Below are 72089 nucleotides of genomic sequence, written 5' to 3' on the forward strand. Positions count from 1 at the left end.
TGGTAAGTCAAAGTAGTAGATACTCAATATCGTATGCTCAATGCTAACTTACATTGATTAAGAAATAGATATTTATCAAGACCTCGTCTTTCAGTAGATAGCCTAAAAACTCGTCTTGCAGTTAGATCCATTCAGTGCTATACCACACCAACGTCATCTTATTTCAATAAGGCTTAGAAATAATCGGACTGACATTGCAACCTTTCACGATAGGTAGCCAAAGTCTATCTAGGTTGTGAAATTCTTCTTTTTCTTTTGCAAGGCATTGCATAGAACCGACTGTAGTTACCTTAAAGTGGATGACGCCCACAACCAGTCTACTAAGCAAAAGACGTAGGCTTTGTTTACTTCTTATGCATTTAAATGTTTATAAAACATCTTATAAACGCACAAGCAAACACAATGTAATAATATATTGATTCTATTCGTGCAAACTGCTCGAATGATACTGAATCGGGTCAAAAGTGGATTGTAGAGTTTTTGCATACACAAGCAAGATTCTATTCGTGCGAACTCGCTCGAAACATACTTTTCAGTATACTAACCCTAACAGCGAGAAGGATTGGCGGCCATCTGATGACAAGCCTGAGCCAACCAGTAGCCCAGGTGTACCTTAACACCTTTCGCCATGCACCAAGTAAAGTTGAGGTATGCCGTGGTCAAGGCAGAGTTGGATGTCCCCATCAGGTTGTAACTTATAAACGTCTGGGCGAAGCGGAGGATGCGGTTCTCAATATGGAAGCCCTTGGAATAGCTTGTTTTAAACGTTCCTACCTTGGGATGGGTAACGAATTCCCATGCCGACTGTGCCTTGAAACCGGGGGTGTACTTCGGAGCTCTGATAAGTCATATTCTAGGCCTTTGTTACGGGTCAGTATGATGTGCAAAATTGATTATATCTGCAAAACAGTTGCTCAAAGTGTGCAGGTTAAGTGTTCTAGCCAGTAGGGAAGTTTCGGAATGTTCAGGTGAAAAAGGGCGCCAGCATGATCTCATACTGATCAGTATTCGTGCTGAAACGGCTTGAGATGGAGAAGACGGATAGCTGGGACGGATAACCCAGAATTAAGGGCAAAGAAGTCAACTTGCAATGAGGATTTACCCTAAAATCAAGGGTAAGCCTCCCTATAAAAGGAAGCCAAGAAGGAGAGAGAAAAAAAAATCCACATTCACTCATTCACCACCATCTTTAGGTAGGGAGTTCTCTCGGTAATACCAGTCTTTCAGTCGTGTCCCGCTTCTTGCCTCGCCGCAGCCATGATCACCTGACGCCCAGATGTTCCCAAAGTTCCAGTCATCATCTGTTCCAGCCAGCAAGACCGTAGCTTAGAGATTCCATCACCCGGAGTGGCAAAAACACTTTTATTTGCCTTCGCAGTTTAATTTTCCTTGCTTTCCTTACGTTGGATCTTTGTTGCTTTTGGATATTTTCTGCTTTTGAAGTACTTGTTGAAGATCCGAACGTGTTTATGCTATGAAGTTGATTTCCGTTTCGTTTATTGTGTTGTTTTCTTTTCCTTCCTTGCCTAGTTAGCTTAGATCTAAAGTTTCTTGGTGTTTTAAGTGCTGAATCTCTCATTTCTATTTTACGTAGCAAGTTTCTCTAGGATAGTATAAGCTGGTACTGTTTGATTGGGAAGTGGATCGTTGCATGCAAAGCTTAGTTTTAATTTCCGAATCGTTCTTCCATGTTGACCAGTATGCAGAAGTCCAGTTCCAGTGTTTGATTTCAGATTTGATTTCGTAGTTTTAGGTCTGTGTTCGCGAGTTGATAATCTGTGTTTTCCGTGTTGAATCTGGAATTGTTATCTGAATTTTGGATGTGTTTGTTGAAGAAGATGGTGTCTATTTCAATTGGAGGGGACCACTTACTTTTTAGATGCTTTTTGCTTTTGTCCTTCACTTTTAGTTAAGCCCTGTCAGCCTAGTCACCAAACTTCCACTACCCTCTGAATATTCCGTTTAGCCCAAAATAGAAACCCGTACCTTCTAAATATTTTCTGTTACAAAAATTTCTCCCCATTTCACGTACACAGTTACATTCCAGATGTCTTTCATACCGTCTGACCAGTAAAACACCACCTTTAAGTTCTTGCCTAGGTAGAGACTCAACCCAAGCGTGGTAGCTAACCAACCTTTCCAAATATCACCGCGGTAGTTTAAACGCACCATCTCTGTGGGATTCGACCCTTATCACCACTATACTGATCAGTAGGAGTGGGTTGAGGAATCTTTGAAACCAGGGTCTAGGCTTAGTTAGGATCTCTATCCTGACCAGTAGGATATATCCTTGCTTGAACGACACCTACACACCCCTGGTCCTTTCAAATGGCGCCGTTGCCGGGGATGGATGGCGTTTTTTAGTTGCTATTGTGTGTGATACTTTGGTGTATATATTGTGTATAATTTTCCTTTTTCTTTCATTTCAGTTTATGAGCAGTAGCTCGTCTCCTGATCAGTGGAGGCCGAAAATACTCAAGCGAGGAACTATACTCGTAACCACTCGTTCTGGCCTGTCGACCACCTTGTCTGACCTAGGCACGAGTAGTGACGAAGAGAAGGGCACCATAGAGGGACCAATACCAGAAGAGAAACCACTGTTGGAAGGCAACCCAAGGGAAATGGCCAACCAGGGAGATGAAGACCCGGAGATCGGGACGCTGAACGCACAAACTGAAGGAGAGCCCCCGCAAGCCATAGTCGTTACTCCAGGGCAAACCGCCTGTGATGTGAAGCCTCATGTGATCGCGATCCTGCCTACATACTGTGGGAAGAGCTATGAAGGGCCGTATGAGTTTCTTCATGAGTTTTGTAAAATTTGTAGGGCGCAGAGGAGACCAGCAGGAGCGACTGAGGATGATTATAGGCTGAAGGCTTTGCCATTTGTGCTCAAGGGGGAAGCTAACACCTGGTTCATGCGCCTGCCCCCCAACTCTATTGAGACTTGGGCCGATTTCAAGTCAGCATTCCTGGGCGAGTTTTTTCCGTCATCCAAGACAAGTGCGCTGAAGAGGGAAATAACTAATGTGAAGCAAGGGTATGATGAACCCTTGAGTGATTATTGGGCAAGATACATGGGTCTTTTGGAATCATGTCCCAACCATCGCATGGCGGACATTGAAGTACATCATACTTTCTACGAAGGTATGAACGCGGTAACCAAGGACCTGGCAAATTCATCGTCAGGAGGAAGCTTCACGCAATTACGGGTCAGCGAAGCGAAGAGAGTCCTAAGGAAGCTACTGAATGCAAAGAAAGAGTATGACCATTCAAGGGAATGATACAATCGAGAGCGGGTTGCTGTTGCCTCGTCTACTGATCAGGAAAATAAGCTGGAGCAGAAAATGGATTTGAAAATGGATGAGCTGAAGAAGTCACTTCTGAGTGCGATCGAGAAGAGCACTCCACCACCTCCCCCAGCTGGGAATTACAAGGGTGCAGAGCAGGGAAATCAAGGACCGAACTATGATCAGCCTAATGACTTCGGAAATATGGAGCAAGTTAATGCTACGGGGTACTTCAATTCTAGTGGGCATTGGATTCAAGGTAGACAACGAGATGCACCATGGAGGGATCATCCAAACTTCCGATGGGGTGACGGAAGCCAAAATCAGAACCAAGGTCATAACCAGTATAACCCCCATCCGAACCAAAACCCTAACCGTGGACCAGCAAACCCAGACTACCAGCCTAACTGGTCAGGAAGAAACCAACAATCCCAAAACCAAAACCCACTAAACCAAAACCCGAACCCTGTCTATGTGCCGCCCCACCAGAGAAACTTCCAAAATTTCCAAAATCAGCCGAACCCAGGACCCCAACACCATCAGAACCAAAATCAATTCCAAGGCCAGCACCAGAATCAATATCCTCAAGATCAGTACACCCCTCCTGCCCAGTATAACCAATACCCACTTAATCAAGGCCAGCAAAACTCCCAGAACTATCAACACCAAGGGCCGAGTCATTTCCAAAATTTGAACAGGCCAAGGAGATCCGTTGAGGACATGATGGGTGAAATGCTAGCGTCACAACAGAGCATCAAAGGAGAATTGCAATCCCATAATGAGGTCGTGCAGGGGATGCAAAATGCCCAGAAGGAACATAAGGCGAACATGGATATGATGAATAGGCAGTTAGCTCAACTGGCCAGTTCGGTGGGTGATTTGAAGGGAAATGCGGAGAAACTCCCATCTACAGTCCAAATGCCCGAAAAGGCAAATGTGAGTATGGCTTCGTTGAGGTCAGGAACTACTTATGACGCGCCTCAACCGAAACGACCTAGTGGAGGATCCAATGGAACGAAGATAGGAGGCGATACCATTTCAGCGGAAGAATTAGGGAGACCTATGCCTCGGATGCAGGATCCATTCTTCTTGGATGATACACCAAGTGTAAGAGGTGAACCCGACACCCTACTGACCAGGAAGGAACCTCCTCAAGAGGAAGAGCCCAGAATGGAGGCCCAGACCCAGGAACTACCCAAGAAAGACTCTAAGAAGGTTGCTGAGGGACCAGTAGAGGAGAAAAAAGGGGAGAAACCATTCCCATTCCGATTTGTTACAAAGAGGAAGAAAGAGAACCCGGTTGACTACTTGTCGATTTTTGGGAAGTTGGATGTCACCATACCATTCCTCCAAGCCGTGAAGCTACCCCCTCTCGGGAAATTCATAAAGGACTTCATAGCCGGGAGAGCTCAGAAGGATGGCAAGATTATGGTGGAAGGGATAGCGTCAGCAATAGTGCAAGAGAAGTTACCACCCAAGAGAGCCGACCCAGGTATGTTCACCCTACCCATAACTGTAGGAGATGTGAAGGTCGAACATGCAATGTGTGATTTGGGGGCATCTATAAATGTCATGCCATTATCTATCTATAACCGGTTGAAAGGAGTGAGGCTGTCAAATACTAGGGTGTTGATCCAATTGGCTGATAGGTCGTGCATAAGTCCTGAGGGAGTTTTAGAAAATGTGTTAGTAAGAGTGCATGATTTTACATACCCTGCTGATTTTTATGTGATCAAAATGAGTGAGCATGAAGCGAGGGAGTCTAGTGGAGTCTTGTTAGGAAGACCTTTTCTGAGAACGGCCAAGACAATAGTGGATATGGCTGAGGGGACTATTTGCATTGATTTTCATGGGGAGAAGTTTACCTTCGATATAAATGATGCCATGAAGAAACCCATCGATTCTGAAAATCTATGCTATGTTGATGTGATTGACCCCCTAGTCCAAGATTTTGTTGAGACCGAACTATTGCAGGTGAAACTCCAGGCTTTAGATGTTTATGAATAGGCTGACATAGAAGCTGCTGCATGGTGTGATCTGATCAGTAGCCAAGGGTTGACTGATGAAGAAATAGAAGTAGCGATCAAGGAATTCTGTCAGAAATCGGAGTTCATTGGAGCCGCAAGGGCTCAGCTACCAGTCAGTATAGAAGAACCATCAGAGGGAGATTTAGAAAAAGAAGGAGAGACTGAGAAAAACCCCTTACCCGAAGACACACTTCCACCCCAAGTTGAGCTGAAGAAATTACCCTCGAATTTGAAGTATGCCTTCCTCGGAGGTGAGGACTCATATCCAGTGATCATCAGTAGCAGTCTTACAAGGGAACAGGAGGCTAGGCTGCTGACTGTGCTGAGTAAGAACAAGAAGGCGATTGGATGGAGTCTTACAAATTTAGTGGGGATAAGCCCCGACGTCTGCATGCACCATATTAGGCTGGAAGAAGGAGCGAAAGCACATAGAGATGCTCAAAGGAAGGTAAACCCGAACATGCGAGAGGAAATATTGAAGGAAATCTTGAAGTTGTTGTCGCTAGGAATTATCTATTCAGTGCCGGACAGTGAGTGGGTCAGTCCGATCCACATGGTTCCAAAGAAGTCGGGAATCCAAGTCGTCCAAAATAAGAGGAATGAGCTTATTCCAACGAGGCTAGTCACGGGTTGGCGAATATGCATCGACTACCGAAAGCTAAACAATGCAACGAGGAAAGACCATTTTCCTTTGCCTTTCATCGACCAGATGTTGGAGAGGCTAGCCGGTAAGAAGTATTTTTGCTTTTTGGATGGATACAACGGATATTTCCAAATTTACATGGATCCTGAGGACCAGGACAAGACGACCTTCACATGCCCATTCGGAACCTATGCATATAGACGTATGCCTTTCGGCCTATGCAACGCTCCAGGTACGTTTCAACGATGTATGATGAGCATATTCTCCGATCTGATTGAAGATTGTATAGAGATATTTATGGATGATTTTACGGTCTATGGCGATTCTTTTGACGCATGCCTTCATCACTTGGACATAGTTCTAGAAAGGTGTCAAGCCAAGAGCTTGGTTTTAAACTTTGAGAAGTGTCATTTTATGGTCACCGAGGGTATTGTTTTAGGACACGTGGTTTCAGAGAGAGGCATTCAGGTGGATCAAGCTAAGGTGGATGTTATATCAAAATTGCCATTCCCTACTGATCAGAAGGGAATAAGGGGTTTTCTGGGGCACGCCGGATTTTATCAAAGATTTATTAAGGATTTCTCCAAAATCGCCCAACCCCTTACCAGGCTACTTCAAAATGACGTGGAGTTCGTTTTTGATGAGCAATGCAAGGTTGCTTTCAATCTTCTCAAGGAAAGCTGATATCCGCACCTATCATAAGGGCTCCTGACTGGAACCATCCTTTCGAAGTAATGTGCGACGCCAGCGATTTTGCGGTAGGAGCCGTGCTGGGTCAGAAGATCGATGGGAAGAGGTACGTAATTTTTTATGCGTCCAAGACTCTGAATCAAGCCCAGCGGAATTACGATACCACTGAAAAAGAGATGCTGGCAGTGGTGTATTCTTTCGAGAAGTTCCGGCCATATTTGCTGGGACCTAAAGTCATAGTGTATACTGACCATGCAGCGATTAAGTATCTGATTGCCAAGAAGGAATCCAAACCACGCTTGATTCGATGGGTACTCTTGTTACAAGAATTTGATTGGGAGGTGGAAGATAAGAGAGGAGTCGACAACAAGGTGGCAGACCATTTGAGAAGAATAATGCAAGATGGAAACGGTGACGAAGTGCATGATAAATTTCCAGAGGAACATTTGTGTGAGGTGATTTTTGCGCCTAGAAAAATTGATTGGGAAGAAGTGTTCAAACTTACTGGTCAGAATGATACAGCAAAAGGGAAAGAGAAGGTAGGGCAAGAGCCATGGTATGCGGACCTGGCCAACTACCTAGTAACTGGAGAGCTTCCGGAAGTACCGAGTGTTACCAAAGCCGAAAGAATGAAGATCAAGAGTGAAGCAAAATACTACTTTTGGGACGACCCCTATCTGTGGAGAGTAGGGTCCGATCAAGTGATAAGGAGGTGCATTCCTGACTGGGAGCAGCGGGATGTTTTAACCCACTGCCATTCGTTAGCATGTGGAGGGCACTTCGGGTCCAAGAAGACGGCAAGGAAGATTCTGGATAGCGGCTTTTACTGGCCAACTCTCAACAAAGATGTGTACGAGTTCTGCAGGAGCTGTGAGCGTTGCCAACTGACCGGTGGAATATCTGCCCGGGATGAAATGCCGCAGGTACCCATAATAGTTTGCGAGCTATTCGACATATGGGGAATGGACTTCATGGGTCCGTTTCCTTCATCCTATGGGAATCTGTATATCCTAGTTGTTGTAGACTACGTCTCCAAATGGGTAGAAGCTAAGGCCACAAGCACGTGTGAAGCCAAGGAGGTGGCCAAGTTCTTAAAGAGTCATATCTTCAGCCGATTCGGTGTGCCCAGGGCGATCATATCCGATCAAGGTACGCACTTCTGTAACCGTACAATTGAATCCTTGATGAAAAAGTACGGTGTGCACCATAGACTATCCAGCCCTTACCATCTGCAAGCAAATGGTCAAGCGGAGATTTCTAACTGCGAGATAAAGAAAATTTTGGAGAAGACTGTGAACACTTTTAGGAAGGATTGGAGTGTAAGGTTAGAGGATGCTCTCTGGGCGTATCGAACAGCCTACAAAACCCCCATAGGCATGTCCCCTTACCGGATTGTTTTTGGGAAGATGTGCCACTTACCGGTTGGGATCGAGCATCGAGCATACTGGGCAGTACAGAAAGTGAATATGGATGCTACAGCCTGTGAAGAGGAAAGGAAGCTGCAACTGCAGGAGCTTGAGGAACTTAGATTGGAGTCATTCGACTCAGCCATGTGGTACAAAGAGCGAACTAAATTGTGGCATGATCGAAATCTGAGAACTAAGGAGCTCCATGTTGGCCAGAAAGTACTACTCTTCCAGTCAAGATTGAAGCTTATGCCAGGGAAACTCAAGTCCAAATGGACAGGACCTTACATCATAACTGCACTCCGATCTAATGGGGCAGTGGAAATTTCAGGGAGTTTTTCTAACTCTGAACCTTTCATAGTAAATTGACATAGGTTGAAAATATTCAGGGATAATAGCGAGGTGGGTGTAGTGGATGAAATTCCACTACAACCACTTACATCGGTTTCATACTGATCAGTAAGATAGGAATTTGGAATTCCACGTGGCTAGTTCCTTTAGAGAATAATCTTTGCATATACTGGCCAAGTAGAATTCTAAATTGCCTATTGTAAATTTTGTAAATACGTAGTCTTTGCATGTCAGAGAATTTCTAAGAAAATCCAAAAATATTTTCGGGCCTTAAATTAAAATTGGAGCGCGAATGGACCAAGAGATTACCTATTTTGTGCTACTTCAATTTTTATCTAAATGCCCATTTGAATTATTTCCTTAATTAAGTATAGAGGGGAATTATGCTAAGGACGAAACTTTAATTGAGGCTTATGCAGCTTTTGCAGGGTGGCAGCGGCTGGAAAGGCGTGGAGCAGAGAGAGGAGACACGCTAGCCAATCAGGGGCCAGCATTCCTAACCGCCTTTCATCCTAAGCGTTGCGACCGGCAACCGTTGATAGCCGGTTGAAACCACCTGCAACAGCCCCCTCTCATCCAAATTAAACCAACCGTCCCAACCCTTCTCCCTCACAAACCCTGATTTTCAAATTCCCTTTCAAGAGATACTCTCCCATATTCTATCAGAAAGCGTAAATCACAAACCATCATTTCCATTCTCTTCCAGAAATCAAAACCCAAATCCCCTCTAACAATCACCACTGGAACCATGGGAAAGAAAAGAGTCGTGAGAAAAGCCGACAACCCTTCAACCCGCCGAGGAGAAAATCCTAACCCACAACCACCGCGGGAAGAACCACCGCCAAACCCGCAACCGTCAGAACCAAACCAGCAAACCCCACCGATGATATCTCTAGACGCAATGGCGGAGTTTCTCCGATTGCAAGATCCGAACAGAAACTGGGCAGCGGAGTTAGCGTATTTTAGCCAAGGTAGGGGGAAAGGAAGCGTAATCGGAGCAACTCCAGCAGTGGCCGTGTCAGTAACCAGTGCACAACCCACGGTCCCCATTCCGTCTACTGTTCCGGTTTCCCCTAAAATTCCACAACAAGAAAACCCTCTCGTCGAAGCCGAACTGACAGAAACAGAAGAACGTTCCCCGATTTCCCAAGGAACCGAGCCTGAGGATATCGAGGCCATTGCGGCTCATTACGACTCTGATTCGGAGGAGAGGGCAGAAAGGTTGAGGGAGGAGAACCAAGACCGTGAATGGGAGAATATAGTGGAGGAAACACCAGCTGTGGAGACCGTCCGTCAGGAGAGGGTTAGGGGTGATATAGACTTGAATGAATCGCCTCATGACAGACGAAGAATTTGACTCGATTCTGAACAGGGTCAGCCGAAGGGAAGAGGACACTTCACCAATGGCTGAGGGTCTAGACCTCGCATTGGGGGCAGTAGGAGAAAGGGAGAAAGCCGTTACAGGAACCACACCGGTGGGTCAAACTTCCCAGTTAGCAGGAGGGGAAGGGGAAGTACGGAGTGAAGGGAAAGGGCCAGAGTCAGTAGATTCCCAAGTGAAAGCCGGGGATGATAGAGTGCGAGTAGAAGAGGAGGGACCACCCATGGAAACCCAAGTACCGGAAACGGTGACGCCTTCCGTCTTAAAACCGCCACCAGTGAAGCGGCCGATAACAGAGAAACCAAAACCCACACGGGTATCTTAGCGATGCCTAGGCAAATGGACAGCAAGCAAGGCCCAGACGAACACGGCTGAGAACCCAGTATAGATTGTAAGCAAGGAGGAACAAGCCACTCTGAAGAAGGCTGAAAGTGAACCTGTTCAAGCTACTGATCAGGAAGACGCTGGGGTGTCTCCAGTACAGAACGAACCGGGAACGGAAACTGAAGGGATGACTGAAGGTCCAGACCTCGCATCCGGGTCAGTAAGCCCAAGAGGATCTGAACATGTTAAATACCCAGCCCCAGGAGACACCACCCTTACTGCCCAAGAGGAGGAAGCCCAATACCAGCGAGCCAGGAAGAGAAAAGGGAAGGCTCCACTCAAAAAGAAGTCGGTTACCAAAAAGCCCAGAGTAGCAAACACAAGAATCGTGATTACCGAAGCGTCTCAAAGGACTCCACCCAGTCGAGGAGAGCGGAGTGATAGCGAGTACACCGCCAGTGAAGAGTCGGATTCAGATAGCGGCATATCCTTGGAGAATGAGGAGTATGGGGAACAGTCACTCCCAGATGATCACCGAGAGCTTGTCCACCGACCAGTGGAGAGGCTCAGATATAGAAGATGGACCGTAGATTTCACAAATGAGATCGCTGAGGAGATGAAACTCTTCGAGACGCAGAAGCTGCAGGACACCTTTGAAAGCTTGGACGATGGCAGCAAGGAGATTAAATGTGGGAAGGTAATGCACTATCCTTCTCTAGATGAGCTAGGTGTCCGTGACCCATTCCTTGCTTATATAAATGCTTTGGGTTTTGAGTGGCTGCTGCAAAATGGGGATCCACGTATCTGTGTGAGATTAGCGAAGGAGTTCTTCACTACCTTTCGGTTTAGGGTGACAACGGACCTAGATGAAGTGTCCATTAGTTTTAGAATGTTTGCAGCTGAGTTTAGTATGAACTTGATAGAGTGGAACTGTCGGCTGGGCATGTGTACACTGGAAGAAGCGATCAGTTCTGAGTGGAGGAACAGGGAGAGGGGTATACCCCGTCGGCATGTGGATTTTGATCCACAGGAAGCCTGGGCTGAATTAACCCACCCCGGCGCTGGAGAATTCACGTCCACTATCTCCCGTTCCATCCATTTCAATGATCCAGTTCTGCGACTAGTACAGCTCCACCTGGACGCCAATCTGCTGGGCCAATCCAACTCGGCCGTTCGCACCTCAATGACGGAGTTGTATCTCCTTTGGTGCGTGAGACGAGGATGCAAGCTGCATCTTGGATTTTGGACGGCGTATCAGTGTCACTTGATTGCTACGCATCCTGCTAGAAACCTCACCCTTTGCCACATATTGGGGGCTTTCGTCGGCAACAACCTTACCATCACGGACGCCGAAGACCTATCCCCACTGCCCATGGTACGTCCACCGGGGTCGTTCGACATACCCTACTTTGTCAGGACGAACGCGGTATATATGAGGGTAGGAAGACCACAATTCTATGCAATGGGAGAGGAAGCCACGGCAGGAGGAAGAGTTGCATTGTTGGAAAGAACGGTTACTGAGATGGGAGAGGAGAACAGACAGATGAGGGCAGAAATGATCCGTTTGGCGTCCGCAATGGAACGAATATTGAAGGAGTCTGCGGGACAGAGTATGCTGACTCAGAGGCAAGCTGCTATGGAGACGATAATGACTGATTTAGGAGAGGAGAACCAGCGATTGATAACGGAGATGTGCAGAATGGCATCCGTGATAGATGAGTTATTGGAGGAAGTGACCAACCAGAGGAAAGAACAAGCTACAGGAGCCAGGGGCCGTGAAGCCCAGCATGACGCACCGAGTAACCGTGGAGGCCAGGATGATGGACCGTAAGAGCCAGAGACAGAGGAAGCCGAGGTGCCGGCAGAGGCCGAGGAGCCGGCGAAGGATGATGCGGACCGAGCTGAGACGGAGAAGGACCAGTCGAAGGAACAACCTGCACCACCTGCACCGCGAAGGAGCAGGCGACACCGATAAGACCACCCCCCACGACCAGTTAGTTTTCTTTTTAATTTTTTAGTTTTTTTTAGCTTTCCGTATTTGTTTTTTGTGTCTTGGTTTTTGTTTAGGTGGTATAATCTGTGTTTGTTCGCAAACCCCCATTCATAACACTTAGCCTATTTAATAGTCTAAGTGTGAGAAGTATAGGGTTTGTTTCTTTAGAGCATGATTTCTGTGTTCTCTTGTTTTTGTTTTTCGTACGCATGTTGACTCACACTTAGTCCATTGTATGGCCTAAGTGTGAGGAGTTTTTATTCGTGTTTGTGTTCGTTGGTTTTTGTTTAGGTGTTTAGTTTGTTGTTTCTAGTTGCTATTTTGTTGTCTGTGTGCCCGCCTTACTGGCCATTACCTTTTCCACTTCACAGCCTTATCTGAGGGCAGACACTTGTGAAGTAGGAGGGGGGACGCAATGGCCAGTAGGATGTATGTATATATGTGTAGTCTTTGTGTTTGTGTTTTTGTTTTGTTAGGTCTAGTTTTTTATGTTGTGTGTTGATTGGGCTTAAAACTCAACCGTCTTGAGCTGACGGTGAGGGGAATTGAGGGAGATAGGATATGCTGGAAAACCGAAACCATCCCTATTAGTACCTCCTAGTCAGGATAGATGATGTGAGTATGAGAGAAAAACCCATACTTAGAGCCGAACACGTAAGCCCTCTAAAATGTGAGTTATAAGCCTTAAAGTGGAACCACTTTCCACATATATTGAAAAGAAAGAGTGGCTGCCACAATTTGCCTAGGGTGAAGTGACCATGGGTAGCAAATACTGAAGGCAGTAGGAAACCCCCCTTAAAAAAAAAAAAAAAAAACCCACCTTTAGAACTTTTTTTTTCTTAACCTTTTATACCCAGATAAACACCCCTAGCCCCTGGGACTGTGTGAAGGGCAATGAAACAAATGGAGCTTACTGGCCAGGAAGAGGTGCGAAAAAGCAGAGACCAGCTAGACTAGAAAGTTAGAAGAAAATCGACCAGGGAGTCATCCCCAGTCCAAGAAAAAAAAGAAGAAGAAGAAGAAGGAATAAGAGTGGCGAAGCCACGAAAAAAAAAAAGGGAGAAAATGAAGAAAATGGTCAGAAAAATTTGACCACAAAAAAATGAATGAGGGAATAAGGGTGGCGAAGCCACAAAGATGCTACTGACCAGTTGGAGACCAAAGCCAAAAGCGCCAACTAAGAAAAGCAACTGATCAGAAGCCTGATACACATAGTCCCCCCCGCATCAATAAAATAGAAATTTTGAACCTTAGAGCCTTAAGAACATCCACCCAAAACATTACAAGCCAAAAGCCCCGTTACAAGCCTATAAGTCCTTCAGTAGCTGCTCGTGAGATCTAAGTCCGAAGCAACTGTGGTTGAGCATAATGAGAGAATGCAGTCCTAACATTCCTGGTGAGGTATGAGTGACTGAGTGAACCTACAATTGGGCCGAGAGTGTGGACGATCTTGACAAACAGATATACTGATTGGGAGAGAGAGGGGGAGTGGCAGAAGTTCAAGGCTGTCTAAGGCCGGATTGCACCTGATCCAGAGGGGAGGGATGGTTGAAAATATAGCCCGCTCTTTGTGTTTTCAGTTTTTTTTGGTGTGTTTGTTTAAGTGTTTCTTTTGCATCATAGTTTAGAGTCTAGGTTAGGTAGAGTCAGTCAGGGGAGTAACCAGGCTAGAATTCGACTTATGTCTTTTGATTGTTCTTCACGCTTGAGGACAAGCATGTGGTAAGTGTGAGCAGTTTGATAAGTCTTATTCTAGGCCTTTGTTACGGGTCAGTATGATGTGCAAAATTGATTATATCTGCAAAACAGTTGCTCAAAGTGTGCAGGTTAAGTGTTCTAGCCAGTAGGGAAGTTTCGGAATGTTCAGGTGAAAAAGGGCGCCAGCATGATCTCATACTGATCAGTATTCGTGCTGAAACGGCTTGAGATGGAGAAGACGGATAGCTGGGACGGATTACCCACAATTAAGGGCAAAGAAGTCAACTTGCAATGAGGATTTACCCTAAAATCAAGGGTAAGCCTCCCTATAAAAGGAAGCCAAGAATGAGAGAGAAAAAAAAAATCCACATTCACTCATTCACCACCATCTTTAGGTAGAGAGTTCTCTCGGTAATACCAGTCTTTCAGCCGTGTCCCGCTTCTTGCCTCGCCGCAGCCATGATCACCTGACACCCAGATGTTCCCAGAGTTCCAGTCATCGTCCGTTCCAGCCAGCAAGACCGTAGCTTAGAGATTCCATCGCCCGGAGTGGCAAAAACACTTTTATTTGCCTTCGCAGTTTAATTTTCCTTGATTTCCTTACGTTGGATCTTTGTTGCTTTTGGATATTTTCTGCTTTTGAAGTACTTGTTGAAGATCCGAACGTGTTTATGCTATGAAGTTGATTTCCGTTTCGTTTATTGTGTTGTTTTCTTTTCCTTCCTTGCCTAGTTAGCTTAGATCTAAAGTTTCTTGGTGTTTTAAGTGCTAAATCTCTCATTTCTGTTTTACGTAGCAAGTTTCTCTAGGATAGTATAAGCTGGTACTGTTTGATTGGGAAGTGGATCGTTGCATGCAAAGCTTAGTTTTAATTTCCGAATCGTTCTTCCATGTTGACCAGTATGCAGAAGTCCACTTCCAGTGTTTGATTTCAGATTTGATTTCGTAGTTTTAGATCTGTGTTCGGGAGTTGATAATCTGTGTTTTCCGTGTTGAATCTGGAATTGTTATCTGAATTTTGGATATGTTTGTTGAAGAAGATGGTGTCTATTTCAATTGGAGGGGACCACTTACTTTTTAGATGCTTTTTGCTTTTGTCCTTCACTTTTAGTTAAGCTCTGTCAGCCTAGTCATCAAACTTCCACTACCCTCTGAATATTCCGTTTAGCCCAAAATAGAAACCCGTACCTTCTAAATATTTTCTGTTACAAAAATGTCTCCCCATTTCACGTACACAGTTACATTCCAGATGTCTTTCATACCGTCTGACCAGTAAAACACCACCTTTAAGTTCTTGCCTAGGTAGAGACTCAACCCAAGCGTGGTACCTAACCAACCTTTCCAAATATCACCGCGGTAGTTGATAAGGCTAATTTCATGCATCGGTCTAGGGGTTCATTTCATGAAATTACTGGGTCTAACGCATTGAATTAAGTCAGGTATGTGAAGTTTTTCGCCAGATCCAGGAAAAGAAGAGGACGCTTGCATGGTCCTAGGAAACTGGCGAAAGGGTGAACAATTGGAAGAAAATTGCTAGACGGAGGAAGCCTCGGAGTTGAAGGGTAGAATTGGGATTTCTACGAAAACTCTAGAAGGCTATGTCCGCATCTATAAAAGGGAGAAGCATGCAGGCTGGAGGGACCTTCTCGGGTGGAGGCCTCACTAACAGCCCCTTGCTCGATTCACCTTTCCACACACTTGACTCCAAATTCGCGAGAGATTTCAGTTAGCACTTGGCTGGGGTTCACGTTTTAGCTTTCCGAGAGTGGTTCGAGGGTTGTAACACCGTCCTAGTTCAAGGGCGAAGAAACAATTTACATTTCCGTTGCTATTTGCACTGATTCCGCCGAGCTTCGCTGTTCGAAGCTCGGTTTTCTTTTGTTAACCAATATTTCCTGTTTTATTCCAGATTTTTACTTTCGCTTATGTCTATTGTGTTCATTTCTGGTTTGCTGGTTGAGTTCGCTTGATGTCGAGTTGGATTGTCGGAGTTGTTTATTTTTTTGCAGTTGGTTTCTGATTATTTGCTGATATTTTTCGTTTGGATCTGAAGAATGGTTCTGTTTTTGGATGAATCGGAGGTTAGGTTTTGCTGGAGTTTGTGATTTGTTTGCAGATTGTTCTTGATTGATTGAATTTGGCGGTGATCGGAGCAGATCTGTTAGAATCGGAGTTATGGAGTTGATTTAGTTGATTGTTGAGTTTGGATTGCTTGGATCCGGAGTGGATTAAGCGTCCGACGTGATTCTGAGTAGGAGTGTTTAAATTTCATGCCTAGCTTACGTGTTTTCATTTCATTCCGCCTAGTTTACGTAGATCTGGTTTATTTCCGATTCGTAGCAAGTTTCCGGCATCTCAATTTCTATATTCTGATCGAATCTGGGAGTATGCTCTGTTTTCTGCATTTGCGTTTCTGAATCTGTTAGGAACTTTGCATGCGAAGCTAGCTGGAGCTGATCTGTTATCTGCAGCTTTTTACCACACTTGCTATATTTGGAATCATGTTCCCCGCTGTTTTATTCTTTCTGCCTAGTCTCAATCAGTTAGTTATTTACTCAGTCAAGGAAGTGATTGTGTCTTTCGGATTTGATGTCTGATTCCAGTAAGTTTTCTGTGTCCTAGGTCTAGCGTTTACATTTCTTGCCTAGATCTAGTGGTAGTTAAAATCTCAACCCCTTTGCGTGGCCGTTTGTTTCCATAGTCTCTTAGCACTACCCTGCGAATTCATCTCTGTGGGATCGACCCCACTTCCCTATACTAATTCATAGTATTCGGGTTGAGGGATTTATTTTTGAAGGGGAGTCGAGTGTGTCCAACGACAAAAACACTGTAGTTCTCTTGAGTTCCTGGACCCAGTGATCCAGTGGATTTAAGGAGCGTTGTGTCTGGACCGAGCCTTGCATTAATTCTCAAATGTGCACACTTGCTTACTCCTGAGTCTAGTCATTCGACATTAGAGTCGAGAGGCAGGCCCAACAGCAACTTCAAATGGCGCCGTTGCCGGGGATGGATGGCGTGCTTAGTGTTAGTGTTCAGAGTCTGTGGTGTAAATAGTTTTGATTTGTTTTCTTTCTCTTTTGTTTGCAGTTTATGAGCAGATGCTCAAGGTCTACCTACTGGAGCAACTCATCTGGGTGGAAACACGGCCAGTTTGATTGGCGAGTTAAAGATACAGTCTCTACTGTGACCACCAGATCAGGGTTCACCACGGGAGGCCCGTTTCCGAGTGAATTTACTAGCGACGAATCTTGGACGTCATCAGGACGCGAAGATCCAGAATCACCACTCGAATTAGAAACAGAGTCAGAAACAGGGGAAGAAGAGGAAGTAGTCATGGCGCAGGTGGTAGACCCAGATCCAGAAATCGGCTCTCTCACTGCCCATTTAGATGGAGAACCAGCTCAAGCTATAGTGATGAATCCACGCCAGAGAATTATCGAGATCAAGACAAACGTACTCGGCATCTTGCCGACGTTCTCTGGGCATAGAAATGAGTGTCCGTATGAGTTCTTAAATGAATTCAGTAAGTTATGTGGTATTCAGAAGAGGCCGAATGATGCAACAGAGGAGGATTATCGCCTACGAGCGATTCCGTTTACCTTGAAGGGGGAAGCTAATACGTGGCTATTGAGGTTGCCTCCGGATTCTATCCGCACGTGGAGGGACTTCAAGTTAGAATTCTTAGATTATTTATTCCCATCCAACAAGACGAATGCACTTAAGAAAGAAATACTAGAGTGTAAGCAAGATTACGATGAATCGTTGAGTCAGTATTGGTCGAGATTTAAGGGGTTGTTGGATGCATGCCCGAATCACCGAATGATAGAGGCAGAGACCTACTCTCTGTTTTACGAAGGAGCAACTCCCGAGTCAAAGGACTTAATGAACTCCTCGAGTGGGGGAAATTTCACAAGAAAAAGGGGAAGTGAGGCAAGAGAGATCCTAGGGAAGTTGATTGACGCTAAGAAGGCGTACGATAACCCTAGGAATGCAGTGAAAAGAGGATCGGTGCATGCTGTGAGAGAACAAGAAGATGACAAAGTCGAAGCAAGGATTGATAGGCTCGAGAAGGCTCTTTTGAACGCGATTGAAAAGACGATTCCACTGGCTTCACAAGGGAAGGAGAAATCTCCTGGTCCAGGAGATAATCAAATGCAACAATATTACGGGACCCAGGAAGGAGATTATCAGGCCCAGGTCAATGCAATGGGAAGTTGGAATCCCGATGGGAGCTGGAATCCAGGGAGACAGAGAGATACGCCTTGGAGAAACCATCCAAATTTCAGATGGACTGACAATGAACAGAATCAGCTGGCACCACAACAAAGTCAGCAGTTTGCACCTCAGCCCGAAAGACAAGGTAACTGGTCAGGAAGGAATCAAGAAGGGCAGGGCAACTGGATCAATCGTAACCAAGGAGACCACCCAAACTGGGGAAACAGAAATCAGAGCAATCAGGGGAACTCTTATGTACCACCACACCAAAGGAATTTTCAGAACAATTACCAGGGCCAAGGAAATCAATACAATAACTCTTCAGGCGGTCAAGGAAACGCTCGTCAGAATCAAGTGAGTGGACCAACTCTGAGTATAGGGCCAGGGCCCAGTCAGCCCCCGAAACCACCAAAAAGTATCGATGATATGGTGCACGACCTCGTCGGTTCTCAGCAACATATGCAAAACAACCTGCAATCGAACAATGACGTAGTGCACAAGCTTCAAGACGCTCAGCAAGAACAGAAAGCAGCCATGGATATGTTGGCTAAGCAACTGTCCCAAATAGCCACTTCTTTGAGTGACATGCGGGGAAACGAAGGAAAAATTCCGGCCTCAGTAAGGCCACCTGATAGAGCTAATATAAGTCAGATTACCTTGAGGTCCGGGAAAGGATATGAGGGACCGGTGGTGAGAACAAAGGAGGGGACAGATCCTAAGGAAGGCAAGAAGAAAGAGGATACAACTCCCAGACCCAGACACTTGGAGGGAGGAAGTCCCTTGGTCAAGGATGATCTTGAGGAGAAAGATTTGGAGAAACAATTGCCTAGACCGACCGAACCATTCTTCCTCGACCCAGAGCCGGAGTTGGAAGATGAGGCAGTGGGAAAAGAAACTGGAGAGTTATCAGCTGAAAGTTCTACCAGAGCAGGGAAGCGACTGAAACCTTTTCCAAGTCGGGGGGAAGCCAAGAAACAGAAGGAAGAACCGGTAGACTTCATGGACATTTTTGGGAAGTTGGAAATCAATCTGCCATTTTTACAGGCCCTGAAGATGCCAGTCTTTAGCAAGTTCATCAAGGAATTTATAGCTGGGAAGGCTAGGCCCAGTGGGAAAATTCTGATAGGCGAGAATGTCTCCGCAGTAATTCAGAAGAGGAAGATGCCTTCAAAATGCAATGACCCAGGTATGTTCACCTTACCCATCTCTATTGGTGACGTGAAAATCGAGCATGCTATGTGTGATTTAGGTGCGTCGATAAACGTGTTACCACTTTCCATATACAAGAAGTTAGTTGGGGTAGGCATGGTAGATACGAAAGTTGTGATTCAATTGGCGGATAGGTCATGCATCTGTCCTGAAGGGGTGCTTGAGAATGTGATAGTCAGGGTACATGACTTCTTGTACCCTGCTGATTTCCATGTGATTAAGATGAGTGATAATGAGTCTGCTGAGTCGGGCGGAGTACTTTTAGGGAGACCTTTCCTACGTACCGCTAAAACTATCATTGATGTTTTTGATAGAACAATTTGCCTTGATTATAATGGGGAGAAATATACATTCAGTATAGATGAGGCAATGAAGAAACCTCTTGACGTTGAAAACCTGCAGGCTATAGATGTTATTAACCCTTTGGTCCAGGAATACCTTGAGACGGAATTAATGCAGGAACAGATTGAGAACTCCGAGATGAGTCATGCCATTGATAGAGAGGTAGCCAGTTGGTGTCAAGCAATGAACACAAGTGAGTTATCTGATGAGGAGTTAGCTGAAGCAATTCTGGAATTCTGTGCAAATTCGGAACTAGTTAGGTCAAGAAAGACACCGTATGTGGCGAGTGTGGAAGGTTCTGCTGGGTCGAGGAAGGGAATGACTACGGAAGAAACAGAGAAAAATCCCTTGCCCCAGAAAAAAGATGTTCCCAAGAAAGAGCTGAAAACACTTCCACCAGGCCTAAAGTATGCTTATATAGAGGAGAACGAAACTTTCCCTGTTATAATCAACAGCAGCTTGACCGAAGGACAAGAAGAGGAACTGCTGAAGGTAATCCGAAGAAACAAGAAGGCTATTGGGTGGACACTCTCTGACCTGGTAGGAATTAGTCCAGATTTGTGCATGCATCACATCCGTTTGGAGGAAGGAGCAAAAGCCTGCAGAGATCCTCAACGCAAATTGAATCCTAACATGAGGGAGGAAGTGCTGAAGGAAGTATTGAAACTACTATCCCTAGGAATCATTTATTCCATACCAGACAGTGAATGGGTGAATCCAGTCCATATGGTACCCAAGAAGTCAGGAATACAGGTGGTCAAGAACGACAAGAATGAATTGGTGCCCACCAGACTAGTCACTGGGTGGAGGATGTGCATCGATTATAGGAAGTTAAATGAAGCGACCAAGAAAGACCATTTCCCTCTACCTTTCATTGACCAGATGCTGGAAAGGCTGGCGGGCAAGCAATATTTCTGTTTCCTAGACGGGTATAGTGGGTATTTTCAAATCTATGTGGATCCCGAGGACCAGGAGAAGACAACTTTCACGTGTCCTTTCGGCACGTATGCTTACAGGAGGATGCCGTTTGGCCTGTGCAATGCGCCAGGCACTTTTCAGCGGTGTATGATGAGTATCTTCTCGGATCTTTTGGAGGACTGCATCGAGATTTTTATCGACGACTTCACTGTGTACGAGAATTCATTTGACTCATGTTTGGCTAGTTTGGATAGAGTATTGAGAAGGTGCCAGGAAAAACATTTGGTTTTGAACTTCGTGAAATGCCACTTTATGGTCCCTGAGGGAATTGTCCTAGGGCACGTAGTCTCGGAAAAAGGTATACAGGTAGACCAGGCAAAGATTGAGGTAATATCAAAACTGCCTTACCCGACGAACCAGAAGGAGGTAAGAGGATTCCTAGGGCACGCAGGATTTTATAGAAGATTCATAAAGGATTTTGCGAAGATTGCTCAGCCACTCACTCATTTGCTGCACAATGATGTTGAGTTTGTTTTCAATGAGGAGTGCATAAAGGCTTTTCAACTACTGAAAGATAGACTAGTATCGGCTCCCATTATCCGAGCACCCGATTGGAGTTTGCCATTTGAAATAATGTGCGACGCGAGTGACTATGCAGTAGGGGTGGTGCTAGGTCAAAGAGTTGACGGAAAAAGTTACGTAATTTTCTATGCATCAAAAACGCTCAACCAGGCCCAGAAAAACTATGACACCACGGAGAAGGAAATGTTGGCAGTCGTGTACTCTTTTGAAAAATTCCGACCATATTTGCTTGGGTCGAGGGTGATAGTCTTCACTGATCACGCTGCAATAAAGTACTTGCTGGCGAAGAAAGAATCCAAGCCGAGATTAATCCGTTGGGTGTTGCTTTTGCAAGAATTCGATTGGGAAGTTAGAGATAAAAAGGGAACTGAAAATAAAGTAGCCGATCATCTGAGCAGGATATTTCAAGGGGAGACCGAGGAAGCAATACCGGACGCATTCCCTGAGGAACATTTGTACTACGTGAAAAAAATTCCTCGACCTATCAGCTGGGAGGAGGTTATGGAGTTAACAGGTCCAGGGGATGTCGAAAAAGGGAAATGCCATCAAAACGCTGAGCCATGGTTTGCAGACCTGGCGAATTACTTAGTCACTGGAGAAGTGCCCAGTTCGCAAGTAATCTCGCCGGAGCCTCATTGATGAGATTGATGAAACTGTGGAGCCGACGGAGGAAGAATTGCTAGGTCCAGAGACCGCAGCTTCTGAACAGGTGAACTCTCCCAGACCTGGCAGGGGGGAGAGTGATGAGGAGAAACGTCGCCAAGCGGCTGAGAAGAAAAGGAAGGGGAAACAAATTGCTCCTTCCTCGACCAAGAAGGCGAGAGGGAACTCTACTGAATCCACACTTCCGCCGGCAGCTAAGGTGCCATATGCCGCAGAAACTGAGAGCCCTTCTGAGTCCAGCAACTCGGAAGAGGAACAAGAAGAGGAATTCAACTTTGAGCCAACCGAAGTGTGGATAACAAACAGCTTGCTAGATGAAATGAGGACGTTTGACGACCCAAAGCGCACGGCCATTTATAAGGAGAAGAGTACTGAGGGGAAGGTCGCTAAGTCCGGAAAGATGTATAGCTCATCGGAGCTCAAAACGATTGCTTGCAACGACGAATTCCGGACTTATATCGACGCAATAGGCTTCGATTGGTTGCTCAAGCACAGTACTGCCGAGGTTCCGATTGACCTGGCCCGAGAATTCTTTTCCACCTTCCGATTTAAGTCCACTACCGATTTGGATGCCGACTCCATTCATTTTAGACTTTTCAGTGAGGAACATACGATGAGCATCCGGGAATGGACCTTGCGGATGGGTTTGCAGACGCGAACGGAGGACGATGAAGGCCTGTGGAGCGAGAGGATGATTGGTCCCCCGAAAATGACGCCGGGATTCAAAGCGCAAAGCGCATGGGAGTTCTTGACTCACCCGAGGGTGGGTCAGTTTAAAACAAGCTTTTCGAAGGCACACCACATCGAAAATAGGGTCCTGAGATTTGCCCAGACTTTTATTAGTTACAATTTAATGGGCACAGCCAACAACGCTCTGACTACCGCCGATCTGTACTTCACATGGTGCATGGCTACGGGGGTAAGAGTTCACTTGAGCTACTGGATAGCCCAAGCCTGCCATCAAGTGACTGCAAATCATTCCCGGCACCTATACACGTGCCACTTGCTCGGAGCTTATCTGCAGAGGAATGTGATCATGAAGATCCATAAGGCATGCCGAGAGGTAAAGACGTGTTCGCCCCCTGAGGTTTTTAACATGGATTATTTTTTCAATAAAGGGTTGCTGATCGCACGCGGAAGGGAAGTATGCTTTTACGAGGTTGGGCAGTCAGAGACTCAGGTGAAACAGGAATCCGATGTGGTGGAAGTGAAGAATACTACTGGTTTGAAAGCAGGAGCCAGGATAGAAGTAGAGGAAGTGCGAAAGGAGGTTGGTTGGATGAGGTCATAAATGAAGATGGTTCGGAATGAAATTGTGTCCCTGCGGGGTAAAGGGAAGGATAGTAGTGAGGCTGAGAAAGTGAGGAAGGAAGTCGCCGGAGTACGAACGGAGATGGAAGAAATAAGAGTAGAAGTTCGGAAGGTTAGGGAGGAAATGGTGACCCTCAAGGGGCGCATGTCTGATTTTGTGGCGACATCGACCAGATGTACTGAAAAGATGACGGAAGGTGTTGAGTTGATGATGGCAATGACAAAGTGGCTTAGAGCAAGGTTCCCAGAGACACCGAAGGAACTTCCGAAGCCTAGCGGCGATTCTACAACGCCAGGTCAAGGAAGTCTGATTGCGCAGAAGCCACCGCATGCCCCGAGGCCCCAGACTACTCCATCTCCCTCTCGGCCCGTGATATTGAAGACAACCGTACCCCGCCCGACAGAAGAACGACAAGAGAAGCCGGAGTTGCCAGCCAGAAAGAAATCTAAGGTGACCCACCAGACAGCGCCACCAAAGTCTGGCCCTCGCGGGGGCCAGACCCCGAATTGAACCCCCCACGGAGCCAAGTAAACCTTTTTTTTTATTATTTTATTTTATTTTCCGTTTTGTTTGTGTTCTTATATGCCAGCATGCTCTGTAATTGTACATATGTGTTGCCTTTCTTACACTTAGCCCAACTTTTGGTCTAAGTGTGAGAAGGGGGTGTTTTGTTTTTTTTTTTGCATACCTTAGTTTGTTTGTTGCGCCTTCTCCCACTTAGCCCGATGCTCGGTCTAAGTGTGAGAAGTTTTGCTCTGTATTTGTGTTTGTTGTTGTTTGCTTTATCAGTCTGCTATTAGTACTTCCCTTTTCCCCCCTTCACTACGATGGCTTGGGGACAAGCTTGAGTGAAGCGGGAGGGGGGGGAGTAAGTATCTTTTGTGTCTTAGGATGTGTGCTTCGCATGAGCTAGCTAGATAATAAGGCAAGATCCCCTTAGTAAGAGTGATTGAAGAGAGAAAGCAGATCAACTTTGACACTTTCTTCCTTAATAAGCCGAATGCGATCTGAATGAAGTTAGGACGATGGAAAACGCCTTAGATAACCTAGCTGTACAACCCTACTATAAAGAGAGTTATAAGCCTAAACACTTTTAGAGCTAACATGAAACAATGGGCTATCACTTGATGCTTAGGGAGTAGAGTATGAAGGAGAAAAAAAATGGGTTAAGGAGGAATAAGCTGGACGAAGTCCAGAAACCGGAGGTATAAGCTGGACGAAGTCCAGGGAAAAAAAAAATAGGAGGAATAAGCTGGACGAAGTCCAGGGGAAAGGGGTCGTAATACAGAAAAATGAGGAAGAAAAAAAAAATAAAATAAAAATCATAGCCTGGCCCAGGGAAATTCATAGGAAAGGAGGAAGAATAGGGAGAAAACTCTCATAACCCGACGCATCAGTGGTATAACTCTAACTTTGGAGAGTTTTTTATCCTAACATCCCTGGTGAGGAATGAGTGATCGAGCGAACCTAACAGATGGGAAATCAATAGGCTATCTTGACTAACTGACAGACCGTTTAGGCAGACGAAGGAAGGGGGAAGATTTGAAGACTGTAATCGATCAGATTAAACTTAAACTTGTGGGGATAGTAGCTTAAAAATTCGAAACTAGTTCATGCTTGTTTGTTTTGTTGTGTTTCTGTTCTTTGTGTTATTTTCTTTTCTAAGTCCGTAGTTGCTTAGGTCTAGGAGTTTGTTTTGTTTTCTTTTTTTTTAAGTTTTACTTGGTAACCATGCATTGAAATTCGTCTTATTCCTATTTTCTTATCTTTCATACTTGAGGACAAGCATGGTTTAAGTGTGAGCAGTTTGATAAGGCTAATTTCATGCATCGGTCTAGGGGTTCATTTCATGAAATTACTGGGTCTAACGCATTGAATTAAGTCAGGTATGTGAAGTTTTTCGCCAGATCCAGGAAAAGAAGAGGACGCTTGCATGGTCCTAGGAAACTGGCGAAAGGGTGAACAATTGGAAGAAAATTGCTAGACGGAGGAAGCCTCGGAGTTGAAGGGTAGAATAGGGATTTCTACAAAAACTCTAGAAGGCTATGTCCGCATCTATAAAAGGGAGAAGCATGCAGGCTGGAGGGACCTTCTCGGGTGGAGGCCTCACTAACAGCCCCTTGCTCGATTCACCTTTCCACACACTTGACTCCAAATTCGCGAGAGATTTCAGTTAGCACTTGGCTGGGGTTCACGTTTTAGCTTTCCGAGAGTGGTTCGAGGGTTGTAACACCGTCCTAGTTCAAGGGCGAAGAAACAATTTACATTTCCGTTGCTATTTGCACTGATTCCGCCGAGCTTCGCTGTTCGAAGCTCGGTTTTCTTTTGTTAACCAATATTTCCTGTTTTATTCCGGATTTTTACTTTCGCTTATGTCTATTGTGTTCATTTCTGGTTTGCTGGTTGAGTTCCCTTGATGTCGAGTTGGATTGTCGGAGTTGTTTATTTTTTTGCAGTTGGTTTCTGATTATTTGCTGATATTTTTCGTTTGGATCTGAAGAATGGTTCTGTTTTTGGATGAATCGGAGGTTGGGTTTTGCTGGAGTTTGTGATTTGTTTGCAGATTGTTCTTGATTGATTGAATTTGGCGGTGATCGGAGCAGATCTGTTAGAATCGGAGTTATGGAGTTGATTTAGTTGATTGTTGAGTTTGGATTGCTTGGATCCGGAGTGGATTAAGCGTCCGACGTGATTCTGAGCAGGAGTGTTTAAATTTCATGCCTAGCTTACGTGTTTTCATTTCATTCCGCCTAGTTTACGTAGATCTGGTTTATTTCCGATTCGTAGCAAGTTTCCGGCATCTCAATTTCTATATTCTGATCGAATCTGGGAGTATGCTCTGTTTTCTGCATTTGCGTTTCTGAATCTGTTAGGAACTTTGCATGCGAAGCTAGCTGGAGCTGATCTGTTATCTGCAGCTTTTTACCGTACTTGCTATATTTGGAATCATGTTCCCCGCTGTTTTATTCTTTCTGCCTAGTCTCAATCAGTTAGTTATTTACTCAGTCAAGGAAGTGATTGTGTCTTTCGGATTTGATGTCTGATTCCAGTAAGTTTTCTGTGTCCTAGGTCTAGCGTTTACATTTCTTGCCTAGATCTAGTGGTAGTTAAAATCTCAACCCCTTTGCGTGGCAGCAGCCGTTTGTTTCCATAGTCTCTTAGCACTACCCTGCGAATCCATCTCTGTGGGATCGACCCCACTTCCCTATACTAATTCATAGTATTCGGGTTGAGGGATTTATTTTTGAAGGGGGGTCGAGTGTGTCCAACGACAAAAACACTGTAGTTCTCTTGAGTTCCTGGACCCAGTGATCCAGTGGATTTAAAGAGCGTTGTGTCTGGACCGAGCCTTGCATTAATTCTCAAATGTGCACACTTGCTTACTCCTGAGTCTAGTCATTCGACATTAGAGTCGAGAGGCAGGCCCAACAGCAACTTCAGTAGTTTAAACGAACCATCTCTGTGGGATTCGACCCTTATCACCACTATACTGATCAGTAGGAGTGGGTTGAGAAATCTTTGAAACCAGGGTCTAGGCTTAGTTAGGATCTCTATCCTGACCAGTAGGATATATCCTTGCTTGAGCGACACCTACGCACCCCTGGTCCTTTCAAGCTCCTACCATGCGCTCGTTCCAAATGCAATTATCGTCCTCGGCGCGGGTGAACAACCCCATCCACATGGACCACTCTCTTATACTCATTTCGTGCTCCTCACTGAAGATTCTGAAAGAGATGGAATTAGCATCGAGGTCAGTGGTGGGTTTGAGCAGGAATGTCGAGAAGAACTCCCGTGCTAATGCCGTTGGCACCACCGCGGTGCTATGTTTAAATAGGCAATCAAACCCAATAGCACCAATATATTGGCGGAATTCCTCGCCTGAGTCAATCTCCCGCAGTTCTTCCGGATCGTACTGCTTCCCAGACTTCGCTAGCTTACCAAATCCACTCCGCTCATAGTAAGTTGTTGTCCTCTTTGGATCGTCAAACTTCCCCATCACTTCAAGCAGCCCTTTTGTCACCCAGACCTCCGTTGGCTCGTAATTTAGCTCTTCTTCTTCGGACTCACCAGTCGGGCTAGGGCCGACCTGCTCCTTAGAGAAAGGAACCTTGGTTAGGGCTGTTAGTGGAGCTTTAACAGATTTGACCTATGCAGTCTTCTTAGACTTCTTGGTCTGGCGAGCGGCCGCATGCTTACCCTTGCGCTTTCTTTCCGTGGCCAAGCGGCGTTCTTCTTGTTCATCCTCCTTGTAACATCCCAAATTTTTTTTTTGCGACATTTATTTTAATATGTCGATTGGGAATTTCATTATGAAATTTAATTGTTGCTACGTGATTGAGTTGGCTATGTGGAATAAATTGTCATAGGGGATTTGGAATGAAGTGTTATTTATATTTTTCAATGTGGGAAATTAGTTTAAATAAGAGCATGCATTTTGTTAAAGCCAAATAAAGTGGCTATTTTCGGCCCCTCCAATTATTGGAAACTATATTCTTTTTCTTGGATTTAATTAATCATTTTGGGATATTTATCCAAATTAAATCCAAAACAAACTATTCCAAACTCGTACTACATGAATTTCGAACCCTAGCTTATTCTTGAGGGATTTTGAAAAATCCCCTAATTTAATTAGGAGGATGGATTATTTCTTTGATTTAACTGGTACCTTGTTGATTCCCTTCATTTTTTTTAAATCCAATTGAATCTTGTCACATTTTGTTTCCTCACCATAATTTGATTAATATTCGAATTATTCCCTTGTGGGAATAATACCCAAATTTTCGGCCCCCTTGATTAAGAAGGAAATAATACTTGTTTCCCTGCTTTGTGGAATTCCTTCTATTCAAATAAATACCAAATTAATACCTAAGTCAAATTAATTGGGGATGTGAATATTTTCCTTGTATTGTGCTCTCCATATCACACGCCCCTTATGGTTCAAATTTCCTTGTGGAAATTTATTTAATTGTTACCTATTTTATGAGTGTCTTTTCCTATAAAGAAATTACCAAATTTAAATCCTATTCTTATTTAATTGAGGATTTAAATAATTTTCCTTGTGCACCCATTAAATTTTCGCCACCGCCTTTTATTTCCTACTTGGAGATTTAATTTATTTTGTTCCCTTGTTTATGAAATATTCATTGTTTTAATTCCTAAGTTGTGAATATATTTCTCTCCAAGTAAATACCAAATAAATTCATTGTTAATTTAATAGCCAATTTTCGAAAATTCAATTCTTTTAATTGTGGGTTTTTATTTATTGGCCTTTGTTTATTCTTCCATAATTAATTATTAAATTAATTTAGTTGGGGATTAAACCTACTATAAAATCACCTAAACCTAACCCTAGCCCCCATATTTTTCCCTTCCCAACCGTCCACCTCTCTCTCCCTCACTCTCACACACCTCCTCCTCCCTCTCTACATTCTCTCCAAAAAATCTCCTTCAGTCCTTGTTCTTGCATCCATTGGAGTTGAAATTTCAAGAGTTTCCGAGGAATCGCATCAATCCTTGTTTCTATCGTTTGATTTTGATTCAAGAAGGTATAATTTAAAATCTTTTCCTCATCCTTTCCATTGAATCGTTGTTCTTGAATCCCTCATGCATATAGTGAGTGTAGGAATCATAGATCGCAAAATTAATCGGTGGGAATTTATGTTTGTGTGAGAAAATTTGTGGATGTGCGATTTTGAATGAATATGTGTGAAGTTTGGATGATTCATTAGTGAATGATGTGTGAATATATGAGAACATGATTGTGAGAACTTTTTGAAACATGATTGTGTGTTGGAAGCATGAATAATTGTGTTTAGATGAATGAGGAATAAACCCTAATTTCAAAATTGTGAAGCCTGAAAACTGTGGCGTTTGGACAGCGGATTCCGACGTGTGTTTGACCAGCTAAACGCTCATATTTTGACACGATATTTTAACTGGGTATATTTTGAGGTGTTTTCTGTGTTGTGTGTGAATTTCAGCGCCTTTTGACGAAAGATGAATTTTAAATAAATATTTGAAGTTGACTGCGCAATTCTGCCAGAAACTTGTATTCTCGCCCAGAGAGTTTCGTTTTTGATTTGACTGAACAAATGGCCTTATCTTGATGTGAATTTTTGACTAGATGAAATTTGAAGAGTCTTCTGTGCTTGGGAAAATTTCACCCTCATTGAACATCGGATGATTTTTTGGTAAATTGTTCAACCGAACCGCGCAGTACTGCCAGGATTTATATGTTCCGACCAGAGGGTTGCATTGTTGTTTTGACTGACCAAATGGTATGATTTCGGTGTGACATTTTAACTGGACGTGCTTGATTGTGTCTACTATGTAGTGACCAAAATTTAGCTTCATATGAGGTCGGATGGAGTTTTGGTGAATTTTACAAAACGACTGCGCAGTTCTGCCAGATTTCTGTTATGTCAAAATAATACTTGTTGTCAAGTTTGGGTGAATTATATGATGCATGTATGATCAAGGAATGTATCTTATGACGTGATTATGTGAGATAAGTTGAGAAATATTATGGCATGTTTTTCCTTATGTTGATGAATGTTGGGGTGGGTAATTTAAGAGAACGATGAAAGGAACGATAGGACATGCATGATAATTTGTATTGATGGAAGGTTGATTGTGTTGTTGTGTTGGCAAGGGGATTGTGTGTACGTGAGCACAAGGATCGAGGGTTGCTTTCAGTTGGGTATTGTGTTGTTTAAGCAAACGAGGTGGACTTTCTTTTACAAATCTTTTATTTTCCGAAAATATGATGTGGTGTTATAAGGGTAGTTTAACTTGTTATGTCATGCCATGATATTTTGTTTATGAGATTGTTGCCTGATGCCTAGTTCGTTCGAGCTTGCTCCGTTAGGCTATATGAGTGTGTACACTGGTGGGATCGTGAGCCGTCCTTGCTAGTCGGCCGGTCTCGTGGGCGAATAGTGTGGCCACACTTTCCTCGCACATGGAATGATGATTGTGATTGATGGATTGTTGAGAAAGTGGAGAGATTATTTGACTGGCCAGTCTATGAAATATTTTTGTGTTCTCGTGATATTTCTTAACTACATGTAAAACTCTAGATCACTGGTAAGGATGACATAACTATATATAAAATGTTATCGGCATGAGCCCATTGAGTACAACAAGTACTCAGCCCTCCATGTGTTTTCCCTATGTGCAGGTTGAGCGGGATGTTGCGGTGGATGTTGAGTCGGCCTAGGGAATTTTTGGATTCGTTGTGTCTTCATACATAGGCGTCATCCTTGGCTCTCTTTGAAACCTTATTTCCACTTCTATACTTTTTTATCTATGCCCCAAGAGTTCTTTACTTCTTACTATTTTTTGGCATGTCAAATCCTTTTAGACGTTAATCCGTTGTTTACTTCGTTACTCTAAAATGGGTTTTCGTAAAGTAAAACAATTGTTCTTTTGGAGGTTAATTGGATTTTGATATTTATTTTTCCCCGCCGCTTCCTTTGAAAAATCGTTTGCTATAAGTCTTTGCACTAATTGATAATGAATTTATGACATTAAGTTTCTTTAAGCTAAAAACTCGTTGTTTAACTTTAATGAACTAAAATATTATTCTTTTAAGCTATTTGAGCCTTTCTTATGAACTGTCTGTAACACCCCGACTTTTTCTACCCTTTTTATTTGTTCTCGTAGTGACATCGTTAGTGCATCTGGAAAATTTTCGGCTTTGTTTCTTTTGTCGAGAGAAGAATTTTACTTTTTGAGCCAAACAATTATTATTTCCTGGCCCAATTTGAAACCCAATTGTTATGAGCCCAAAACACATTTTACTTCTTTCTTTTGAGCCCAATTTTCTTTCTATGAAACTACTTTTGGAGAATCTAATATGAGACCAACCGTAGATATGCTCAAATCTGCTCAAATCTTCCATTCAAATCTTTTCCATGGAGACATATATATCCAATCTTTATATATACACATCCATAGTAATATATATTCCAATCAATCCCACAATCTTTCTACACATAAATTCAATACCAAGAAAAATAGGGAACTAAAATTTAGAGAAAGAACCGAGCTGGAGAAGAGAGTTTTCCGCCGTCTAAGAAGGTAATCACCGATCAATTCCCAGCCTTGAATTCCTTGCATTCATTTAGGATAATTCTGTACAAAGTTTCAATCTTTAAGTTTAGCCTTGGTCTCAATTGAAAATTTAATTATCCGTGAAACAAATCAAAATCGATTACGAGAAATAGAATTAGAATGCATTGGGGAAAGGGACTTACCGGTTGTGAGACGAGACGCTGCCGACGGAAGAGTTGACCGCCTGGAGCGTCGGCGAACAACGGCGGCCAGAGGCAGTAGCGCAGCGTCGGTGGCAGAAGCAGGGGCTGGTCTTCGATGGAGGGACGTGAGGCGGTGCCAATTTTCGCCGGAGAAAGCTTTCGAGACCAAGAGAGAGGAAGTTGGAGTCATGATCTGTACTTCTAAATTTGGGATTTGTAGTTCCGGTTTTGACTTTTGAGACATCATATTGAGAAGAGAAAATAGAAACAGGGGCAGAAAATAGAAACATACTTTCATCTTTTTACTTTTGGTTTGGTAGGTGATGATGGTGACGAGAGTTTAGTATAGGTTTGGACCATTATTTTTAAGTATTGGGCCTTAAATATTTTGAGATGTGTTTTCTACTTTGGGCCGGCTTTTTAATTTTGAGTTTGGGTCGGCAGAGTGGGGTATCTCCATTGATGGCTTAGAAATTTTTGTTTTATGGGTTAACTAAATCAGTTTATGCCAGTGAATTAAGTAGTTTTTGGTGTGGATGCTGACCCGAGTTTAATATAAGAGAATTTAGAAATTTCCTTTAGAATGAGTTAGAGAATTAAACGAGCAGTCACGTAGGATACATGCAGTTTAATTTAATTATATATTTTCTTGAGTTTGATGAGTTTATTATTTTATTTCAAAAGGGTTTTCTTTTGCAAGCAAGTAAGACGAAGTGAGAATTTTCAAGTTAAGAATATTTAGCGAACGAGGTGGGCTTTCTTTTTAAATAAGGGCAATGCCCTAAGTATATTTTTATGTGATATATATTGTGTCATGCAGTATTTTGTTTTTAAGTATGTGCCTATCTGATCGCGTAGTGGGGAGCGAGTCCCTACTAGAAGTTCTGAGTTGGGGAGCGAGTCCCTACTAGAAGTTCTGAGTTGGGGAGCGAGTCCCTACTAGAAGTTATGAGTTTAATCGAATTCGGGTTTGTCTAGGGAGCGAGTCCCTATTCAAGCTAGTGTACACAGAGGGGATCGTGCGCCAGCTTTCGAGTTGGCCGGTCCGGTGATCGAGAATGTGGCCACGTTCTCGTTTCACATATGAGGTTCAGATATGGTACGAGGAGAGAGAAAAATGGGTTGCAACCATACTTTTGAGCGAGAAAATGTTTTGGGTGACTTGGTCTTTTATAAAACCCCGAGTTCACTTTTAAATGCTGACACAATATTTTATAAAATGTTTTAGGCATGAGTCCACTGAGTGCATCAAGTACTCAGCCCAGCATTTCTTTTTAAAAATTTGCAGGTTGAGCGTGATGGGCGCGGTGGGTGTTGAGCAAGACCGTTGAAGAAATTTAAGTGTCTAGAATGTGTCATGTCTTCACACGTGGCATATTCCTTCTCTCAAATGCTTCCGCTGAGTAGTTGTCCTTCTTTTGAGTTCTTTATCGTTGAGATAATATTCATTTTTGAGTTGTTGATTGTTGAGCTACTCTGATTTTATTCGAGCTATTCCCATTTGTTTCGAGCTATGGTCGATTTGTATTGTTTTCCCCTTTCTTCCCCGCTTCTTTAATTCTCCCCTAGTCGCGATCAACCGTGTTTTCTATCCTTAGAAAATGCGTGCGTGACGGAGTGGTATCAGAGCAATTTTTCTTTCCGCTCTAGACATGAGAGTCTTTTTCAGTCTTAGTCTAGACTTGTTTCGCTAGACTAAAATAATAAATAAAATAAAATAAAAGAAGATAAAATAATAATTATGCATTGAAGGCTCAACATCCCGACTCGCCACACTCAACCGAGAAAAAGGTAACATGTTTTTATAGAATGTTTTTTTGAGAAAGTTTTGGAGAAAGGAAAATGAGAGATATTTTGAGAATGAAAGAGGAGAATTTTTTTTTTTAAGAATGAGGAAGTAAAATCTTTCCGCGAGGGACTGGTTTCAAATTGAGAATAGTATTTTCTGACGTTTAAGAAAAGAGCAAGTTTTGAAGAGAAATTATGAGTTTGATTTTGAGTTTGAGTTTTAAAGTATGAAAGTGTTTTTGCTTTGGGATGTTAAAATGTTGTGTGTTATACTTGGTTATCTTTAAGTATGAATGATGATGAAGTATATTGCGAACATAGAGTGCTTATATTGTAGGCTCGATTGAATACATGCGAACCATAGTTTTAAGTTGAGATAATCAATCACTTTCCCGAGGGACGAAAACGAACGAGAATCTGAAAGTTTGGGGTGAACCCCTAATTTGTCAAGGCACGACGAGGCAAGGAGATCGAGAGTGCGAATGGAGGCCGGTGGACCATGACACTTTGTCTTGGAAAGCTAGGTGCAACTATTCGAAGGACGTATGCAAATTTCGGGACGAAATTTTTGTTAATATGGGTAGATTGTAACACCCCGACTTTTTCTACCCTCTTTATTTGTTCTCGTAGTGACATCGTTTGTGCATCTGGAAAATTTTCGGCTTTGTTTCTTTTGTCGAGAGAAGAATTTTACTTTTTGAGCCAAACAATTATTATTTACTGGCCCAATTTGAAACCGAATTGTTATGAGCCCAAAACACATTTTATTTCTTTCTTTTGAGCCCAATTTTCTTTCTATGAAACTACTTTTGGAGAATCTAATATGAGACCCACCGTAGATATGCTCAAATCTGCTCAAATATTCCATTCAAATCTTTTCCATGGAGACATATATATCCAATCTTTATAGATACACACCCATAGTAATATATATTCCAATCAATCCCACAATCTTTCTACACATAAATTCAATACCAAGAAAAATAGGGAACTAAAATTTAGAGAAAGAACCGAGTTGGAGAAGAGAGTTTTCCGCCGCCTAAGAAGGTAATCACCGATCAATTCCCAGCCTTGAATTCCTTGCATTCATTTAGGATAATTATGTACAAAGTTTCAATCTTTAAGTTTAGCCTTGGTCTCAATTGAAAATTTAATTATCCGAGAAACAAATCAAAATCGATTAGGAGAAATAGAATTAGAATAAATTGGGGAAAGGGACTTACCGGTTGTGAGACGAGACGCTGCCGACGGAAGAGCTGACCGCCTGGAGCGGCAGCGAATAACGGCGGCCAGAGGCAGTAGCGTAGCGTCGATGGCAGAAGCAGCGGCTGGTCTTCGACGGAGGGACGTGAGGTGGCGCCAATTTTCGCCGGAGAAAGCTTTCGAGACCAAGAGAGAGGAAGTTGGAGTCATGATCTGTACTTCTAAATTTGGGATTTGTAGCTCCGGTTTTGACGTTTGAGACATCAAATTGAGAAGAGAAAATAGAAACGGAGGCAGAAAATAGAAACATACTTTCATCTTTTTACTTTTGGTTTGGTAGGTGATGATGGTGACGAGAGTTTAGTATAGGTTTGGACCATTATTTTTAAGTATTGGGCCTTAAATATTTTGAGATGTGTTTTCTACTTTGGGCCAGCTTTTTAATTTTGAGTTTGGGTCGGCAGAGTGGGGTATCTCTATTGATGGCTTGGAAATTTTTGTTTTATGGGTTAACTAAATCAGTTTATGCTAGTGAATTAAGTAGTTTTGGTGTGGATGCTGACCCGAGTTTAATATAAGAGAATTTAGAAATTTCCTTTAGAATGAGTTAGAGAATTAAACGAGCAGTCACGTAGGGTACATGCATTTTAATTTAATTATATATTTTCTTGAGTTTGATGAGTTTATTATTTTATTTCAAAAGGGTTTTCTTTCGCAAGCAAGTAAGACGAAGTGAGAATTTTCAAGTTAAGAATATTTAGCGAACGAGGTGGACTTTCTTTTTAAATAAGGGCAATGCCCTAAGTATATTTTTATGTGATATATATTGTATCATGCCGTATTTTGTTTTTAAGGATGTGCCTATCTGATCGCCTAGTGGGGAGCGAGTCCCTACTAGAAGTTCTGAGTTGGGGAGCGAGTCCCTACTAGAAGTTATGAGTTTAATCGAATTTGGGTTTGTCTAGGGAGTGAGTCCCTATTCAAGCTAGTGTACACAGAGGGGATCGTGCGCTAGCTTTCGAGTTGGCCGGTCCGGTGATCGAGAATGTGGCCACGTTCTCGTTTCACATATGGGGTTCAGATATCGTACGAGGAGAGAGAAAGATGGGTTGCAACCATACTTTTGAGCGAGAAAATGTTTTGGGTGACTTGGTCTTTTATAAAACCCTGAGTTCACTTTTAAATGCTGACACAATATTTTATAAAATGTTTTCGGCATGAGTCCACTGAGTGCATCAAGTACTCAGCCCTGCATTTCTTTTTAAAAATTTGCAGGTTGAGCGTGACGGGCGCGGTGGGTGTTGAGCAAGACCGTTGAAGAAATTTAAGTGTCTAGAATGTGTCATGTCTTCACACGTGGCATATTCCTTCTCTCAAATGCTTCCGCTGAGTAGTTGTCCTTCTTTTGAGTTCTTTTATCGTTGAGATAATATTCATTTTTGAGTTGTTGATTGTTGAGCTACTCTGATTTTATTCGAGCTATTCCCATTTGTTTCGAGCTATGGTCGATTTGTATTGTTTTCCCCTTTCTTCCCCGCTTCTTTAATCCTCCCCTAGTCGCGATCAACCGTGTTTTCTATCCTTAGAAAATGCGGGCCTGACAATGTCGCCCTTAAATGTTGTCTTTATTGCTATCCCGTGGTCACGATCTCCTCGTTTATAGTACCCCTAGTATGGGCGGTCGTGACAGAGTGCTATCAGAGCTTCGTTATTTCGCTCTGGTCCGAGAGTCTTCTTTTACCTTAAGTCTTGATTAGTAAACCTTAGACTAGACGTGTCACGAAGGCTCAACATCCAAAGCATCACGCTCAACCAAAGAAAGTGAGGTATGGTTTAAGTTGTTGAAAGAATGTGAGATCGATGTCTAAAATTGATGAGGATATGATGAGGATGTTTTGGCAAGTGTACGCATGTGAATAAACGTTATGTGTGAAAATGATACTGTGATGGTATGATTATGTGGGACATGAGCGGGATTGGTATGATGACCTAAGTATGTGTTATATGTGTGAAAGTACTACGACGTGAGCATGTGAACATAGGATGATGGAGTGTTTTACATGAAGGACGAAAGTGGATGAGTTGTTTTGAGAATGTTAAAAATTTTTTTGAAAAAAAAATGTGTAATCTAAGAATGTTGTTTCAAACATATATGTGAAGCGCATGAGTGTTTTGTTTGGAATACAAATGTTTTATGAGCTTTGAAAGATTTGCATGGTTTGATATGTAGAAAAATAAAATGGAAAAGGATTTTGTGGTTGATGTTTTGTAAAATTAATGACTAGTTGTTCTAGTGGAGTTGGATTGAGGAAAAATGCTTATATTGTGGAAAGTTGTTGGTAATTTTGGAAAGTTGTTTGATTGAGGAAAAATGTTTATGTTTTGCAATATCCTTGAACTTCAAATGAAAACATGTTAGTTCTTTCTTTTGGGGAAAATTAATTGATCAATGGAAAATGTTGTGTTTATGAATTGTTCAAAACTTTTACTTTAAAAGTGTGATGAAATGAAATGTTGTATATATATATATATATATATATGAAAACATATATATATATATATATATATATATATATGTATATAAAATTAAATAAAATCAACTTTTTCATTTGGAAAATTAAGCTATGGAAGTGTGATGTTATGTATGTTATGAGGTGCTAAGTATGATGCGTTATTCTATGGAGTGTTTTATACGAATGATGGAAGTTGATGAGAAAGTACGTTTTAATTTGAGTCAAAACTTTTACTTTAAAAGTGAGATGTGAAAAAAAAGACTTTTTTTTCGGAAAGTGTGAAAGTGTAAAGAAATTTTGTTTCAAAAGTTGTGAATATAATTGTGAAGTTCGAAAGTGTTTTGCTATGGGATGTGAAAATGTTGTGTGTTTATCTTGAGGTCTGAATGACGTAAATTGTGGTAGATGATGATCTATGAGATGACGAATTGTGTTGTGAACTTAGAGTACCTAAAATATAAGCCTAGTTGACCGCGCGAATCGTAGTTCTAAGTTGAAAACTTAACTGTTGCTTCTCTGAGCAATGAAACGTACGAGAATATGAAAGTTGAGGCAAACCCTTAAGTCCAGGTGCGAGACAAGAAGAGCTGAAGCTAAGTGATATTTTCATGCAACGACGAGCGGTCATACTCGCGATTTAAATTAGTATAGTGTAATCTTGCGTAAGCGGCAAAACGATGGAGATGATCTTCATACCATGCTAAGGAGCACGAGGATGACAACAATATCCTATGAGGATAATCATTATGACATGCAGAGAACTTTATGAAGATATGGACTCTGACTATCATTATTAGTGGCATTGACACGAAGAATCTCAGCGTGGAATCCACAGTTCTTAGAGCGATGTTACCAGTCTCGGCTTGCGAAAGATGAACGAGGTGGTGCGACTTTAATAGCTATAACAAACTATTTTAATCAACAGTTCTTACTTGGATTCTAAGAAGTTATTTTTCAGGACCTTTCAAATAACCGTGAGCCCTTGTCTATTTAACAGCTTGTTTCATTCACCCCTTCCAAGTGATGCATATTATTTCTTTTCCTCCATTGAGTCATAACTCACTTTCAATTCTTGGAAAGTGGTGTTGCCTTCATAACTTTGGATACTTGGATTGATTGTCTTCTTTGACTTATTATTTATACGAACAATATTTTGACTTTGTGAGCCTTTGCTATTGAACTTCATACCTAAGGCTGCTTGCAGTCATGTCCTTCAATATAGGCACGTTTCGCAGACATGTTTTCTATGGGATATTCTTCTTTGAAAGTCTTTTTGTAACCATGTCTGTGTCAAGTTCTTTCTCTTAGAGTGAAAGTCTTTTTGGTTCAGTTCCACTATATGTATTCTTTCCATAATAGAACCTTTCTTTTTACAAAACGAAGTTAATGCCTACATTTTGTACCTTGCCTTAACAAACTTAATCCACTTGATTTTTTTCAAAAGCCCCTTTGACTTTGGTTGCGTTTCACAAACTTATGAACCCATTGATGTGATTCTATCATTCCATATTATGATTTTCGTTGAACCATGATCAGTACCGCTTTGTGACAACTGCCTAAACCTAACCCTAGCCCCCATATTTTTCCCCTCCCAACCGTCCACCTCTCTCTCCCTCACTCTCACACGCCTCCTCCTCTCTCTCTATATTCTCTCCAAAAACTCTCCTTCAATCCTTGTTCTTGCATCCATTGGAGTTTGAATTTCAAGAGTTTATGAGGAATCGCATCAATCCTTGTTTCTACCGTTTGATTTTGATTCAAGAAGGTATAATTTAAATTTTTTTCCTCATCCTTTCCATTGAATCGTTGTTCTTGAATCCCTCATGCATATAGTGAGTATAGGAATCATAGATCATAAAATTAATCGGTGGGTTTTCGTAAAGTAAAACAATTGTTCTTTTGGAGTTTAATTGGATTTTGATATTTATTTTTCCCCGCCGCTTCCTTTGAAAAATCGTTTGCTATAATTCTTTGCACTAATTGATAATAAATTTATGACATTAAGTTTCTTTAAGCTAAAAACTCGTTGTTTAACTTTAATGCACTAAAATATTATTCTTTTAAGCTATTTGAGCCTTTCTTATGAACTGTCGCCCTTAAATGTTGTCTTTATTGGTATCCCGTGGTCACGATCTCCTCGTTTATAGTACCCCTAGTATGGGCGGTCATGGAACTCCTCCCTGCTAGACCCAAGAGCCTCCTCCTCTTGTTCGCCCTCTGTCTCTGGGGCAAGGAACACCTCTGCTGTATGTTGGGCGAGATCATCTATCTCGTCCCTCAAGCTCCGTCTGGCCCTACGCCTGGCCTCTCTCTGATCCATTGTCGAGTCTTTATCCTCTAGATTTTCTACCAGATCTACCACTGACTTCAGCCCACTTTCCTCGGGCACCGAAATTTCAGCAAGAACAGGGGCCTATTCCCCTTCCTCTTCCAAACTTGGGGTCCCCCCGTCAATATAGACAGAGGTTTCCCCCTCAGCAACTAACTTTTCAAAAACAAGGGCTTCTCCGCCCACAAACTTCTCCGGGATTTCCCCCTCAGCAACTTCTCCTTCAACAACAGGGGTTTCCCCCCTCCAAACTACCATCGAAATTAGGGTGTCCCCACTCAATAACAAGCTCTGCAGAAACAGGGGTTTCCCCCTCCAAAACCTTCGCTGTCGTCTGATCATCATCCGCCATGCGCACAAGATCCGCTGCCAGATCAACCTCATCCCCCTGTTCACCGCCCTCTGCTGCGTCTCGCTCCAGCATATTTGTGGTCGGCACGGTTACTGCAGACGAGATTGAGGGTTGGGTCGTCGAATCCTCTGGAATCGTCGGTGGTGGCGGTGCTGCGGCCGTGACTGCGGTAGGTTTTGCTTTTTCCATCATTGCTGAAAAGTGGGCGAAATCTTTCATCGCCTCCTCCGTACTACCGAATTTCTGCATCAAATCTGTCATGAACACCGCTACGTCGGAATCTGCGGTGGTGGTGGGAATCCCTGCTTTCGGTGTGTTCTCCATGATCTGAATCTGCAAGTTCCACAAAAACTTGGAAGAATTTTGGTGATTAGGGTTAGATGGATTGTGGGTATTGCGAGAGAAAAGATTTGGGGTAGAAAATAGAGTAGAGAGAGAGAGTTTGGTTTTAGATAAAAGGAAAGGGAGGAAAAATTGGTAATTTTAGATAAAGGAAAGGGAACGGTTGCAAGGCAGTTGCAGGCATGATGCAAGCAACCGTACGCCTCACCATAAAGTTGAAATTTGAATTTCGAAAATTTCACACTTCCCTCCCAAAACGTCTGGTCCAAAAATTTCTCCACCCCTATGTAAATGCTATTCTCCGCAATACCACACTTAGGAAAAACAAAAATGAAAAGCCAGACTCCCAGGTGAAGGATTCATTATGAGACAAGACAATTTCCCTAAGAAGTCTGGTGTTTCGAAAATATTTTTGGAAGATTAGGTTTTTTTCTTTGTTTGGTAATTTTTTACTTTTTGAAAAGCAATTAAACTATTTACACTTTCAATTGAGTACTCTCGAGATCCATGGTTCAATGTATAGATTAAAAATGCATTCCCATTTACCTGACCCAGGAAATCGTCGAGAGCACTAACTCACTAGACCGATTAGGCGATAATAGAGAGTGCTCGTAGTGGCACTTCCTCCACCACACACAACTCTGAATTATCCCTAAAAACTTTCACTCGATTACCATTAACAAGGAAAGGGACAGAGTTCGAGGCCGTTCCCTGGATTTCCACAGCTCCATTTGCTCGAAGGCCAACAATTGTGTACGGCCCAATCCACTTGGACTTCAGCTTCCCAGGCATCTGCTTGAGCCTGGATTGGAAAAGGAGAACCTTCTGACCCACTTGTAGTTCATTGACCCGGAGATTTTTATCATGCCAGAGCTTTGTCTTCTCTTTATACCACATTGCAGACTCATACGACTCAAGGCTTAGCTCTTCCAACTCCTGAAGTTGCAGTTTCCTCTCTTCCTCACAAGCCTGGGGTTTCATATTAATCTCCTTCACCGCCCAATATGCTCTATGCTCCACTTCCACGGGCAGATGGCACATCTTGCCAAACACCAGTCTATAGGGAGACATCCTGTCACGACCACATCTCCCTAGTCAAAGAAAGTGTAGCTATATCGCGACTAAAACTTACTGAAGCTGTCTCAACTCATCATATGATGCTTAAATCAAAGGAAACATTGTCTGAAATGTGTTGAGGGTACAAATCATACTGAATCAGAGTCGTTATGGAACAATTGTCTTTGCTAAAAGCAAATTCTAAATTTGCGCAACGGAAGTATACCAAGACAGATGTAGTATGTATGAAGACATACTACACCAACTATCTTCCTACTTATTTAGCCTTCTGTCCCAACACCTCATCTGCCTCGACTGATCAACCTGCACATAAAGGAAAACAATATGCAGGGCTGAGTACTTGATATACTCAGTGGGCTTATGCTGAAAACTGTTTTCTTTTAGTTGTCAGCCAAGCTGAGTGAACGCGGGGTTTTTCTGAAAATAAGGCCCGGTCACTAAAATCTGTTATTTCTTTCTGAAAATAGACTGCAGTCTTTTAAACTACTGATGATATACCATATCTTAATGCGTGAATCGGGAATGTGGCCACATTCCACGATCACTGGGCCGGCCAACCTGGCGCTAGCTCACGGTCCCTATGTGTACACTAGTCCGAGTAGGATTTACTACCCTACTGGGACCCGAATTCGATTTAACTGGTTTGGCATAGCCAACAGATAGGCAATCATAAACAAAACATGACATGACAACTCATTCAAAATAAATCATGTTTTCACATAAAACACGCTTTAAAAGAAAGAAAAGAAAGCCCACCTCATTTGCTTAACTCTTTCAAACGGGTACTTCCTGACTTGAGATTACTCGTCGAGCGACGACTTTCCTTTACAAAAATAATATACTTAAATTAGGCTTTAAGTAATTATTTATCTTGCATGTATGCATGCCTAAGCATGTGCTTATTGTTTTACTTCTTGCCTTCTAAATTTAGAAGTCTTAAATCTTTAATTAAATCGGCGATCTAATTTATTCTGAATCTGGCCGATTTGTTCGGGTATAAAAAATTCCTGGATTATTTTCCTTTAGTATTTGAAATACTTTCTGTGACTAATGAAATTCTAATCTAATCATTTACTGAGTACTATTTCGACATAGCTTAAAAATTCTTTTCTTCCGTGGCTTAGGGAATTAATTCCATTATACTTTTGAATTTATCCAAGATAATGGCTTCAACCAAATTAATGGTCCTACTAAAAAATTTCTCAGGCCCAGAATTTGTATTCCTTAATTAAATCAGCCCAGACATCATTCGGCCTATCCTCTTCTTTTTTATATTCTTTTGGCCCAACTGGCCCAGGTTAATTACATATGGGCAAAGGCCCAAATGCCTCGCAATTTCTGATGGCCCAGACTTGAATTAAAAGATAAGGGCGCGAATGAGAAGGCCCAAAATCCAATTCCTTTATCACTATCGGTCCTCTCTCTCTCCTTCTCAATCTCTCCCAAATTCCACAATTCACCACACACCCTATACCGCCTCTCTCTCTCTCTCGTCGACGCCGCCGGAAACAGCCCTATCACCACCTTCATTCCCGTCATTATCGGTGGTCTCCGCCTCTCTTTCCCGGATTCTCCCCCCATCTTCGATTAATTCACCCCACATCCATACTCTTTTCCCCCAAATCGAGCAAACCCTAATCGAAAGAAGAAGGGGTCCGGATCGGAGGAACGAGCAGCGACGTTTGCCGAGGCCGCCACTGTCGCACTCGTCCCGCCGCGTCGGGGCTGTTGTTGCAGAGGGAGGAGCGTCGTTCATCCGGTGGAACCGCCGTCACCGTAAGCCGCCTCTCGTCGCTTGTACTTCAGTCGTCGTTGTTCACGTTCGACAGAGGGGAAGCGAGCATCTGCTCCCTCTGAGCTCCGGTTCTGGTCGAGCCCCGCCATCGGTTCACAGCAGCTAAGTCCCCCTTACCCCCCCTTCTTTTATGGGCAAATTTGAAGAAACTACTTCCTGGGAGGTAGTATCCGTCGTTTGTTCCCGCAAAAAAAAAGTTTCCAGAGAGGGAAAAGACGCGAGAAGCTCTCGCGTGTTTAAACATACACTCATTCTCCTCTCGAGTGTTTAAACATACACGCATTCTCCTCTCGTGTGTTTAAACATACACGCATCAGGCTGATGCGTGTCTCCCTTAGATACAAAAATCAGTCCAGGCTGCGTTTGTGCCTCTCACAGAACGCGAAAACTGCTTCAGCTTCGTCGTCCCATTCATCCCAACCAGCAAAAATCGAAACCTAATCCGACATTTAGCTGCTCCCATTCCAATTTGAAGTGTTGTTAGGTATTCTACCCTTAGTTTCGATTATTATTGGTATATTTTAGTTGGGTATAAGATTTAGGGTTCATGGTGTTAAATTTTTTTGTTGAATTTGGTTGAATTTAGAGTATATGATGTTTATTGTACTTATTTTGCAGGTTTGACGGTGTTCCATTTCCTGTAATGTCCTGTAATGTAATAGTAGCCCATAATACTTGAACGTCCTGTAATGTAATAGTAGCTTCTCCTACGGGAAGATGGAATGTATGTGTCTCTGGCCTCCAACGTTCTACCAAAGCTGTGATCAAAGCATGATCTACATCTAGAGCCTTCCCACAGTAAAAAACCCCACCGAAACCAAATCTGCAGACATAATCAATCACGCGTCTGTGATGATTATCTATTTCCCAAAAATGGCCCTCAAAGCGCCGAATATTGAAAGGAGTTGTTTCCTCGCCTGCCCACGCCTTGCGAGATATATGACTGTGCTGATAATGCAATACAGAAAGATCTTCTGGTCCATATCGCGACATCCTAATATAATCAACAATTAACAACATTCGACACCAAATTTATCACAAATTCATCCCAATTTCAACAACAAATTCATCACAAATTTCAACACCAAATTCATCCCAATTTCAACACCAAATTCATCCTAATTTCAACACCAAATTCATCCCAACATGTCTTTCATCACAATTCAACACCAACTTCCTCACAAATTCCTCACAAATTTCAACCCAATTTGGTGACTAAATTAATCCCAACATGTCTTTCATCACAATTCAACACCAAATTCATCACAACACCAAACATTCGAAACCAATTTCAATATTTCAATAAAAATTCGACACCAATTTCAATATTTTAACAAAAATTCGCCACCAATTTCAATAATTCAACAAAAATTCGACACCAATTTCAATAATTGACAAATTCAATAATTTCAAATCATGAACCCTAAATCTATAATAACCAACTAAAATCGAAATTAAGGGTAAAATCTTACCTAACAAGAGTTAAAAGAGGAATGGGAGCAGCTATATGTCGGATTCACTTCAATTTTCGTCGGCTAGATGAGGATTTCGCCGAGCAGAGATGGGAAGCGCCAGGGAGAGTGAGAAAGAGGCAGAAAGCTGGGAGTGAGGAAGAGGGCTTCTGGTTCGTAAGTCATTCAAGTAAAACACGCAAGAGAAATTCGCGTGTATAAATTTAAACACGCATGAGCAATTCGCGTGTATAAATTAAAACACGCATGAGCATTTCGCGTGTTTAATTGAAACACGCATGAACGAAACGCGTGTTTAATATTGATACACGCGAGAGCTTCTCGCGTCTTTCCCCTCTCTGGAAACTCTTTTTTTGCGGGTACAAACGACGGATACTAACTCACACGAGGTACTTTCGTGGACTTTCCCCCTTCTTTTACACTTTTCTTCTCTTTTAATTAAATTTTGGATAGATTGTGGGATTGGTGATTTTTTATCCCTTAAACTGTTGTCGACTCTCGTTATGCGATGGTTTTCCTCTGGTTTGGTTTCATTAGTGTATGCGACTAGAAGAGATTAATGGTCTTAGCTTGACAGGGAATATTTCACTGCCATATCGAGCGTGATGTTGTTCTTTCGTTTCTAGTAAGGCTCTAATGGTGCATAAACTGTGTTGTGAGGCATTCATCACTATTTCTCAGTACACGAATACCACATGATGAACTGATGATACTGTCATTGCTTGAGCTTGAGAGGAAACGAAATCTTACCTCCATCACTTGGCTCAAACTTCAGTCTTCCCTACTGCCTGAGAGGAAACGAAATCCTTCCCTCTCTTCGACTCACTGTGCGATTGTTTGTGATAATGAGGGAGGAAAGGGGCTGGAATCTATTTATGCTTGTTGCCTAACTGAAATCCTGAGAAAAGGCTGGTGTACTTGGCTGACAAGGGGTCCTTGGTTAGTTGTATGTTGGCTGGCCTTGCAGCATCGTTTTAACTGATTTTGGTGGCACATTGCAGGTGTGCTTTTGTTGGTTTATGGCAGGTGCACCACACTTGACTGATTCTCCATAACAATATGGCAGGTACGAGCGAGGTACGAGCTGCAGGGGATCAGCCTTGGAGAGTGCAACCACTGAGGTGAAATTCTGTTGGCTGACTTGCTTCTCTCGGCCTAGCTCTCACTCACTTTTCTGAAAGGTAATGTCCCTCTTCCCTTCTCAATATATGATGTTAATTTGCATTTTATTCCATGCCTTCCAACTCCTTTTCATTCGCTTCTGGCAGGAACAGAGGCTGGCTACCGAGGCTGCCCTTCCTCGCGGTCTCGCCCTCTCGGCTTGTCTGAGATACTGGGGCCGAGACGGCCTAGTGATGAAGATCAACGTAGTTGCTAGGGACCTCGAGTTGTATTAGCGTAGTGCGCCTACGAATTTATTTTCAATTTGTATGCAAAACTCGATACTAGTTGGTGTGTCCTTCTTTGTAACTTATTAGCTTGAAATTCTTCATATTGTATATATTGATTTTATCTAAGAAATAAAAAGCTCTTTCATTCTTCATCATATTTTTAGTATTTATTTCATAATTCGAGAATCTAGGTCTCGGCTATTACATTATACCCTCCTTAACAAAAATTTCGTCCCAAAATTTTGTCTCGGTTAGGTAAAAAGCTCTGGGTATTTCTCTTTCATCTGGTCCTCAAGCTCCCACGTTGCCTCTTCGCGGTCGTGGTGCTTCCATAGGACTTTTATTGTTACAATACTTTTATTTTTCAACTCTTTTACTTTTCTGTCCAGAATTGCTTTTGGCTTTTCTTCATAGCTCAAATCTGGTTCTAACACCATCTCTTCTTGGTGTACTATGTGTTTGGGGTCAAGCACATATTTCCTCAACTGTGATACATGAAACACATTGTGAACATTCCCGAAGCTTAGCGGGAGCGCTAATCTGTACGTCACAGGGCCGACTGTTTCTAGGATCTCGTAAGGTCCGATGAATCGCGGTTTAAGTTTGCCCTTGGCACCGAATCTAGTTATCCCTTTCGATGGGAATACTTTCATAATGACTGTGTCTCCTGCCTTGAATTGTAAATCGGTTCTGCGAGCATCTGCATAAGATTTCTGTCTATCTTGAGTTTCTCTGATTCTCTCTCGAATTTGTCGGACTATCTCTATCATTTCCTCTACAGAGTCTGGTCCGAGAATTCTTCTCTCACCCACTTCATCCCAGTAAGCGGTGATCTACACTTCTTCCCATAGAGTGCTTCATATGGGGCCATATTGATAGTTGCCTGGTAACTTTTGTTGTAGGCGAACTTTATAAGTGGAAGTACTGGTCCCAACTTACTCCACGGTCGAGCACTACGACTCTCAACATATCTTCCAATGTCTGAATCATCCTTACGGACTGTCCGTCCGTCTGTGGATGGAATGTTGTGCTGAAATTCAACTGAGTGCCTAACTCTCGCTGTAGGCTTATCCAAAATCTAGAGGTAAATTTTGAATCTCGATCTGAGGTGATCGTTACTGGTACACCATGCAGGCGCACGATCTCTTGCACATAAATCTGTGCCAACTTGTCCAATCCGTATATGGTACGAATTGGTATGAAGTAAGCACTTTTGGTGAGGTGATCTACAAACGAAGCTATGTTTCTCTTCATGCCATCCCACCAAAATTGCTTCTTCAAGTCCTGATACATCTTCGTACTTCCAGGATGGGTAGTGTAGGGAATCTCATGAGCTTCACTCATGATGTGCCTCATCGTTGGGTACACATAGTCTTCCTTCGAAAGTGAGAGCATTATCCGCCTCTTCGCGGTAACTATCTCCTGTTCCGGTCCTCACTCTGAGACGAACCTTTTCAAGGGCTTCACCGCGTCTCTGGGCGTCGATGATTCTGGCTCTTAAATCTTGTTCTTGACCAAGGTGGAAATTCTGCTGTCTACTGTCTCCAGGGCTCTTACTATTTCCAGTCGCATCTTGGCGAATTCCCAGATAAGCTCTTCGTCCCGTGTGAGCAAAGTAGCAACTTAAGGTGCAGTCTTTCTGCTTAAGGCATCTGCTACCACATTGGCCTTGCCTGGGTGGTAATTTATACCGCAGTCGTAGTCCTTAACTAATTCCACCCATCTGCGCTGTCTCATATTCAAATCCTTCTGCTCAAAGAAGTACTTGATACTATTATGATCTGTGAAAATCTCACATCGAACTCCATAGAGATGATGTCTCCAGATTTTCAAAGCGTACACTACTGCTGCTAAATTTTACGTCATGCGTCGGGTAGTTCAACTCGTGCGGCCTTAACTGGCGTGATGCATATGCAATCACCTTGCCATTCTGCATCAGCACGCACCCGAGTCCAACCTTCGATGCATCTGTATACACCACATAGTCGACTCCTGCTTCTGGCACAGCTAGAACTGGTGTTGTGGTCAACTTTTCCTTTAGTAACTAGAAGCTTGCCTCACATTCTGGGGTCCAATTGACTTTGACTCCTTTCTTGAGCTGTTGAGTCATTGGCCTAGCTATCTTAGGAAATCCTTCAATGAATCGTCGGTAGTATCCTGCCAGTCCTAGGAAACTCTGAATTTCATTGGGCGTCGTTGGTGACTGCCAACGTTGCACGGCTTCCACTTTAGCAGGGTCCTCTCAGATCCCTTCTGTTGTTACTATGTGTCCAAGGAAGTTCACTTCGTTATGCCAGAACTCACACTTGCTAAACTTAGCATAGAGCTTCTCGGCTCTAATCGTCTCTAAGGTGGTTCTCAAGTGCATTCTCGAGCTCCTTCTCGTTCTTCGAGTAAATGAACACATCATCTATAAAACTAGGATGAACTTGTCCATCTATGGGTGGAATACGCGGTTCATTAGGTCCATGAACACGGCTGGGCCATTTGTAAGCCCAAAAGGCAATATAGTAAACTCGAAATGGCCATATCTATTGCGACACGAGGTCTTAGATATATCATATTGTCGGATGCTCAGCTGATGATAACCCGATCTCAAACCCATCTTCGAGAATACTCCGGCTCCTCGCAGCTGGTGGAAGAGGTCGTCGACTCTCGGTAGAGGGTACTTATTCTAGAGTGTTAACTTGTTCAACTCTCGACGTTCTATCCTTCTTCATAAAGAATTCTGGTGCGCTCAAAAGCGATACACTGGGTCAGATTAAATCCAGGTCTACTTATTCTTGTAACTAGATCTTAGGTTTTTCTTATTTCTTAAGCGCCATTCTATCTGGTGACTGAGATAATATGACTGATTCAAGTCATCCATTAGACGTTTTATTTCGACTGGCTGTTGAAGCCATTCGTCGCTTTAGATTTCATCGTCAGATATTGATCTCTCTAACGCTTGCATCGATCGTAATCGTAGTCATTGCGCTGGCATAACGACCTCGTAACCTCTCGCTTAGCTGAGGTAGTCTACTTTCACCGCTTTCAAGACGCTTTTGTGCTTACCGTGATTCTTTCGTCATGATTTAGCATAGACTTTGTTTTACTCACGTTAAATCTTTGAATACTGGATTAGTGCATGTGGAGGTGTTGGCTTCTTTCTCCCAACGCTACTGTCTCCATGCCCTTTTGGTTCGACTGAGCGATTTGATCGGTCAAGTAGTTATATAGGTCTTTTACGTCATCGGATGTCATTCGATCCACATATATTCCTTGATATTTCTCTATTCAAGGCTAGTTACTACTCTACATAACATAATATTCGATCTTCTACCATCTTGTTACAAGCGGTACGTAAACGTGAAAAATTTAACGCTTTGTGCCGTCGGTTATGCGACGCTTCTGGCTGGTGCCTCATCTTCTGCACGTGTTTCAAAAGAGACATATTTGTCATGCGTATCTGAAAGAAACTGAGACCATGCCTTTTCTGATAGTCTCATATCAATAACTCGATGATTAATCTAATAGTCTTAACTTGGATTATTATTCACACAGGAGAGTATGACTGAAAATTTGAAGGGCTCCTGAATACCCAACTGGACAAGAATAACATCTCTTGTTCAACTCATATAAATTTTCGTCGATAATCGACCTTGAAGGTAAGTACTGAGTTCATTCAAAGAACTACGTAGCTCAACTGGTTTCAGATAAACTCATAGAAGCTGAGGCTCACCCCTGGTGGGGGCTAGAAATAATCATGAGATAGGTCATGAAAACTAGATGGAAATGAATTAACTGTAAATTTCCATAGTGAGCTGCCAAATAGGACAGTATTGTTGTCCAATTAAACTGAAAGGATCTGAGCATCAAGGATAGTGGTTCAAACATGTCACCGCCTAAGATGATCAACCGCGAAAATTTAGAAACGTAGGCGATTGCAATGAAGTAACATTGATCATGCTTCAAAGGCTTCTTGATATGGAATAACAAAATCACATCAATGATTTCATAGGTTCATTAAGGCAATACACTGAAATGAACTATTCAGAAAAATCAGCTAGGCCAAGCTCGTTAGGGAAAAGTGCAATATGTTTGCCTTAACTTCAAGCTGCAGAAAATTTCTGAGACTAGGAATAATACATGTACTGGAACCGAGATAGAAAAATTTCACCTCTTGTAGGGAAAATATTGCTACAACACGGTTTCAAAATAGGGAGGTGAACAAAAGTTCCAACACAATATGAAATTCTCTGAGTAAATATTTAAATGGCGCGACCATTCTGGAGGTCAGAACTGTAAGCACCATAAGAATGAAATTTCATTGCATGAGTCCAAGAAATCAAGATATAGATCTCCTATGTTGTGGCTCAAAAGAGACAACAACAAATAACGATGCTTGAAACATAGGAGTATCCCAAATTTGGGAACTGAAACTGAATCACCGCTTTTGTGAAAAAAAATGAAAGTGGCGTATTTCTTGCAAAAATTGTAAGTCAATCACAAGTCTTAAATAGACGAGAGGACATCGTTGTCTAGGAGGTTCAGAGAAGGTCTGAAGAATAAGCTCATTCTGAAGGTCATAGGTATAAACAACTTTAGAATTTAAGGTTTATGACCGGAGCTTACACAATCAAAACTTTACTTTTTATGAACGATGAGTCAAAGGACTGCAGTCCATAAACTGAAAGTGAATCAAATCTTACATAGAAAAAGGAATACTGACATGTTACTTGCGAGTCCAACTAAAGTCTGAATAGACGGGGGTACCGTCCTGTGGGAGGACTCTTAGAAGGAATTACATTGGGAATCCAAGTAAGTACTATTGATTATAATCATCGGTTCTAGATATGTGACACTCATTTGTCTGTTCTTGTGGAGCTCTGACACGATAAACGCGTTCTAGGAAATCATACATTCCAAAATGGGGTTTCTCGTGTTGTTAAACTGATAACCGTAGCTGGAGGTCATATTTTCATATCGTTCTCGATAACTTAGAACGCTGATTCTTTTAAAACATTGCATTCTCCATCGTGCTTCATAGCACGCTATAAGTATCGTTTCTGGGTCACGTAGCCGCTTGGGCCTGTTACGCTAGCTTAGATCACTTTACTGGATCGCGGGTACGATCTCTGTTCGTGTGGGGATGCATCTCCCGAACAGGCTTGAAAGTACACTATTTTCGTTATGACTTGGTCTTTATAAAGACATTGGGAACTTCTTGGTTCATCGTCTAGTATATGTATGTATATTTATATATACTATCTGTGTGCTCAAAGGAAATGGACATCCTTTCATTGCTGTCTATAGGTCGTACGATGGTACTCCCTGTTTCGTTATCACTTTATCATAATTCCTTGGAATTAGGGGTTCTTCCTAACTGATGTGTTCAGTTAGTCTCGTCGCCCTTGAAGGCGGTAACAAATACTCGTTCTGCTAGTACTTGGTCACATATGTCTCACCTATGGTACTTTTCTAAAGCACTCTAGGTTTGCATACATAGTCCACATGACAGCTATTCATTTCTGTCAAGCTCTTTGATAAAAATCACAGATACATTAAGCATATCTCATGCAAAGTATCAGCTATCACGTTGTATCACGCAAACATTTCGAATAAACATTTTCATTCCCGTATAGAGCTGTAAAAGTTCTTTTCTTTTCCTGAAAATCTCAAAAATTTCATTTTCTTTCTCAAATGGAAAATATTTTCTTTCTTTAAAACTCTTTTCTGGATGAGCGGGCGTTGACCCCTGTTTCTGGTGCAGTTGATCGTGTCGAGCTGAGGTGTTGGGATCTTGTACTGATCATTCTATTCACTTCCTAGCCTAGTACTATTGTTCTGGACTGAGGCTTAGAAGGAAGATTCTTGGGTCAGAGAGAAAGAAAGGTGCTCTGATACCACTCTGTCACGACCACATCTCCCTAGTCAAAGAAAGTGTAGCTATATCGCGACTAAAACTTACTGAAGCTGTGTCAACTCATCATAAGATGCTTAAATCAAAGGAAACATTGTCTGAAATGTGTTGAGAGTACAAATCATACTGAATCAGAGTAGTTATGGAACAATTGTCTTTGCTAAAAGCAAGTTCTAAATTTGTGCAACGGAAGTGTACCAAGACAGATGTAGTATGTATGAAGAAATACTACACCAACTATCTTCCTACTTATTTAGCCTTCTGTCCCAACACCTCCTCTGCCTCGACTGATCAACCTGCACATTAAGGAAAACAATATGCAGGACTGAGTACTTGATATACTCAGTGGGCTTATGCCGAAAACTGTTTCCTTTTAGTTGTCAGCCAAGCTGAGTGAACGCGGGGTTTTCCTGAAAATAAGGCCCGGTCACTAAAATCTATTATTTCTTTCTGAAAATAGACTGCAGTCTTTTAAACTTTTGATGATATAACATATCTCAATGCGTGAATCGGGAATGTGGCCACATTCCACGATCACTGGGCCGGCCAACCTGGCGCTAGCTCACGGTCCCTATGTGTACACTAGTCCGAGTAAGATTTACTAACCTACTGGGACCCGAATTCGATTTAACTGGTTTGGCATAGCCAACAGATAGGTAATCATAAAAAAAACATGGCATGACAACTCATTCAAAATAAATCATGTTTTCACATAAAATACGCTTTAAAAGAAAGAAGAGAAAGCCCACCTCGTTTGCTTAACTCTTTCAAACGGGTACTTCCTGACTTGAGATTACTCGTCGAGCGAAGACTTTCCTTTACAAAAATAATATACTTAAATTAGGCTTTAAGTAATTATTTATCTTGCATGTATGCATGCCTAAGCGTGTGCTTATTATTTTACTTCTTACCTTCTAAATTTAGAAGTCTTAAATCTTTAATTAAATCGGCGATCTAATTTATTCTGAATGTGGCCGATTTGTTCGGGTATAAAAAATTCCCGAATTATATTTCTTAAGTATTTGAAATACTTTCTGTGACTAATGAAATTTAATCTAATCGTTTACTGAGTACTATTTCGACACAGCTTAAAAATTATTTTCTTCCGTGGCTTAGGGAATTAATTCCATTATACTTTTGAATTTATCCAAGATAATGGCTTCAACCAAATTAATGGTCCTACTAAATAATTTCTCAGGCCCAGAATGTTTATTCCTTAATTAAATCGGCCCAGACATCATTCGGCCCATCCTCTTCTTTTTTTATTCTTTTGGCCCAACTGGCCCAGGTTAATTACATATGGGCAAAGGCCCAAATGCCTCACAATTTCTGATGGCCCAGACTTGAATTAAAAGTAAGAGCCCGAATGAGAAGGCCCAAAATCCAATTCATTTCTCACTATCGGTCCTATCTCTCTCCTTCTCAATCTTTCCCAAATTCCACAATTCACCACACACCCTATACCGCCTCTCTCTCTCTCGTCGACGCCGCCAGTAACAGCCCTATCACCATCGTCATTCCTGTCATTATCGGCGGTCTCCGCCTCTCTTTCCCGGATTCTCCCCCCATCTTCGATTAATTCACCCCACATCCATACTCTTTTCCCCCAAATCGAGCAAACCGTAATTAAAAGAAGAAGGGGTCCGGATCGGATGAACGAGTGCCGACGTTTGCCGAGGTCGCCACTGTCGCACTCGTCCCGCCGCATCGGGGCCGTTGTTGCAGAGGGAGGAGCGTCGTTCATCCGGTGGAACCGCCATCACCGTTAGCCGCCTCCCGTCGCTTGTACTTCCGTCGTCGTTGTTCACGTTCGACAGAGGGGAGGCGAGCATCTGCTCCCTCTGAGCTCCGGTTCTGGTCGAGCCCCACCATCCGTTGACAGCAGCTAAGTCCCCCTCACCCCCCCTTCTTTTACACTTTTCTTCTCTTTTAATTAAATTTTGGATAGATTGTGGGATTGGTGATTTTTTTAACCCTTAAATTGTTGTCGACTCTCGTTATGCGATGGTTTTCCTCTGGTTTGGTTTCATTAGTGTATGCTACTAGAGGAGATTAATGGTCTTAGCTTGACAGGGAATATTTCACTGCCATATCGAGCGTGATGTTGTTCTTTCGTTTCTAGTAAGGCTCTAATGGTGCATAAATTGTGTTGTGAGGCATTCATCACTATTTCTCAGTACATGAATACTATATGATGAACTGATGTTACTGTCATTGCTTGAGCTTGAGAGGAAACGAAATCTTACCTCCATCACTTGGCTCAAACTTCAGTCTTCCCTACTGCCCCGGTCCCTTTCACTGTCTCAATCCTTCCCTCTCTTCGACTCACCGTGCGTTCTTTTGTGATAATGAGGGAGGAAAGGGGCTGGGATCTATTTATGCTTGCTGCCTAACTGAAAGCCTGAGAAAAGGCTGGTGTACTTGGCTGAAAAGGGGTCCTTGGTTGGTTATATCTTGGCTGGACTTGCAGCATCCTTTTAACTGATTTTGGTGGCACATTGCAGGTGTACTCGGGGTTTATTTATTGCTTTTGTTGGTTTATGGCAGGTGCACCACAATTGACTGATTCTCCATAACAATATGGCAGGTACGAGCGAGGTACGAGCTGCTGGGGATCAGCCTTGCAGAGTGCAGCCACTGAGGTGAAATTCTGTTGGCTGACTTGTTTCTCTCGGCCTAGCTCTCACTCACTTTTCTGAAAGGTAATGTCCCTCTTCCATTCTCAATATATGATGTTAATTTGCATTTTATTCCATGCCTTCCAACTCCTTTTCGTGCGCTTCTGGCAGGAGCAGAGGCTGGCTACCGAGGCTGCCCTTCCTCGCAGTCTCGCCCTCTCGGCTTGTCTGAGATACTGGGGCCGAGACGGCCTAGTGATGAAGATCAACATAGTTGCTAGGGACCTCGAGTCGTATTAGCGTAGTGCGCCTACGAATTTCTTTTCAATTTGTATGCAAAACTCGATACTAGTTGGTGTGTCCTTCTTTGTAACTTATTAGCTTGAAATTCTTCAATTTGTATGCAAAACTCGATACTAGTTGGTCTCGGCTATTACACATCCCAATAGGAGTTTTATATGCAGTCCTGTAAGCCCACAATGCATCGCCGAGCCTCTTGCTCCAATCCTTCCTTGACGGATCACCGACTTCTCCAATATTGCCTTGATCTCCCTATTCGAGATCTGTACCTGCCCATTAGACTGAAGATGGCATGGAGTAGAAAGCCTGTGGTGGACTCCGTATTTTCTCATCAGAGCTTCTATGGTTCGGTTACGGAAATGCGTCCCTTGGTCAGATAAAATAGCTAGGGGCACACCGTACCTGTTAAAAATGTTAGCTCTAAGAAACTTAGCCACCTCTTCGGATTCACAAGAAGTGGTTGCTTTGGCTTCTATCCACTTTGAAACATAATCTACAGCCACAAGGATGTATGTATTCCCGTATGAAGATGGGAATGGACCCATGAAATCCATCCCCCAGACGTCGAAGATTTCACAGACGATTACTGGGACCTGAGGCATCTCATCTCTCTTTGAAATTCCTCCAGTTTGCTGGCATCTCTCACAGTTTTGACATAATTCAAAAGAGTTCCTGTGTAATGTAGGCCAATAAAATACACTGTATAGGACTTTCCTCGCAGTCTTCCTTGGTCCAAAATGACCTCCACACGCCAACGCATGGCAATGACTAAGCACATCCCTCTGCTCCCATTCGGGGATATATGTAACACCCCACTTTTTGAACCCTAATTTTCGAACCCTAAAGCACTTGCATTTAAAGCTTTTAATGTTGCGAAGTCCGTGGATTAATTGTATAGTGGAATTGTTGTTGGATATTTTCCGTGACCTAATTTTGAGTTGAAATTTTGACTGGGTCAACTCTGTTGATTATGTGACGTGGCTGCTTGAATAATTGACGTGGGGTGAAATAAAATGTTTGTGAATAATTGATAATTTATTACTAGAGCTAGAAATTGTAAAGTAAATCACAATGCAAATTTAAATAATTCCTTTCCGTGAGGAATATTTATTGGACTCGATTCCGTGTTGGATCCGATAAATTAAATAAATAATACAAAAATCCAGTCCGGTGATAAATAAATTGTGGGTTGCACAATTTAAATAAAATACAATGGACCGTGAATCAAACTAATCTATTAAATCTTCTCCCTGTTGACTTGGTCACCAAGCTGCATTAATTCAAATTTTAATTAGAGATTCTGTAAAGATTATCCTCCTCCGTGATGAGATATTCATCCTCGGTGATCTACAAATAAATATAAAATAAATTCAAATTTATCCAAAAAAAAAAGAAAGCAGAATTCGAAAATTTCTCTCCTTCCCCACGTTGGGAAAACTGTCCCCTCTCTCCCCAAATCTCTTTCACATCCAAACCACCCATCCCTCTATTTTAAATCTTCAATTCAGTTTATTTTCCTATTCTACACGTTCTCTGCAAGCAAGAAAAACCAAGACCCATTCTGCTCAATTTCAATTCAAGGTAAACAATTCTTCCATTGATTTGTACCTAAATTACTCCTATTTCAGAATCTAACATCAGATTGCTATCAAAAGAAATCGAAACTCTCGCGTTCAAAGAATCTCCCTTTTCGGCTTTGTGAATTCCACAACCAAATTCAATTCACAGAGGCAAAAATCCTACCCAATTCTAAACATGAATTATCGCATTCTGCTCCCAACACATCATCACACTTCACTCCCCACATATTCAATCAACAATTGAGTTTCTGCTATATTAATTGACTTCAAGTGTACGGACTTCAGTCGTTAAATATGCAAATCAGATCATTAACAGTGATGATGATAAATTAAACGTTAAGTTAATATAACCATACCACACGATTAGCATCCCCTCGACTCTATTCAAATACGGATGATCCATTTTACTTGTTTCCATTTTTACCGCGATTAAACAACACAATAAAAACCAAAAGAACATAACTTGAATAAGGGGAACTTACCTTTCATGGGATCGGAGTCTTTCGGGCTGAACGGGTTAGTTCTGGGACGTTTCGGGGCTGCGCGATGTCTGTTCGGGGTGGAGTCGGAGTCAATCGGTGGCTGACCGACAGGCTGGGACAGCAGCGGCTGACATCGGCCCTACCAAACCCTCGACGGCTATGTGCAGACGGATCTAGATTGGACGATGACAGCGGCGACGTGCGACAACACTGTGGCGGCCAGAATTTGTCCTCCCGGTGAGCAGCGGCCGGCGACGACCAATTGAGAAAATTCTTAAAATTGTCGAAGAGAGAGAGGGAGATACAGAGAGTGTGAGAGAGGCGTGTAGAATGGGGGAAGAAAAAGGATCTGGGCCTCACAAATTAAAATTGGATGTTTTGTTTGGGTTCTTTTTATTTTGTTGGGCTTTAAATTTTAATTGGAGATGTAAGGTGGGGAAATATTTAAGTGTTGGGCCGATAATTAATCGAGTCCACGTTTACGTTTATATATCCACTTGCTCCCAATGGCAGTACAGCCTTCGGGTAGGATGGACAAATCGTAGACGTCTTTGTCTATCATAGATTGTAGTTCCGAATCCATTGCTTTCACCCATTCGCAATAATCGACATCTGCCAGCGCCTCCGCAAAGTTCCAGGGATCTAATACATTAATGTCCGAGGAGTGATCCATAGATTCTACCAAACCAATGTATCTGTCGGGCTCATGCGAGACCCTCCCACTGCGGCGCGGAACTACAATATTTTGAGTAGAAGTTGAAGTTTCGGGAATTGTTTGTACACTTGGTACTTTTTCTTGGTTAATGGCACTTGTGACAGAAGTTAGCTCATCAAGAGACACTTCACTGCTGGGTTTATGATTCATTACATAGTCTTCCTCTAAGAATGTCGCGTGAGTACTCACAATGACTTTCTTGTCTCGGAGACTAAAGAATTCATAACCTTTCGTCCCTTTGGGGTATCCTATAAACAAACATACCTTCGTCCTTGATCCTAGCTTAGTTGGATCCTTTTCCAATACATGAGCCGGGCAACCCCAAATCTTGAGATGTGCTAGATTGGGCTTGCGCCCAGTCCACAACTCATAAGGAGTAGTAGATACGGATTTTGATGGTAAATTGTCTAAAATATGGCTTGCAGAAAGCAAGGCATGTCCCCAAAATGAAATAGGCAGACGTGCATAACTCATCATCGATCGAACCATATTTAACAAGGTCCTGTTCCTTCTTTCAGCCATGCCGTTCTGCTGGGGCGTGCCCGATACAGTCAGTTAGGATTCAATTCCCGACTCCGATAAGTAGTCCGAAAATTCGGCACTGAGGTATTCTCCTCCACGATCAGATCGTAGGCTTTTGATATTCATTCCATGATACTTCTCCACAAGAGTCTTAAAGTCTTTAAACTTGTCAAAACACTCTGACTTGTGACGCATCAAATAGACATATCCAATTTTCGAGAAGTCATCAATAAATGTGATGAAGTATCGAAAACCACCTCTTGCCTCCATAGACATTGGTCCACATACATCGGAATGAACGACCTCAAGTACTTCCTTGGCCCAATTTCCCTCAGCCTAAAAAGGCCTCTTGGTCATCTTGCCTTCTAAGCATGACTCACACTCATGAAAATGTTCCTCCTCTAGACCTTTGATAAGATCTTGTTGAACAAGAAAATGGATCCTCCTTTTATTTGCATGACCAAGTCTAAGGTTCCATAAGTACGTTTCGTTCATTGAACTTAAAGGTTCCTTTCGTTTCTTTGAAATTTTCGATGTTGTATTGAGTTCTGATTTGCGATTATTAAAGTGTGTAGAAGTGATTGTGTACAGATTGTTTTTCATGATACCACGACAGATATAAGAACTATTTTTCTTAATAACGCAGTTGTCATTAAAAGAAATCGAATATCCATCAAAAACCAATTTAGAAACTGAAATTAAATTTCTTCTAAAAGAAGGTATCAACAAAACATTCTTCAAAATAAAAAATCTGTCACTACTAAAACGCAAATAAATGTCTTCCACTGCAAAGGCCGCCACTTTGGTAGCGTCGCCCAGCTGGACTTCGATCTCACGATCATGTAGCCGTCTTGTCACCTGCATTAAGTCAGCATCAAAACAAATATGATCAGTAGCTCCTGTGTCAATAACCCAAGTGCAAGTAGATGTCGAAGCCAAATATGACTCGACTACTAGAGCTTGGTGCATACTTGTAGCCTTGCCCCTTTTAGGACAGTCTGGCTTCCAATGCCCCTTCTCACCACACTTGAAACACTTCCCCGAGGGCTTCTTATTTGTCCTTTTCTTCTTCTTTCCCTTAGCCACTTTGCCCGATTTTGAGTTCGGTGCCTGCCTTTTTCCTTTGCTAGGCTTGAAGCCAGAGGAACGAGGCGCCGAAGTCATCATGACAGCCTTGGCCTGAACCATGAGGTCCTCTGTCGACTGAAGTTCAGTCAACAGCTCTGCCAAGGTGTAATTCCTTTTGTTCATCTCAAAGTTGAGGTTGAACTGCTGGAAGCCAGGGGGAAGACTTTGAAGGATGATTGTCACTTGGGACTCGGGATCGATCGTCCCTCCCAAGACCTCAATCTGGTTTAGGTGGCCCATCATCTCGAGGACATGGTCCCTCACAGACGAGTCCTCCTTCATTGTCTTCGACATGATACTCCGAAAGGCTTGAGACTTTTCCGTTCGATTCTGAGTACCAAAAAGATTCTTGAGATTCTGCATAATCTCAGTGGAAGTTTCCATGGCAGAATGCTGATGCTTGAGTACTGAAGACATAGATGCCAACATGTAGCACTTATCCATCTCATTCGCCTTATGCCACATTCTATGTGCATCTCTGAGTCCTACCGCAGGGTTAGCCGCCGGTACTGGAGGTCGCGGGGTTGTGAGCACAAAGTTGTACTCTTCAGCTGTAAGAACGATGTCCAAATTTTGTTTTCTTTGAGAATTGCAGAAAGAGGATTGAACGACATTGTGACGATTTGAATTGCACTGCAAAACAGAGTATTTTACTATTTGTCATAAACTTATGTAAAAAATTTGATTAGATTAACCATAAAACTTTTCAAAATCTTACAATTGTAAAATTAAAATTTTGTACCTTACAAAGGAAGTCAATACGCATTAAAATCTTACAATTTTACTGGTCAAAACACCGTCGAATAATCCAGAGACCACAGAGTGGCATGGCCGCCTAATGTTGCCTAAGCAAGACCACCGAATTTAGCATTACAGAATCTCATTTCTACAACACACTCCCATAACAATGCTTATGTGCTGCTAACAAGATCAAGTTATCTCATAAATCCTGAGTGGATTATTGTCCCCACAGAGCAGGTGGCGATAATATTGGAAACCACATACTAGTTCATACCATTTATATTTGAGAAGTTCGCCTTATGAACTTGCTATTTCTTAGGATTATTGTCCCCACAGTGCAAGTGACAATAATATTAGAAAAAAGCTTCATAAATTGCAGATCAATTGGTGGAGACCATATACAAACATTGAGTTCGTAATTATAGCTTGGATATTTTGGGTTATGATTTTTCTTTAATTATCCTTAGCCTTGAGGTAGTTTAAGGCTTAATTAAATTCTATTGGTATTTAATTTGCTGGATAATTAAATCTTTTATTAATTGGTATCTTCCTTTAGGAAATTATTATTCTAGAATATAATTATTATTCATGTCTACTATAAGATATGTCTAAAATAAATAAATTATTTAATTCTCAATAAGACATGAAAAATTAAATTCAAATTGATTCAATTTTCAAGACTAGGAAGAGATAGTTCATTATTTAATGTATTCGTACTTATCTATCCTTTTTAAGATCTTAGATATATAAATATTAGGAAACTATAAATTATTCTCATCTATATCATCTAGGAATCAAAATAATATTATTTATTTCTATAGATATAGAAAATAATAAAAATATTCCTAAAGTCTAGATAAATATTAGGAAACTATTAAATTATTCTCATCTATATCATCTAGAATAAAATAATATTATTTATTTCCATAGATATAGATAATAATAAAAATATTCCTAAAATCTAGACAAATCTTCCAAAAAGATTGTATTTCCATTAAATAATAATATTTTAATGATATCTTTTAATAAAATAATTAAATAATCATTAAAATAATCCTTCATCGTTATCTCATCGTACGAGGTTCGCACGAACGATGAACGACGAAGATCCGACAAGTTCGTCGTCGGAACACGACGCACGCAGCGTCTCGGACACCGGCGCGCAGGTGGCGCGCCAGCGTCTCGGCCCGTCGAGCCATCGGGTGTCGCCGCGTCTCGGCCAGCGACGAGCTCCCGTCTCGGTCGTCTCGACCGTCGGGTGCCGACGCGTCTCGACCAGCATTCCTTCGGGTAGCTTGAGCTCTCGGCTAGCAGAGCGCACGGTGGCGCGCCCACTCTCGGCCAGCTCGGACCCCATCTCGGCCCGTCCAATGCTTTGGGTGGCGCACGCTCCCGGCCAACAGCTCGCGCGACAGCGCAGCTGCTCTCGGCCACCGCCGCCATTCCTCTCGACCCTTCCGCCTAGGGTTCTCGGCTTGGTGGCTCGGCACCTCGGCATGTTCTCGGTCGAACTGCCGTGTCACGCCTTTCATCGTGTCGATCTCGACACGAGTTCCTGCTTGGTTTGCAGTCTCGGCCGGCGGCTTGCACGAGCCCACGCTCGTCTGCGCGTCGCCTCGTGACCGTGATCCCTCGGCTCCTACTCAATCGACAACTCTCTCCCGATCATGCGTGGGGCGATCCGCCTCGGCGCGAGCGCCGACTGATCGCACGTGTCGTACGATCGAGTGATTCAAGTTCTTTGATTCTATAGTTCTTGAGTTTAACATGCATAATAAATAAACAAAAACACCAAGAACATGCTTTATAATCAAATAACACATGCATACATGAATTTCGCGAAATTTAAATCCAAATAATCAGAGCCAAAACCTGGCTCCGATACCAATTGTAGGGGTTGGCAGCTGAAGCGTGCATAAAGTACCGATCACATAAATTTGATCTATTTAGTAGATTATTTAGACAAATTCTATTCGCGTAATTATCACATGTATCATGCTCATAACTTGAATTAAAATTATGCTTTGGAATATAAAATCCCTAAAACATGCATACTACGGAGTTAGCCAAATTACCTGGTTGATTCGATCAAGAATCGTAGATAGCTTGCATCTTCTCAACGTGAAGATCTTCAGTACTCGACCTCGGACCTTCTGACTGGTGTCCCGGACTATACGCTGATATTTGTGTGGGAAAATCTCACCAACGTACTAGAACTTGAATAACGAAGACAGAAACTGCTCACGGAGGAAGCACAAATTTTGAACTCTCTCTCTCTAGAGGGGGATGAAAATTTTGATAGAAAAAAGTGTATTTTCTGTCTCCTTTATTCTCCTATTTATATAAGTCACATTGGGCCCAGTCAGGGATCTAAGGAAGAATTTGGATCAGGCCTCACCCAATTAGCTTTTTACTAATTAAATTGAACCCCCAATTTAATATAAGCTTATATTGGAATATTACAAGCAGCCACTACAGAAGTAATATTGCACTGCCTTCCAAATCCGAAATTACAAGTATTTCGGGTTTCCTTTAATTGCATTTAAATTATTTCCTGCGCTTAAGATAGAAACATCCATTAATTAATTATTGTCTGCTATGGACTTAATTAATTAACATATTTTAATCTCCAAGAGTGGACTTAGCAAGAAACTCTTATTTATTATTCATAGAGTAATTAAACTCTAACTAGCTAGGTTCTGAATAATAAAACCTTGTTTCGAGCTCCTCTTGTGGATGTTATCAAACGAGACTCTCCTCGCGCACGATTCAACGTAATAGCAATCCTAGCACCGCTAGATAAAGATCACCACTACCCAATATACCTGGATCGTTGGGTGACGAAAAACCCGCACCTTTGGTAAGTCAAAGTAATAGATACTCAATATCGTAAGCTCAATGCTAACGCTCATTGATTAAGAAATTAATTATCAAGACCTCGTCTTTTAGTAAATAGCATAAAGACTCGTCTTGCTGTTAGATCCATTCAGTGCTATGCCACACCAACGTCATCTTATTTCAATAATGCTTAGAAATAATCGGACTGACATTGCAACCTTTCGCGATAGGTAGTCTAGGGCTATCTAGGTTATGAAATTCTTATTTTTCTTTGTTTAGACCTGACCGTGTTACCTTAAATTGGACGACGCCCACAACCAGCCTACTAAAACAAAGACTTAGACTTTGTTACGTTTGCTTTTACATTTAAATATGCAATAAACAACCATAAAATGTAAAACATAACAACATTATGACAAAAAATAATCTGTTGCATTTATTGGAAAATAACAATTAGAGTTTTACAGTATCCAATCACTCGAAAGGTGATTTCTAGTATACAAAACCCTAACAGGGTAGGGGGAAATGATCATTCCTGGTTGCTTCATTAAGCTTCCTGTAATCGATGGACATCCTCTACGCAGTAACAAGTCGAGTGGGCACCAATTCATTATTGTCATTCTTAACTACCTGAATTCCTGACTTTTTGGGTACCATGTGAACCGGACTGACCCATTCACTATCTAGTATGGAATAGATGATGCCTAAGGCAAGCATCTTCAAAACTTCCTTCAGAACTTCTTCCCTCATGTTTGGATTTAGCTTACGTTGTGGGTCCCTGTAGGCCTTCGTACCTTCTTCCAACCTTATGTGGTGCATGCAACGATCTGGACTGATTCCTACTAGGTCTGAGAGAGTCCATCCGATTGCCTTCTTGTTCCTTCTGATTACCTCCAGTAATTCTCTTTCTTGTTCTTTGGTCAAGTTGTTGTTGACGATGACTGGGAAAGTCTCATTTTCCTCCAGGTAGGTGTACTTGAGGCCTGGTGGGAGCGTTTTCAGTTCCTTCTTGGGGATACTTGTTTCCTGGGGCAAGGGATTTTTTTTCGTCGCATCTGTCATCATTCCCTTAGAGACCCAGAAGAATTTTCCACGCTAGCCACATGGGCTAATTCCCTTGACCTGGCTGACTCCGGATTTCTACAAAACTCTGAAATAGCATCGGTTAGCTCTTCATCCGTTAATTCCTTTGTGTGCATTGCCTCACACCAACCATCTACTTCTCTGTCAATGGAGTGACTTAACTCTGAATTATCAATCTGCTCATGCATAACCTCGGTCTCAAGATATTCCTGGACCAGGGGGTTAATAACATCGATAGCATGCAAATTCTCTACATCTAATGGTTTCTTCATTGCTTCATCTATGCTAAATGTATATTTCTCCCCATTATAGTCTAGGCATATTGTTCCATCGAAGACATCGATAATGGTCTTAGCGGTACACAGAAAAGGTCGTCCTAAAAGCACGCCGCTAGACTCAGCAGATTCATTATCACTCATTTTAATAACATGGAAATCGGCCGGATACAGAAATTCATGCACTTTGACTATAACATTTTCCAAAACTCCCTCTGGACAAATGCACGACCTATCCGCCAATTGGATCACCACTTTTGTATCCGCCATTCCTACTCCTACCAACTTTTTGTATATGGAAAGCGGTAAAACATTTATCGATGCCCCTAAATCACACATAACATGCTCAATTCTGACATCACCAATGGAAATGGGTAAGGTGAACATACCTGGGTCAGTGCATTTCGAAGGCATCCTGCGTTTCTGAATCACTGCTGACACGTTCTCGCCAATCAGGATCTTCCCACTGGGTCTTGTCAATTTCAAAGCCTGTAAGAACGGTAAGTTGATCTCCAACTTTCCAAAGATATCCATAAAATCCACCGGTTCATGGAGAAAACAGAGCAAATAACTAGATTCAAACAAAATATAATAATTCAGACGTCGGAAACTGGCGATTAACCGGAAACAGAAAAGATCTACATATCCCAGACGAAGGGAAACAAAAACACAGAAACGAGTCATCAAATTCATGCACAATCAAACAACTCTGCTTCAGAACCACACGTCGGACGCTCAATCCACTCCGAATCCAAGCAATCCGGACCAAACTACAACCAAAAACAACTCCATATACACCGATTCAACAAATCTGCTCCGATCAACGACAAACCGACCACGATTCTACTCCAATTCAACAGATCAAGTGCGAAAAGCATCCGTTCAAGTAAACAACTACAAACTCAGAAACAAACATCATCCATACTCGAAATCAACATCATCATAACTGGAAATAGAAATTGCATAGAAGGATCAATAGTATTTCAACAGTCAACAAAAGCCGAGCTTTGAACAGCGAAGACTCGGTGAAATTCACAGCAGAAACTGAAATGAAAATAGTAAATTGTTTCTTCGCCCTACGTGAGGACGGTGGTATGCAACATCAAACCGAAAGTGAAACCCAAACCCCTCTCAAATTCCGAAACCCAAGTGTGTAGAAGTGTGTGAGAATATGCTGAGAGCCAAAAGAAAAATTTATTTCTTTCTTTCTTTTTTTATTTTTTTTCCTTTTTTTTCCTTTCTGTTTAAATTACATGCTCTCTCTTATATAGATGCGGAGGTGATCTTCTAGAAGCCTTCACTTGAAATCTCTGTTCTGCCCTTCAGTTTAGCGATCTCCTCCGTCTTGCTATATTTCCTTCATAATGCTCACTTTATTGCCAAATTTCCTTCACCAGGCAATTGTCTTCCTTTCTTCCTTGGCCTGGCAATATCTTCCACACACCTGACTTAAAAAATGCGTTAGTCCCCTTAAATGCATGAGTTTATCCTCCTAACCAATGCATAAAATTAGCCTTATCAAGGACCATCGAATACAACAACTGAATGAGAGGAGGATCGGCCCCCATTTGCTGAGCCGAAGGAGGAGACTGTTGTAGAGGAAAGACCAGTCAGAATGGCTGCATTATTGGAGGACGATCCTGAGATCGGTTCTCTCAATGCTCACTTGCATGGTGAGCCGGCCGTGGCCATCGTGGTGACTCAAGGGAAAGCTAATATAGAGGTGAAAAATAACGTGTTGGCCGTTATGCCTCACTATTATGGAAGGAAAATTGAGTGCCCATATGACATCCTTCATGAGTTCTGCAAAATCTGCGAGATTCAGAAACGTCCAGCTGGATCAACTAAGGACGATTACCGACTAAGGGCCATTCCTTTCGCATTAAAAGGAGAAGCGGATACTTTGTTCATGAGGCTGCCCCCCAATTCTATCAGGACGTGGGCTGATTTCATATCCCAATTTTTGGATACTTTTTTCCCCTCCACGAAGATTAACGTTATGAAGAAGGAGATACAAGGAGCCCATCCGGATGGCGATGAAACTTTGAGTCAGTACTGGAGTAGGTTTAAGGGGATGCAAGATGCCTGCCCAAACAAACACATGGTGGAGGCAGAAATCTACAACAATTTTTATGAAGGAATGACACCCGAGAGCAATCATTTGATGAATTCCTCAAGCGGCGGTGATTTTGATGCACTTTTTATTAGCACTATAAATACCTGCAATGATAAAGCTCATTTCATGCATCGGTTATGGGGATAAATTCTATGATTTTCATGAACTAACACACGTTTATAAGTTTAGGTGCGTAGAGAATCTGCCAGGCCTAGGGAGCAGATAGAAAACTTACTAGGCAGAGGAAATCAAAGGAAAATGGAGTGAAGGAGCCAGCTTGCAACCTAATCCAGGGGATTACAGGAGCAAAGTTGGGAGCAGCTGTGAGCAGAAAAGCTTCTTTTGGAGGATCTTCTATGAAGGGCAAAAGTGACAAATCATCAAGGGAGAGTGCCCTACAAGTCCTAGCCTCAACTATAAATAGAGACACTACATGAAGAGAGGCATCGTCGATCATCATTCTCACCCATTCACTTTTTGCTCTTAGCTTATTCCTCTTCACTACACAGACTTATTTCTCTATGCATTGAGCAATAATGGGGTAAATTCTGGGAGTTCGTGGTAGTCTAGTTCAGTTTTCGTGGTGTAACACCATCCTTGCGAAGGGTAAATATACAATTGTTTTATTTTTCTGTCATTTTTTAGCCGAGACTTCGTTGTTTTGGAAGCTCAGCACCTGATATTTCTGAGTTGAACCCTAATCTAGTAGCTATGGAAGTTTTTGTTTACTGTTCAGCTGTTTCTGATGTTTGATTGTTGGTTGTTACTGATTTGGATGCTTTTCGCAATTAATGTTTGATTTGGAGTTGAGATCGGGTTGATCAGAGTTGATTTGTGGTTGAATCAGTTGAATTTGAATTGAGGAGTATGGATCTGATGTATTGGAGTTGGTTTTTGTTGATTTGAGTTGAATTGAAGTTTGGAGTTGTGGATCTGAGACGTGATGTTCTGAATTTGCATGGTTACGGATGTTTACTGTTGTTTTCTTATTTTGCTCGGCCTAGTAGTTCAGATGTAGTAGTTTTGTGTTAAATCGTAATGTTTGAAGTAGGATCTGAGATCGTTAAAGAAGATGAAGGTAGAAATTAGTTAGAAGTCGAATCTGCCACTGGCCGTTGTTTACTTTCAGCAGCTTTTATGTCATCGTAGCTAAATCAGGAAAATGGTCCCCACAGCATGTTTACGTATTGTTTAGCTGTTTTCGAAAACCCTCTTACCTGGCCCGGTAGTTTAGTTATCTGAATTCTCTAGTTAAATTTCATTTCCGTTAGTCATTGTAACATCCCAAATTTTTGTGACTCTTCTTATATGTTATTCGAATTTTGGATTCTTAGAATTATGAAACTTTCGTTTCTATGTGATTAAGTGTTTTGCGTGAAATAAATTTTCGTGGTTAATGTGGAATGATAAGCTTGATGTTTTATATTTTCCAATGTGGGGAAATAATTAATAGGATCATGCATTTATTTTTTCGAGCCAATTCATTGGAATTTTCGGCCCTTCCTAATTATTGAAATAGTATTTCATTTCTTGGATTTAATTAATTGTCTTGGGATACTTATCCAAATTAAATCCAAACCAAATGACCCTAAATGGTACTACATGGAATTCGAACTCCATTTTTATTTTCCTTGGGAGTTTTCGAAAATCTCCTATAGGAGAAAGAATTATTTTCATTTGATTTAATTGGTGCTTGATAAGACTCTCTTAATCATGTTTGCACATAAACTTACATTATTCACCAAAGATTCCAATCAAACTTCACACAATTCAATTGAAACGCATATTTATCAAGGTTTTCAAGCAAACTCACTTTCCCTCCCCGATTAAACTTGCGATCTACGATTCCTACACCCACTACATGCATGTAGGATTCAAGAACATGGTTCAAATGAAAAGAATTAGAAAAAGTGAAGCCAATATACCTTCTTTGACAAAACGAATCGGTAGAACCAAGAAACGAGGTGATTCGTCGGAGATTCTTGAAAATAAACTTCAATGGATGCAAGAAACAATGGTGAAATAAGAGAGAATGTGGAGAGGGAGGAGGGAGGCACGAAAATTGAGGGAGAATGGGGGCTAGGGTTTAGTTTAGGTGTTTTTATAGGATTAGGGTTAGGTTTAAAATCAATTAATTAATTAATTGTGGGGAAAAATACAATTAAATAAATCCCACAATTAAAAGAATAAAATAAGCATGTGGGAAGGGGAGGAAATTTTCGAAAATTCCATGTAGGAATAGCAAGGAATTTATTTGGTATTTACTTGGAGAGAATATATTCACAACTTAGGAAATAAAAGTGAATATTTCATAAACAAGGGAACAAAATAAATTAAATCTCCAAGTATGAAAATAATGGTGGGGGCCGAAAATTTCCATAAGGAATTTGCACAAGGAAATTATTTAAATCCCCAATTAAAAGAATAGGATTTAAATTAGGCAATTTATTGATAGGAAAGAGGCTCCCATAAAATAGGCAACAATTAATTAAATTCCCACAAGGAAAATATTGCATAGGGGGCGTGTGATATGGGAGAAAAGTAGGAGAAAAAAATATTCACATCCCCAATTAATTAGACATAGGAATTTATTTGAATAAAAAGGGATTCCACAAATTAGGAAACAAATAAAATATCCTCCAAAATTTAGTGGAGGGGCCGAAAATTGCTAACCAGGGAATGTCCCAATTCTCTATTTATTTTAGGTGAAGAAATAAATTATAACATGATTTAATTGGATTAAATTCAAAGGAAGAGAGTCAATAAAGCACCAATTAAATCAAATGAAAATAATTCTTTCTCCTATAGGAGATTTTCGAAAACTCCGAAGGAAAATAAAAATGGAGTTCGAATTCCATGTAGTACCATTTAGGGTAATTTGGTTTGGATTTAATTTGGATAAGTATCCCAAGATAATTAATTAAATCCAAGAAATGAAATACTATTTCAATAATTAGGAAGGGCCGAAAATTCCAATGAATTGGCTCGAAAAAATAAATGCATGATCCTATTAATTATTTCCTCACATTGGAAAATATAAAACATCAAGCTCATCATTCCACATTAACCACGAAAATTTATTTCACGCAAAACACTTGACTCTATGTGATTAAGTGTTTTGCGTGAAATAAATTTTCGTGGTTAATGTGGAATGATGAGCTTGATGTTTTATATTTTCCAATGTGAGGAAATAATTAATAGGATCATGCATTTATTTTTTCGAGCCAATTCATTGGAATTTTCGGCCCTTCCTAATTATTGAAATAGTATTTCATTTCTTGGATTTAATTAATTGTCTTGGGATACTTATCCAAATTAAATCCAAACCAAATGACCCTAAATGGTACTACATGGAATTCGAACTCCATTTTAATTTTCCTTGGGAGTTTTCGAAAATCTCCTATAGGAGAAAGAATTATTTTCATTTGATTTAATTGGTGCTTTATTGACTCTCTTCCTTTGAATTTAATCCAATTAAATCATGTTATAATTTATTTCTTCACCTAAAATAAATAGAGAGTTGGGACATTCCCTGGTTAGCAATTTTCGGCCCCTCCACTAATTTTGGAGGATATTTTATTTGTTTCCTAATTTGTGGAATCCCTTTTTATTCAAATAAATTCCTATGTCTAATTAATTGGGGATGTGAATATTTTTTTCTCCTACTTTTCTCCCATATCACACGCCCCCTATGCAATATTTTCCTTGTGGGAATTTAATTAATTGTTGCCTATTTTATGGGAGCCTTTTTCCTATAAATAAATTGCCTAATTTAAATCATATTCTTTTAATTGGGGATTTAAATAATTTCCTTATGGAAATTTTCGGCCCCCACCATTATTTTCATACTTGGAGATTTAATTTATTTTGTTCTCTTGTTTATGAAATATTCACTTTTATTTTCTAAGTTGTGAATATATTCTCTCCAAGTAAATACCAAATAAATTCATTGCTATTCCTACATGGAATTTTCGAAAATTTCCTCCCCTTCCAACATGCTTATTTTATTCTTTTAATTGTGGGATTTATTTAATTGTATTTTTCCCCACAATTAATTAATTAATTGATTTTAAACCTAACCCTAATCCTATAAAAACACCTAAACTAAACCCTAGCCCCCATTCTCCCTCAATTTTCGTACCTCCCTCCTCCCTCTCCACATTCTCTCCAAAAAAACTTATTCCACCATTGTTTCTTGCATCCATTGAAGTTTATTTTCAAGAATCTCCGACGAATCACCTCGTTTCTTGGTTCTACCGATTCGTTTTGTCAAAGAAGGTATATTGGCTTCACTTTTCCTCATTCTTTTCATTTGAACCATGTTCTTGAATCCTACATGCATGTAGTGGGTGTAGGAATCGTAGATCGCAAGTTTAATCGGGGAGGGAAAGTGAGTTTGCTTGAAAACCTTGATAAATATGCGTTTCAATTGAATTGTGTGAAGTTTGATTGGAATCTTTGGTGAATGATGTAAGTTTATGTGCAAACATGATTAAGAGAGTCTTATCAAGCATGATTGTGTGTTATAAGCATGAGAATTGGTGTTTGGATGATTGAGAAGGAAACCCTAATTTAGAAATTGTGTATCTGTTATCTGTGATGTTCGACCAGTAGCTTCTGATGAGTAATTGACCTATCAAACAGACGAATTTTGATATGAAAATTTTACTGAGTAAACTTCAAGGTGTTACCTGTGTCTCGTGTGAATTTCAACCCTTTTTATCGAAAAATGAATTTTTAATAAATTTTTGAAGTTGACTGCACAAATCTGCCAGAAACTCGTGTTCTCGGCAAGAATGTTTAGTTTTCTGTTTGACTGACCAAATGACCTCCGATTGATGTGATTCTTGAACTAGATGAAAATTTGAAGTGTCTTCTGAGTCTGTTAATTTTTCAGCCTTTTTGGGCATTGGATGAATTTATGGTAAATTTTTCAAATGAACTGCGCAGTGCTGTCAGAAATTGTATGTTCCGACCAGAGAGTTTAATATGTGATATGACTGACTAAATGACGTGATTTCGGTGTGAAAATCTTCATGGATGAACTTGAATGTGCCCTCTGTATTGTGACCAAAATTTAGCTTCATATGAGGTCGGGTGAATTTATAGTGATTTTTACAAAACGGTCGCACAGTTCTGCCAGTTTTATACCTTGTTAAAATGACACCTAGTTTCAAGTTTCAAAGTATTATATGATGCATGTATGTCCAAGGAACGTGTTTAAATGTTGAAATCACTTGTGATAAGTTGGAATGTGTTACGTGTGTCTTTACACCCTTTTGACGCATGTTGGGTTGGGGAATGTGAGAAAAACGATGAGAGAGAAAACGATAGGACATGCATAGTAAAATGTTGATGTGGAAGGCTGACTTGTGTTGTCATTGACAAGGGTGTTGTGTACTCGTGAACTCGAGGATCGTGAGTTGCTATAAGTTGGGTTGTGAATTTGCTAAGCGATCGAGGTGGGCTTTCTTTTCAAACCTCTTTATTTTTCCGAAAATATGATGTGGTGTTATAAGGGTGGTTTAAAGTGTTATGTCATGCCGTGATTGTTTTGATGTTGAGATTTTTGCCTGATGCCTAGTTCGTTTGAGCTTGCTCCGTTAGGCTATAGGGCTATGTTGAGATTGTGCTTGATGCCTAGTTTGTGAGTTCGCTCCATTAGGCTATAGGGCTATGATAAACGAATTCGGGTCTGAGTAGGGCCGCAAACCCTATCAGGCTGTGTACACAGAGGGGATCGTGAGCCGTCCTTGCTAGTCGGCCGGTCTCGTGGGCGAATAGTGTGGCCACACTTTCGTCGCACTATGGTAAGAGGATGTGATTGATTGATTGATGTGGAAAATGAGGAGGTAAATTGTCTGGCCAGACTTGGATTTTTGTCTCGTGATATTTCTTACTATATAAAACTCGAGATCACTGGTATGGATGACATAACTTATTAAAATGTTTTTGGCATGAGCCCATTGAGTACAACAAGTACTCAGCCCTGCATATTATTTTTCTTATGTGCAGGTTGAGCGGGATGTTGCGGTGGATGTTGAGCTGGCTAAAGACCCTAGGATACGTTGTGTCGTCATACATAGGCGTGATCCTTGACTCTCCCTGAACCTTATTTATCCGCTGCTATGTTTTAAATTATGTCTTAAGACCTTAATCTTTTCGTGTTGTGTTTGAACATGTATGGCGGTGTTAGGTTTAAACGAGTGTTTACGTTGTCTTTCTGAA

General features: G+C 41.8%; 2 long non-coding RNA genes across 2 annotated transcripts; one reads left to right on the plus strand and one right to left on the minus strand.

Moving 5' to 3' along the window:
- Nucleotides 1-33929: 33929 nt before the first annotated feature.
- On the minus strand, nt 33930-35172 carry LOC121760323. Its single transcript, XR_006041874.1, has 2 exons — nt 34311-35172; nt 33930-34166 (listed from the first exon to the last, which is right to left on the minus strand). It is a non-coding gene; the product is annotated as an uncharacterized LOC121760323 (long non-coding RNA).
- Nucleotides 33936-45691, plus strand: LOC121760324. The gene is made up of 4 exons (XR_006041875.1): nt 33936-34134; nt 43317-45171; nt 45237-45351; nt 45439-45691. It is a non-coding gene; the product is annotated as an uncharacterized LOC121760324 (long non-coding RNA).
- Nucleotides 45692-72089: the final 26398 nt, after the last annotated feature.

This window comes from Salvia splendens, chromosome 13 (genome assembly GCF_004379255.2).
Source record: "Salvia splendens isolate huo1 chromosome 13, SspV2, whole genome shotgun sequence".
Lineage (NCBI taxonomy): Eukaryota > Viridiplantae > Streptophyta > Magnoliopsida > Lamiales > Lamiaceae > Salvia > Salvia splendens.